Source organism: Myotis nattereri, assembly GCF_964212035.1.
Source record: "Myotis nattereri genome assembly, chromosome: 5".
Lineage (NCBI taxonomy): Eukaryota > Metazoa > Chordata > Mammalia > Chiroptera > Vespertilionidae > Myotis > Myotis nattereri.
Window position 1 is genome coordinate 81,638,978 of NC_138080.1, and position 58,856 is coordinate 81,697,833.

The following is a 58,856-nucleotide window of genomic DNA, read 5'->3' on the forward strand; positions in this document are numbered from 1 at the left end:
AAAACAATTTTTAAAAAAGATTTTATTGATTTTTTTACAGACAGGAAGGGAGAGGGATAGAGAGTTAGAAACATCAATGAGAGAGAAACATTGATCAGCTGCCTCCTGCACACCCCTACTGGGGATGTGCCCACAACCAAGGTACATGCCCTTGACTGGAATTGAACCTGGGACCCTTCAGTCCACAAGCCGATGCTCTATCCACTGAGCTAAACTGGTCAGGGCGGAAAAACAATTTTTTTAAAAAGATTCAACAGTTAGGTCCTATTTGGGATCTTCATAAGCTTGATGAAATTTAATGAGGAAAACTGCACCTAAATTTAAAATTGTAGTTAGAATACCAGCAACTATACAACTAGTAATTTTAAAGTTGTAAATGCTTGCCCTGGTCGGTTTCGCTCAGTGAATAGAGTGTTGGCCTGGGGACTGAAGGGCCAGAGTTCGATTCTGGTCCAGGGCACACGCCGGGTTTGCAGGGTTGATCCCCAGTAGGGGACGTGCATGAGGCAGCTGGTCAATGATTGTCTCTCATCATTGATGTCTCAATCTCTCCCTCTCCCTTCCTCTCTGAAATCAATAAAAATATTATTTTTAAAAAAGTTGTAAATGCTTGATAAATATGCAGTATTGAGAAACTATAGCTTGCTTTGGAAAGGTTAGCTCGTGCTGTTCCCATAAGAGATCAAGTTTACAGTAAAGATGCTTGCTCCTCATATAACTAAAAAAGGTGGTGGTGGGGAGCTTATTGAGGTGAAACCTTCTAATCTTTTCCCTCAGTACCTCCATGTATTTTAATAATTTCTCTGACTTTCTATTTTTTCCTCTTCTAGAACCTCCTGGACAAAACACTCTTTAGGATATCAAGTTGCAGAAGACTGCAGTTTCAAAGATATTTATATAGTAGTGCTGCCACCTAAAGATGAGGTGAATAAAGAAGCAATTCAAAGGAAATGACCCATCATTCTTAAACCTGTCTCAAACATTTTCTCACCTCTAACTAGGCATTGATAAACATTATGCTGTTAGTATGGGAGCTGAACTGTTTCACAATAACTTACTGCTGAGCTGCAATTTTCTATGGCAGAAAATTTCAAGCTCAAAATTCAAATCTTTTAGAGTCTTCTATGGTTTGGGGTCTCCAAGAATATCTCCCGAAATTATTTCTTTCAGACATTAGACACTGTCTACCATACATGGCGTTGGGGGTGGGGGGTGGGGAGCGGGGGGGGGGGGGTGGGGGGGGATGAAAAGATACCTGGAAGTAAACATTTGACGGATTTCCGATTTAGTGGATAAAGTGAGGGATAATATATCTATATTTCCCTCTATCACTGACAGACTTCTTGCAACGTGAACTAATACTTATTTTTTGTAACTCAATTTCCTCATCTATAAAATGGGGTTAATTTCACTTTGCTCTTACTTACCTCGCAGGTTAATTAGATAAGCTTATTGGAAAAGTAAGCTTATTGACTTCTCTGAAATTAAAATGATAAAGATAGTGAAAGCAGTTTTGTTTTGTAGCTAATAATTTTTAACAGATCCACGTTCTATGCACGCAGTGTTGCAGAATGAAGCTGTGGCAGCATACGAAGCCAGGAAAAAAGTTGCCGTGCACCAAAAATCTTGTTAAACTTGGTAAGATTTCCAGGCAACTCTTAAGAGGACATTTTATAGTTGTGCATTTCAATCTCTGCATAGCAATTTGTGAAAATTAACTCGCCCCTTTTGCTTTCTCCCTCTCGGCCCAAGGACGCATACATAATATTTATCAGAGTTTTGTCCTTAGTCACAGTCCCTCCAAGGGGCCCAGTTTCACCTACACTGCGTGGGAGGCCGGGCAGCAAACCCCACACTTCCTGTCAAGGATTCCCGGGGCTGCAGCCCGAACGCGGTCGACCCACCTTCCTCTACGCTAATCCTGCCCTTCCAGCCCCGCCCGAACGGCGTTTGAAGGCCAAGGTGAGACCCTCCCGGGAGATAAGAGGCCCTTTGCCTCCAGAGAAATGAGGGCGGGACGAGGGCCGGAGGGGGGCGGAGGGAGGGTGACGCGCTGGTAGCTGCACCAACTATGACTCTGAGGGCCCTAAACTGGAGCTGACGCAGGCCCTGCAGGGCCCCGTTCCCGCTTGAGCCCGGCTTCGGCCTTCAAATCCCAAGAAGGGGTAAGTCCTCCAGAGGCCGCTGCCGGCGGCGGACGGAGGAAGTGCGGGCGGAGAGTCCGCAGGCAGCCCCCTCCTCAGACGCGCTTCCAGGCCTGGGCCGCTGACTGTTGACGCGCCGACGGCGGGGGGCGCGCGCACGCGCAAGATGGGGGCGGAGGGAGCGCGCTCCGCGGCCGCCGCCGCCGCCGCAACTGAATCCGAGGGACGTGAGGGCGGAGGGCGAGAGCCACGGAGGGGGGAAAATGGTGGGTAGCGCGGGGCGCGCGCTGACGTCGCCCGGAGTCACGCACGGAGCGCCGGGTTACGCGCCGACGTCTGGCTGCCACGACTTGCCGTCTGCAGCGGCGGCCGCGGCGAGCGGATCCCGTCGGGGAAGGAGGAGGAGGGGGGAGAGCCAAGGGGGCTGTGAGTGAGCGGGAGAAGCCGCGTGTGAGCGGGGCTAGCCCGCGGGAGGGAGAACGAGCGAGAGCCGAGCCAGCCTTCCGAGTCGCCTCCTCCTCCTCCCCTCGGCGTCCCGCCCCCGCCTGCCAGCCCGCCCTCCTCCCTCCTCGGGCAGCGGAGCTCCAGCGAAGCGCAGCTCGGCTCGCGCCGCTGTCCAGGACAGGTGTGCGCGCGCGCCCTCCTCCCCCTTCCTCGCGCCTGCCGAGCGCGCGCCCTCCCTCACCTGCGGCAGGACAGCGCCCGCCCGCCCGCCCGGGTAAGCCCCTCGCGACCTTTCTGCGGCCACTGCCACAGCTCGAGCCCACCCCATCCCTCTAATCGCCTTCTTACCCCCCAGGAGTAATTACTGTACTAGTAATTATGTCTGTGTAGTAGACATCCCCGCACCCTCCCTCGGGAGACCCTGGCAGTGCAGCAACGCCCCCCCCCTCCTCCCCAGTCGCGCAAGAATGAACACCTCCAAAAAAGAACAAAATAACACGCCCCATAAAGAAAGAAAACAATCCTACCTCCGCAGGCACTGGAGACCACCAGTGGTGCCCGTTTGCTTAGCAATCCCTAAGCCCTATTTTCCCTGGCCACCTTCGCCCGGGGCCTGGGACAGTGCGCCAAACGTGGCCGGCACTCCCTGCACGGCAACCCTGGCAGAAGGGGAGGGGAAGGAGGGTTCTAGGCTCCACTACCAACCCCTCCTCTCCTGTGTTCCACCTCTCCCTTCCCTCCCCCCTCCCCCCGTAATACATACACCCGCCCAGGATTCGTTGTAAAAATGAAAAATAATAGCATTCATGCTGACATCGCAGATGAAGCCAGGCCCAAGGATGGGTGGCCCGCGCAAGGCATTTTTGCTGCCCCACAGAGCTAGGTCAGCTCAACAGCCTCCTCTGCCTTTGATGGGGGCCAAAGGAATGGTTGTGAAGCCGGAGGGGCTTCCCTTCGAGCAACAGTGGGCTCCAGAGGCGGGTGAGATGTGTGTAGGGGAAAGGACCCAGGGACCGCCCTCCCCCGCAGATCTATCTGCCTTGAACCTGAACTTGGATAGAGAAAGGCCCAAGAGTCCGACTGGGGCAACTTTCTTTGGTTCGTTGTCTACCGCTGAATAAACGCCACCTTAATCTCGCTGTCTCTGCAGACCCTCTTGAGGGTTCTAATTCGTTCTTATTTGGGCCCCTTACGTTTCTGTCCGACCAGGCGCTTTGGGGCAGCTTTTTGCAGCGGTATCTGTGTTTGTGTCTCGCGTCCTTGGAAGGGAGGTTCTAGTGCTTTACAATAGGCTAAATTGGGTTTGACAGCTTTGGGTAGACTGTCAGAGAAGAAAAGGGATTTTTTTTATTATTATTACTTCAAGACCCCCCACTGTTTCCCTCCCAAACGGACGTTTTCAAATTTCGGCTTTGAAAATTGGAGTGTTGATTAGTGTGTGGAGGGAGTTGCTGATTTCATTCCTTTGGGTACTAGTAAAACCATTTAAGTATCTTCCGGAAGAGAGAGAGCTATTGACCTTTGCATTGGTTCTGTTTGGACCTGTTGGGTACATAAAATGTCAGTTTTCTGAAAATTTTTGTCTAATTTAGAATGTGTGGTACGTTTATTTAACTCTTCTGAGCATGCTTAAAATGAAAACGTTTTGTGAAAGGCGAAGATTTTATTACATGGATTGTTCTCTTAAATTTTAAATTTTAAATTTATATCTTTAACCCTACGCATTAAAATAGCATTGTAGAGGCATACTATTAAAGTTCAGGCGAGCTATAGAAAGGGGATGCGCATTTTTAAAAATGATTGGTGAAATAATATTACTATTAGCCTTTGTTGTTGTCATTAAATGTTAAGATCTACTTGAGAGTCTCCCATAATTTTTCTGGTAGATAGCCATGAGAAGTGGTAATTTCTCCACTTTGAACACTTGCAGTACAACATTCCAGTTTTAATGATTTGGATATTGAAGATAATTGTCTAGTTTAAGACAAGCATTTAACCTAAGCAGCACTTGAAAACATGTTTTAGTGTTCTTGTTCTCTTTTATTTTAGAAATTGTGATTTTGTGAAATTTAATCGTATATTGTTTCAAAAGGGCTTATTACCCAGAAGAAGATCCCCAGTCTCCAAGTTTATTTTATAAATGCGTGTGCTAATTTTTACTTTTAAAAGGCAAAGCTGAATTAGGTTATTTCAGAATCACCCATAGTTCAGGCTGAGGGAAATTGAGGCTTTTTTCTTTTTGGTTTTGCCTAATGTCTGTTTCACTTGCAAACAATTTTTTGTTGGTAAGAGTTTGTTAAAGACAGATGATGGGATTAAAAATAAAGCAATCTATTCTCTTCAAAATGTGTGTTAGTGTTACTAAAGGCACAAGAAATCTAGAGACATTTATCATTTTTTAATGTAAGCATACTTTGAAAAAGGGAATCTTTTATGATTTTTTCATTAACACATTTTGTTGCATATTAATATAATATATTTCGTTTTTCTTTCTATTTCCTACATTGCATTGAAATTTTAAATTTAATCTTACAACTACTTATTTTAAAATTACATATTTAAACAGCTAGACACTAAAACTGGCTTTTCATTTACCAAGTTAGTATATTGTTTAGGTAGTTAACCAATGGTTAGAAGTCATTTTAAATCCACAAATTTTCTAATGGATTTTCAATGTTAGGATGCAAATCTGACTTTGAAATTCTACTTAAGGTTCAAACTTTTTGTTTTAAGACTTTCCCTGGGTCATTATTCATTCTTCTTAGATTATCTTTTTAAGGCTACTGTATTCTATAACCTAAGAAAAACTGCCTTTCACCACCCTCCCAATCTGACCAAAAGTCCAGATTTACAGGCTTATCCTACAATTAACTCTTGTTTGAGCAGTGAGAAAATGTACTAAATATCAAATTTTTCATTGAATTGTTTTGGAAAAGGCATTACTCTCATTTGCTTTTTTAGATACATTTAAAAAGTAGGTGGGAAGCTGGTTTATAATAGCAAAAATTTTATATATATACATGTAGAATAAATAGCATAAAATAAGTAAGTACATATTTATGCAGAGAGATCCAGGTTTCAGTTGTTTGATTATTTGAGCTTAATATTCCCATTTTAATCGTTCAAATGATATTTAACTTATGTTTTGTCTAGAAACGTCATCAGTTACTTCTGTACTGGGGAACTAAGAACTCGGTTCCTGGATACAGTTTTTCAGAAAATCAGAACATTCCCAAACTAAAATTGCTTCAGAACCCCTGAACATAATCATTTGGGACAGGGCAAGAAATTTAGACTCCAAAGGTGGTCCAAGACGGCTGACGGCTTAAAGCCCTAGTTTTCTGCCCTGGGGAAGTGACCATTAGCACGGAAGAAGGCTGGCGGGTTGGCGCGTGCCCCCTCATCGCAATCCTATTGGCTTTGTTGCTGCCTTGCGCTCTTCTGAGGGGGCAAGAGCTTGGTATAGCGCAGGATAAACACTTGAGGAAGAGCAGCGACTCTTCTAGCTCGGACTTCACCAGATCTTACCCTCAGCTTACAAGTGGTACCAAAATGCCCCTGCTCCGCTGGGTTCTGTAAGGAGACCCTGCCACTCAGCGTTTGCGTCCGTTTGGGGCTGGGGTCTATCCAGGGTCCTGATCGCTACTATGGGAGCCTCGAGAAGCCTCCGCTTCTTTATACGTTTTTCTGTGTGGCTCGAAGTGCGCTTATAGTTCCTACGTCCCTTTCCCGACAGGAGAGGGAGGGCAGGAAAATCAGCATTGAAAGGGAACTATGTGATACTGGAGGATGCCCCCCAAACTAAGGGGAAGTTCTTTATGGTGCCCAAAGCCTGGATTTCTACTTCTTAGTGGGCTTCCCCATTAGGAAGTCATTTCCAGGACCACTGGCCAGATGAGTGATTCTAGAGCTGGCTCACAAGATTACCTCAGTTTGCTCTTTGGTAGCCAGGGTGCTTTTTGCCCTGTTATCTCTTGAATAGGAGTAGCAAACGTCAGCCTAGAGCTGAAGTAACTAATGCTGGGTAGAATGGGGCCCTTGCTAAGAGAAAAAGAAAGCTGTGGATACCTAGCAGGCAGGTTTGCCCAGGATGTTAAGGGAAATATTAGGGCTTTGAAGGCTCAGGTATTGACAAGGCTTATACCTTGGACTGGTCTGGGTTTCTTGATCATTAGTACTATTTTCACCTCTCTTCCAGGAAGCTTGGGCAACCATGTACTCAGCTGTTTCCAGGGCTAAGAGTGAGGGAGACAAGTCTCCTTACTTGAGAGGGTGCAGTATGTTCAGTGGGAATGGAACCCATTGATGGGATAGACATACTCTTCTCAGGATGGAGGCAGCAATCCATGCTTGAGAAAGTCAGGATTAGGGCTGTTAGGTCTGTACCTTCTGAGCCCCTGTAGAAGGTGATGGGTAGGGGGTAGGGACATTGGCAGGGGGTCCTCTGGAGATAGGCCTTAGCTTTCCTACAGCTGTTAGGACTGCAGGCTGCAGTGAGGTAGTTATGAGCATTTGCTATATATTTTGGAGAAGGAAAATAGGCCTTAGATTATGCCTCAAATATAGGAAGAGAAAAATCAGTGATTTCTGAGACTAGAGACAACCCCTTTAGCTGTCACTGTCCAAAGACTCATTGGTTAACTAATGGTCGGTAACCTAGCTGTCTGCCCAAAAAATCATTGAATGTTTTACTTTTTGAGAGGTGGGGGCTCTCCTTGACACTCGGGAGTTTCTGGGAGGGGCAAAATGATGAGTGAACCTGTGTTAATGAATCCCGTAAGGAACTACGTTTCCCAGGAAATTCCTGGCATTTTTAGCTCGTGAATATCCTAAAGCCTGCTTGATTTTCTCCTCCATTCTGGGTCCTTCCGGAGAGGAAGAAGAGTGGGCTAGGGGGCTGAAGGCTCGGCAGGGCCTGGTTCATCTGCAGAGCTGGCCAGCAACCTAGACTGGGCTCAGCCCTAAGCAGAGTTGCCCCCCTTCCCCAAATCTCGGAAGGAGGAGGGGGAGGTAGGCAGGCAGTCTGGGTCCCAGAGGGGGCTGGTGGAAGGTTTTTGGGTGAGTGGGGGTTTCTTTTTGATTGTTGTTTGGGGGGAAGGGCATAGCCAACTGGAACAGGCATTGCGGGCACCCCGGCCCTGGTGCGGCCGCCGTCCTCTGCTCAGCTCCCCCCGCCGGTGAGTGCGCCCGCCCGACTGTGCGGGGCTGCGGTTGGGGGGAGGGGGGAGCGGGATCATCTGAGGCCAGAGCCGCTGCGCTGGGAGGGGGAGCGGCGGGAGCGAGGGGAGGGACCGGCTAGGTGTCTGCTGCTCCGCGCCACTGCTGCCGGCGCCCCGACCTCATCCCCAGCAGCCCCTTCTGCAGCTAAGGGTTACTGCTGCACCACCTCTCCTCTTCCTCACCCTCCTCTGCGGCCAGGGCTCTGCGGTAGGAGACAGCCCAGCCTGGCGGCATGTGGGCCGTTCTGGGTTTGGGTCTGGGTCTTGTTGGGGCCTGCAGGGGAGGGGTGGCCGTGACTTGGTGTCCCTCTCTGCAGAGGGCTCTGCTGCGCTGCGCAGGCCCCTACCCCCACATCCCTTTGGGGTCACTGGAAAGCAGAGCTCAGGCCCGCTCCCTATGCTTAGTATGGCAGCTCTCGTCTCACCCATAGTCCCCCAACTCTCCGGGCCAAGGCCGCCCAGGGTCTGGCCAACAGCGACAGCCACAGTGGTGGCGGCAGCAGCAGCTGCGACGCAGCGCGTCCTGCTCCCCCCCCCCCCCCCACCTCCCAGCCAGGGGTGTAGGGTGAGAGCCTGGGGTGGGCGCCGCCTGGCGGGCGGGCGGCGGGCGGGGGCTGGCAGTGGGGAGGGGGCGCAGGTCACGTGCCCGGCGGGCGGGTGGGTGCGTACAGTAGGGCGCCCTGCTACTGTACTGGGGAGTCAGTGCCCTGTTACCGGGTCTCGTCTGTCTCGTCTCTCCCGCAGATCTCGCGAGAGTGGCTGACTGGCTGTGGGGGTTGCGGCGGCAGCAGGCGGAGCCGGGGAGGGAAAGCAGCGGCGGCTGAGGCGACTGAGGCGGCGGCGGGCGGAGCGGCAGCCGGCGGCGGCGAGGCGGCGGAGCGCAGCATCATGGCGGACCGAGACAGCGGCAGCGAGCAGGGTGGTGCGGCGCTGGGCTCGGGCGGCTCCCTGGGGCACCCGGGCTCAGGCTCGGGCTCCGGCGGGGGCGGTGGTGGCGGCGGGGGCGGCGGCGGCAGTGGCGGCGGCGGGGCCCCGGGGGGGCTGCAGCATGAGACGCAGGAGCTGGCCTCCAAGCGGGTGGACATCCAAAACAAGCGCTTCTACCTGGACGTGAAGCAGAACGCCAAGGGCCGCTTCCTGAAGATCGCTGAGGTGGGCGCGGGCGGCAACAAGAGTCGCCTCACTCTCTCCATGTCAGTGGCCGTGGAGTTCCGTGACTACCTGGGCGACTTCATCGAGCACTACGCGCAGCTGGGCCCCAGCCAGCCGCCCGACCTGGCCCAGGCGCAGGACGAGCCGCGCCGGGCGCTCAAGAGTGAGTTCCTGGTGCGCGAGAACCGCAAGTACTACATGGATCTCAAGGAGAACCAGCGCGGCCGCTTCCTGCGCATCCGCCAGACGGTCAATCGGGGGCCCGGCCTGGGTTCCACGCAGGGCCAGACCATTGCGCTGCCCGCACAAGGGCTCATCGAGTTCCGCGACGCTCTGGCCAAGCTCATCGACGACTACGGAGTGGAGGAGGAGCCGGCAGAGCTGCCCGAGGGCACCTCCTTGACTGTGGACAACAAGCGCTTCTTCTTCGATGTGGGCTCCAACAAGTACGGTGTGTTTATGCGAGTGAGCGAGGTGAAACCCACCTACCGCAACTCCATCACCGTGCCCTACAAGGTGTGGGCCAAGTTCGGACACACCTTCTGCAAATACTCGGAGGAGATGAAGAAGATTCAAGAGAAGCAGAGGGAGAAGCGAGCTGCCTGTGAGCAACTCCACCAGCAGCAACAGCAGCAGCAGGAGGAAACCACCGCTGCCACCCTGCTACTGCAGGGTGAGGAAGAAGGGGAAGAAGATTGATCAAACTGAATGGAAAAAAACCCCACACACATGCATACACACACACACATACTCACACACAACTACACACACAGAAAATATACTGTAAAGAAAGAGAGAAAATAAAAAGTAAAAAAAAAACACAAAACTCCAAGGGAGCACCACCCACAGAACCTCCACCAACTGACAGTTTCTCTTCTTGACTTGCCACCCATCGCTGGATGTTGTCCACTTTATCCACCATATAAAACAGTAAGCAGCTGCTAAAACAAAAAAAAATACAAAAAGTAATAACATTATATGAACTGTGTTTCCTACTTGATTAAAAAATATAAAGAACTGAGTGTTTATTTCCCTAATTAACCAAGAACTTTTGTACACGTTTAAGCTATTATTATTAAAAGTGTTTGCAAAATGGTCAAGATTATAATATTGCTGAATTATATAAAAGTCCTTTTCATGTTGAGCTAACATTTGACTTTAGCACAAAAAAGAGATATTTTAGAACACGTAAAATAATATTTTTAGTTTTTCTCATTTTGTTACCAAATTTCAAACCTTACATGGAGGTTATTATAGTATATTTGACACCCTATATACCTGTGATTAGAGATGTGTATATATATATGAGGGCTAGGCATGCTGTGTGTCTGAGCTTTGTCTAAATGTTATGCAGAAGTTTGTAGAGTTAAAGGTACGTAGGTTTAATTCATGCAAGATAAACAATAAGTGCTCTCTTTTATACAATATGCATTGCATCTGGACCTTAAACATAAAAATGGTCAGTGAAACTTCTGTGAACATGAAGAAATTATTAAAAAAGGCATTTAAATGAAATTTGCTAAGTTGTGATTTTTATGGTTGGAACCAAAGTTATTCAAATAGCAAAAGGAAATAGAGAAAGAGAGAAAAAGGAAATCTCCCATAATATTTTTCTGCATCTGTTTGCTTTGAGTAGTCATTTTGTCACTGTCTATATGAGATGTACTTGTATTGTTCATAATATATTTTTTTCATTATGTGTAGAAAGATTTTAAAAACTAACGTGCAGCAATTTCCAGTGAACCTGTACTTGGACATCAGGTAGTGAGTCTATTTGTGGTCACTAGCACTGTCTCCTAAACTTGTAAGAGGTCTGAAGCTATCCTTTGGTTTTTGCCAGTGCTATTAACTTACGTAGACCTGTTAAAAAGCAGAGCAACACAATTATAGTTATCCTACTGAGCCATGGATTCTGAGTTTCCTTTTAAAAGAGAAAGCTAAGTTAAGTTGGTGTACCTAAAGGATTTCCATGTAGCTGTGGTGCTAGTTATTACTGGCTACATTTTATGCTAAGTGTATTTGTGTTCCCCAAGTGTACAAGCCTATCAAAAGTATGTTCTATCATTCATATATTCAAGGTGTAGCGTATGAAAATGAAAAGATTAGGAGAGCACTTTACCAAGCTGGTGTCCTCCAAACTGAAATTGTTAGTAACGATAGTCTTTTACAGGTTTTCATTTAAAAATGTTTGTGTGCTTTTAATTGACAACTAACTCCTTGCTGCTGTATAGTAAAATATTAATATATTTTTATCATTAAACTGCTGCATGACTATCATCTTTGAGTGAAGAGAAAATGTTATAAAAAAAGATGCCTTAAACAGTACATTTTGGTTTGGAATTCTGTAGAAAGCATTTTGTGTTTGTTTTTTTAAAAAGGACCTTGTCTGACAGAGAGGGTTGTGTGGATAGAATTGTTTCTTGGCAAATTCAGACATATAGATCTAACTGCTGTATGTAGGAGACATCACCTGTAGGAGCTGGAAGGTGTCAGTGCTTCTCATATTGTAAAGCATTGGCCTAGGAAGGTGAAACAGTTGTCTTTTTGAAGGATTTTTTTTTTTCTGCTGGTTCTTTGGTTTTGATTTGATATTTTTAAGCTCCCTGGTTGAGTGTGTTGTCTTTGTTTTTGAGATCTACTGTATGTGTTGAATAACAAGCTATTTCCATTGTACTGTGCATTTTCCCATTATAGTTCCCATAGTTTGCTTTTACTATTCATACAATGTTAAATATGAAGTGACCGTACAATAGTTAGGAATTTCTTTACTTACAAAATCACTGGAAATAGTTAAATTGCTTTTCCCCTTTCCCCAAGGTGCATTTTCTTATTTCCACATAGTAAAGTTGAGCTTTTACAGTGCATAATGTGACATTTGGAATGCTTATTCAACTGCATGTAAACATTAATAACCTGCACTTTTTTGTCTTAAGGTTTGTTGAGCTGTTTTGTTCACTGTACTTTAACTGTGATATGGAAAAGACTGCATTATCTGTGCTGTTACTAGTTAGGAAAGAGAATTGCTTTGATTTTGTCTCTTGTTTACTATAGCTTCTTAAAGTTAATCCTTGTACTACAGGTTGTTGGAGTACTCCTAGATCAGTGTTTTATAGTAGCCAGCAATAAGTAGTGCAGGTCAACAAAAACACAGCAAACTTAGGCTAAGTGTCCTTTCTTTGAGATGCGAGTTCTCTCATGAGGTTTTCTTTAGGGTCTAAGTTACCTAAAATGAAGCCTTTCTTACCTATAGACTTCCGATTCTGCTTGGAATCCTACTGGATCAAGAAGCACAGTTGTGCAGTTGTCTTTACACTATAACAGTTAAACACAATCTTACCAAGATTTTGAAACCATTGTCTGATTTATAGTCAGTGGGTTTTAAAAGAAATCCACATGCAGATCTTGTAAGACTTAAGAGATGATCATAGAAAAGACTAAGTGACTGTAAAGATGCTCTTATTTTGCATCTCACTTTACCTCCCCAAGCACCCTCCCAAACCTTCCCTTCTCAATCCTGTTTCATCCCTCTCCCTCATCCCTTTTCGCCTCCTGCTCCCCAGGTGCTCGGTACTTTACCAAGGTCTATATCTCAGTGTTTTATGTTGGAGTTTTTCCTTGTTTTTATTTTACTAGTTGGTAAACCCTGTTTGTGCTGAAATAAAAAAGGAAATGGTTGGTATATTTGACCATATGTGTTATTCATAGAAGACAGTATGATCAAATGTGCCAAAAATAAGCAAACAAAACTTAATTCCTGACAAGTATGCCTTATTTTTTATGATCTGCTTTGTCTTATAATTAAGGTCCAAGAGTTTGGTTAAACTATTATTTGCCTAAGTATACAAGAAAACTTGAAATGCATTGCAATATTGATGTTCTTTAAAATGAGAGACACTGTCAAGTAATTTAATCTAGAGATCAGCCACCAGATTTGAAATGCCCATATATATGTGTGTGTGTGTTTGGTGGTGTTGTTTGTTTGTTTTTTCTTTTAAATCACCAAATCTTTTTTAAAGCTACTTTTTATTTGTGCCTCCTATTTGTCATGCTGATGTTAGAAGCAGCAGTCATCCAGCCACAGAGGGAGCTAAAGTTAACTAACCAGAACTGTAGAAATCATTATACATGCCTTTGACAACAAAGGAAGTTTATAAGAAAAGCCATGTTGGCTTTTCCTCCACTAGATACAGATTGGAGATAGATGAATATTTGCCAAATGGAAAAAACAACAATGCAAGTTAGGAAAGACAGACTTTTCCAGCTTCTCAAAAGCCATGGAGAGTAGAAACCAAAACCAATAGGGAAAATAAAAAACCTTGAAAGTCTCACTTTCTAGTTGTCCCATGCAGGGGTTGAAATTTGACTCAAAGTGGAAAATATATATCAGTGTGTTTTTTAGGTCTTCACATCTGGAGATGGATAACTATTCCAAATTATTTTTCAGGTAATTGAGAAAGCTGCTAGTAATTTTAACCCCTGCCTAAAGAAGACAGATAATTTTATTTGGGAGCAAATACTTATTGCCTTGAAAATAGCACTGTAATAGCCTATGATAATTAGTTGTAGAATTACCTTTATCCCTTTGAAACTATGCAAATTATTAAACAAGTGTAAATTAGGACTCAATTAAAGATAGTTGATTATATTGCAATCAGATGGCATTCACAAACTTAACTGGAGAATATACAAATAAAATCTATTAGTCTAAGAGTTTTGTATGCTAACAGAAAAATATAATTTAGCTACCTATTCTAAAAATGGTGAATATTATTAATATTGTATAATAGGACTGGGAAGACTGCCTCCTTTTTTGAAGAGAGAGAGAGATATTAAGGATTTTTATAATTATTTTTCATCAAATTTTAATATTTTTGTCAAAATTTTAGGTATTTAATTTGTAAAACAGTTTGCTTTGTACTGGCATACAGAAAATAGGGTATTGATTTTAAACTTTTTGAAGCCAAGTGATCAAGTACATTTGTAATAAAAGTCAATGGATCTATATCAGTTGTACTCACTGTTTTCATTTCTTCTTAATATAGGAATGCTGTACTTCCCTGCAGGAAAACTGAACTAAATTTGGGTGGGAGGGAGGGGAAAAGATAAGGTCAATGATAATGAGAATCTGGGTGGGTAGTACTGGCCCAAGCATTTTACATAATCTTTTAAGTCAGTTAAAATTTGGTATATTAAAAAGATGCCTATGTCAATTTTTTGTTCCTGTTTGTTTTTTTTTTTTTTTTAATGAAAATTGATGTTTGTGGGGGTTATCTCATTTACTGTTTCTGTGCTTTAACATTTTGCAGTTAGCACTGTTGAAACTTTCTAAACATTCTTCTTTCATGACATTTTGAGATATCTACCGACCATTGGTGACTGGATCATGGGCATGATTATTTTTATCTCCTTCGAATGTTCACCCTCTCTTCTTCATATTCCCACTCATTTTTTAATATTACTTACACACATTCCAGATGATTTTAGAATGGGGATTTCTGAAATTGTTGCTCTGGTGGATTTCATAGTTCCACAATTCATTTTATTATACATGTGAACATATTTTTAAGATTGCCCCCCATAAAACACGAGATATCAAATCTAATGACTTTTTCCCCTTTTCAGAGTCTTTTCAATATCATAATGCGATCCTGCTTTCTAAGTAAAAGGATGCTAAATCCAGGGGATCTTTAGCAACTTAGGTTTGGAACAATTGGTGATAATCCTGAGTATAACATTTATAGTTGATTTTCCCTAAATTTGAATATCTTAATAATTTGGAGATATATATACTTCCCCATGAGAGTGGAATGAATAGGAAGGAGAATTTAACTAAAATTGTTTGTACAAAGTTGTCTGTTAAAGTTTATCCATTTTTAAATCAGACATTGTAATATTTCTGGGGGTACTTTCCGTTACAACTTAACTGAATATAGGCCATTCATAATGAAGTATACTATAAAACTAAAGTGACCACTGCTATTAAAATTACTGTTTTCATCCAGCAGCATTAGTTACTATAGGGAATTTACAATGTTTTTTTTAAAACAGCTGATTTTAATATTTGAAGTTATTAATCCTAAAACTTAACCTAAATTCAAGGCCTAGGCCATTTGACAGGCTCTTTTGGAACATTAATTATCATGGGCTAAGTGAAGATCGTCTAAACTAGCAGTGGCATGAGTCAGGTAGAATTTCTAAATGCAAGAACAACCAGATGAAAAGTGAAGGATGATTGGTTTCAAGCCAACAGTTTGTCATCTTTCAGCTGCTAAACTGATGACCAAGTTTTGATGTTGAATGGTCTGGGCAATGTATGCCTTTAGGAAAGTTTGAGTGTGGCAAAAGTTATGTGTTATTCTTAAAGAGAATTTCATAGCTACTCATTTATTTTGTCTCCATGTTACGTTTGGTATTCATTTTCTTTTTCCTGATGTGCTTTGCTTTTGTGGAAAATTGTCTTGTTTGAAAGGTGGAAACATGGTGGTGATACTCTATGTAAAATAAAATTACTCTTACAGACCAGAAATATTTTACTCAATTTTGGAATCGCAAGATTTTAGTGTTTTTATGAATGCATACTTTGTTAAAATGATTATTAGTAATTTTCTTATTAAATTTTTGTAGCATTTCATGGGAAAATTTTAAGCTAAAGAATTTAATTTTCTTGATTTAGGATGCACTTTAATAATTCAAAAGGCCTCCAAGTTCAAGGACCAAACCTTTATGTTCTAAAATCTTAAGAAACATGGAAATATTCTTGTTAGCATGTGTTTTGGTCTAACCTGGATTAATGTAGAAGGATCCTAAGAGGACTTAAGAAAAGATGTCCTTATTGTAAACTGGCAGTCAACGTAATGAGATAGGTGACTTATGTATTCACCTTGACTTAGTCAAACAATGATGGCAATCAGCTAATGATTATTAGACACGTGTTGGGAGTGGATCAAACTCGCATTCAGCTGGAGTGGATTTGACGGTTTCCAGTTCAGGTAGTTTGTTGGTGGCACTTCACCTACCTCCCTGCCTTACACATCTGGCATTTTCTTTCACCCATCTTCCTTTTTCCTTGTTTGTCTCTCCTTCTTTATTCTTTTTGCCATAGGCTTGCCAGTGGCATTCAAGCTTACCCCATTAAGAAGGAAGTAAATAAATTGCTGACTCCTGTCTTAGAACATAGCTAATTGACCCCAGGAAAATTTTTGTATTATGAGGTAATCGGGCAGTTTTTCTGACTGCTATTTTCCCCATAGTCTTAGTTGGTAGTTTGAAGGACATCAAAATTGTCAAGAATTTGTGAATTGAAGAGAGTAAGAAGTATGTGTATTTTAGGTAAGTTACTGGGGCTGAGACTTACTGCTTTGGAAATCTGAGAGCAGAAAGGAGAGAGTTGTTTGATGTGCTTTTGTGAGTGTGATAGGTATATCGGAATGGTTTGGAGGTAAAGTGGGAGGATTTTTATTAGAGGTAGGAAAAGATACTAAGGTGGAATCTTAAATGAGAGTTTTTTACTAAGGACAATGAAGTTGATCTTTGCTAAGGAAATTTCAATTGCCAGAGAAAATGGGTCCCTTGTTGGTTATGGGGAAGTTGTTGGTCTGTAGCTAGATATTATAATGATGATGCATTATACAGATATGTTTTTAGATGTAGGATTTTTGCTTTTCTGGACAAATTACGTAGAACAATTGTGGAATGGCAACTTTTCTGGTCAAGGCAAGTTGGTCCCGCAGACTTATTAGTTTAAGAACTTTTTCAGTTATCCTATGTAATAAAAGGCTAATATGCAAATTTTCCCTCAACCAGGAGTTTGACCAGGGGGCGGGGCCGGCCAACTGGCCGGCCAACCACCTGCAGCCCCTCCCCCTGCTGGCCCCACCCCCAATACCCCCACCTCCACCCCGATGGATCAGGAACGGGGCTGGCCAGCCAATCTCCCGCATCTCCTCCCCCGCCTGGCCCAAGCAGCCCTGATTGGGCGGGCCGGCCAGACCCCACCTGTACACGAATTCATGCACCAGGCCTCTAGTAATTTATAAACTATCAGGAATATATATCATATGTATTCTCTATTCTCCTGGGCTCATATTATAAGATAACTTACCTTTACTTTTCAAAATGGTCCTTAGATCAAAATCATTTGACTTTTTTGCAGTCTACAAAGATCTGTATTATACCTTGTTTTTATAGCCTTTAGTCCACATACATTTCTTAGAAGACAACCATAAGCCAGATAAAAACACTAAATTGCAATATTAGGCATCTTTTCTATTTCTTCTACATTTGCAATCCTAACAACCATTTTGACATTGTGAACCTTATGAGACCCTCAGAATACTATATTTATGAAATCAGACAACATACCACCCCCCCAAACTCAAGTTTGTTTGTTTTCCCACTTTTTCTGTTACTTTAAAATTGCAGAACTCCCAAGAGTTCAGTGGTGGAAGATGTTAATAATATAATTTAGTACATCTTGGAAGTTCTTATGCCCTTTTGTAGAGTGAATTGAACATGTTTAGATTTCTGTTCCCAATATCCCAGAAGTGTTTTAAATTATATAAGATAAAGAATTGCTATAATACTTACTTTTAAAGTTACCTAATTCAAGTATATTTGGATTAACTCTTGTTTTTTAGTTTAGTATGTACTTACTCTCAGTGATTTTGACAGATTATTTTCAAATCTGTATATGTGATAAAATCTGTTTAAAGATAGCTAAAAGAAAGGTGTTGATTTTGTATTTGGGAGGTAATTTTTTGTTAAATTCATTAACAATAGCAGAATTGTTTTTATTACTTATTTTGTAGAATTGACAGTTTGATTTTCACGTTTCATTGTGTGTCAGATTTGAACTTATAATACAGTTACAAGTCAGTCCAGAGCCTTCTTTAATAGCTCCTACCCTTAGGAATGTTGAAAAAGAAGTGAATCCCCAAACCTGTGTCAAGAACCAGTGATTTAAATGTCTTTGAAAGGCTTCCTTGAGTCTAGTCAATGGAGATAAATGATAGCCCATTTCCATGCTGCATTGTTGTTAGGGTTTATAAAGTTGTCAATATGTAAAAGTGCAAAAGCGGGTAAAACTATGTAAAATTGCCTATAAATTTTCTAGTTTTCATTATTTGCACTATTTACCTTTGCACTTGATTTTTTGGAAGTTAAGACTAGTCACTTTCACTTTTGTTTCTAGTCTTTTCTAATTTCTTACAGAGTTATGTTTTTAATATCCCACCCAAAGCACGCTTATATGCAATTAAATATGCTTTGTAAATCTGAAAAAAACATTTCTTAGTGTTAGCTATGTGAAAAAAAAAATTGTTTTGATGAAATTTTTAATATGGACCTTTATTTGCCAATAAAATCCTTTGTAAGTGTGAGCTTTATTAAACTATTTGAATAGACAAAGTGAAAGCTTAGGATAGAAATATATATATATATATATATATATATATATATATATATATATATATATAATGATGTCTTTGAGATCCAACTTCCAGCCTGAGATGGGTTGGTTTTGGAGTGATTTGTATTCACTGAAATCAATGAGATTTGAGTCTAGCTGGGTATTGGCTTAAAAATCTGGAAGTGAAGTGGGTGGCAAGTGGCAGCTCCCTCTTTCATGTAGTTTTCCATAATGCTCATAGAGTTTTCTCCTGGTCAATGTGATATAAGTGGTATTGAATAATTATATTAAATGAATATTCCTTTTTGGAATTCAAAGTTGACTCACTTTTTGAGGGGGGCGTGGCAAGGGATAAGAGACTTTATTTTAACTTGAGGCATTCTTATAACGTAAAGATGTGCTCTAGAAAGAATAGGAGAACAAAAAATATACCTGTGAACATATATTTTGTCTTAGTGAAATTGTGCAACACAGGTAGGTTCAAAATTGAAGGGGGAAAAAAAGGTTGATAGTTTTGTCAATAGTGTGAAAATGTGTTTTGGCTAAAATTATTTTTGTAAGTTGTTTAATTATTTCATTTTATATTCCCTTTCCCATAGCCTTTTAGGCAGCTCATACTTAAAACCAACAAGTAAGAGGCCTCTCTTCAGATCTGATTTATTTTTGGAATGCCAGAGTGTGTTTCTAGATTGGGGGGAGCTGGGAGTAATGTTTTAATTCTTGACATCCTCTTCTCGGCATGCCTTGCTAGTCATTCTGGATCTTACTGTTTGCAAATTGTGTTGAGAATTCAGTGATATGTTTGAAAAGAGAAAGTCCTCTATGACATAGTGTGAATGTTTGTGGCTGGAGCCTTGTAGCTTTGTTTTTAATTTGAGTAGAAAGTTAAATTTCCATTGTTCAGATTTTAGGCTTATGTAGTGGAGTTGTGCCTGGTAGTTGTCTAAATATGGACCAATTTGGGGACACTAAGGTTGGCAAATGTGTATCTGACTCCAAATAATCCTTTATTCAAAACTATAAGGCTTGCATCATTAGAATTCTCTTAAGTTTTATGTTGTCAAATCTTTAACTGTGGATGATGATCAGCATTATGTCTATGAATTTCCTTTGGGAAAAGAGAAAAATTCAGTCTCCAAACTTTTTCTTAGAGACTAAATTTACCCTATATGGAAAATGAAAAATATTTTAGAAAGTGGCTTTGATTATTTTTATGGAGTTTAATCAGCTTAATTAATTATTTTTCCTAGTTTGAAGCACTATTTTGCAAATGTGAATAAAAGGAAAAGATCAGCAATTTGCCCCCCCCCCCCCCCGCCCCTTTAGGCTCTTTTTAGTTTCCTGCCCCCATTTCCCAATCCTGATGTAAGATGAATTACGGGTATCCCTCTAAGTACCTATAACCCCTTTTGGGGGTTACAGATTCCTTTGATAATCTGATGAAAGTGATGGACCCTCTCCCCAGAAAAAAATGCACATAGGTAATTTTGCAAATAACCTCAGGTGCATCACATATCTTCTGAAACCCAAGTTAAAAGATCTCGGCTCTAGATAACTCTATAAAGAATATTTTAATTCAGTTGATAAAATTAATAACTAGCTATTGGCTTAAAACATTTCTGGAATTACTGTTAGATGGTGGCCCCGATTAGCGAAATATGACATTGTAACCAGCTTTGTTAGATATTACAACATCCAGACAGAAGGAAGAAAGCAAAGTTCTGAGAGCTATTTATAAGGAGTCAGGGCATCTCTAGACATGGGAGCCATTTCTGGTTCAAGGCAGGGGTCAGAGTGCCTGATAGCTTCTAGCAGGGTAGAGTTTGATAAACCACAATGCTCAGGATGCCAAGGGGTTAGCCATTATCTTAACCCCTTCCTCACCAAAAGATTTTAGTTTTGTCTATTGGGAAACAAGATGTCACTAGGAAAAAAAGATTTGCCTTACAACTTTGCTGGAACACATCAGTTTGGTGATATGTGGGACACCAGTATTATTTTTGAGAAGGTGCATAAAACCAAAGTAAATTATTCTCTGTGTAGAACATTATTTATTAGTAACATTTCTTTGGATGTATTCACTTTGACAATTTTTACCAGTAAATATTGGTTTTATTTAAAACTTGGAATCCAGTTTATAAATAGGATAGTTGATATATCTGTCCTTTCCCCCATGTAAAGAATAGTTTAAAGATTTATGCATACTTTTTACATTTCTCTCTTGATGCCATGAAATGGGGTGGGTGGCGGGGTGGAGATCTTTGAGTCAACAACCGACAAGATGTCTTCTCCAAATTTAAAAATTGAGAAGCAGCACTTTAAGTCTAATTCTACACCATTTTAGTGCATGTATTAGTTTTAATAATGATTTTTGGTGCATGCCTTTGGGCTTATTCAAAAGTGTACAATAGGAAAGTATATTTCCTTTCTTAGAAAGGAGATGTTTTTCTACTTTGCAACATGTGATTACAAAAATCTTCCTCTGTGGGAAGATTAACCATGTATTGAACTACTGAGAAGTATATATTTTTAGATATACAGAAGGAATCTACATGGAGCAGCATTCAGACCTATATAGAAGTCATAGCATTCTGTATAGGACCAAAAAGGAAATAACATTAAACACTTAAACAGATTTTGTTGGGTAGAAATACCTTTAGATCTTGCATTGACTTACAAAAAGAAAATGCCACAGAAGTTTGCTGAAAACTTTTGTTGTTTGAATTTTCTCTGTCAGTGTATTTAACCCAAATACAACAGTTTTGGGTTTACACATACATTAAGAATCAATAAATCAAAGCTAACTAAATAGATCAGTCTGGTTTGCCAATCCAGCTTGACTGAAATAAGTAAACTAATCACTTGCAACATGAAAAACTGTCCAACTCCTAAGGTTTTGACAAAATAACCTTGGCTGATGTGGGGAGATTCCCACTTTGATTTCTGACCTGACAGTGAAGATTCATACTTCACCTGATTTCAAACCTGACTATGTCTGTTTAAGGAGCTATGGTACAGTTTGCTAATTCAATCTCAGATACCTGTTGATTACCTGTAAGATCTAGAGTCCAAAGTAGCCAGCAGCTGTATCCCTGAGTGCTCTGTGCCCATCAGATGTCTTAAAGTAAGCAGGGTTGGGACAAGTCACAGCTCAGATGAGTGCTCTCAGGTGCTGTGGACAGCCCCAGCTTCAAGAATGGTAACTGCTTTCTTGGGAGTCATCACTGAAATAATGTCCCACATGGTGTTACTTACTGTAGTTGCTCTCTCTTCGAGGAGGCCCAGAGCACACATTCTAATAGCTTGTGGTACTCAGAGAGGGGGTGCTAACTCTGATGCCCTGGCAAAATTCCAGTTTAGGGATGTGGGTCTTCTTGCCATTCTAATTGGAAATATGCATTGCTTTCCATTTTCCCTGTTGGTCTCAATGCAAACCAACCTAGTCTGTTTCTTTGCCCCAATCCCAAGTCGCTTAAGATGCTGGTGTGTAATATATGGGCCAAGTTCTTGTCTTATCCCAATTGTACAAGAGTTAAGGATTGATTGAGCGCAGTGTCAGAGTGCCCTGTAACTGGAGGGTAAACTCTTGTAATACTTCGGCGATAAAATTGGCCCTCTTTTAATATAAGTTGGGGAGTGTGCACTGTTCAGAGGCTTCTATCCATGAGGTGTGACCTAAAACCTATTTTCCCTCTTTTCTTATAGCATTTTGAGAAAATCTGTTGGGTTTTCAGTAGTCAGGGAAGGCCGGAGTTCTGCAGCTTTAATCTAGGTAACTGAGGCTGGTTTGAGCAAGACTTTGGTTAATTAACTGGATTCTCAGATGCCACAGACTCCGTGAAAAGTCACCATTATTTTCAATGGTTGTGATAGAATTTCCCCCAGTAGCCATTATTTTAAGATTATATTACAGAGTTGCTTTATTTGAGCTTTTTGTGTATACACAATCCCAAACTGGAAGAAATTTAAAAAAAAAAAAAAAAAAGGAATCCTGCTGTGAAAGGTATATATTACTCTAGATTTTTCTTACTGTAAATATTGTAAGATTGTAATACTGTCGATATTTTATTAACCAACAAATGTTAATCTATGTGAATTCAGACTTATTTTAAATGTGCTTCTTATTTTACTGTGTGTGGTTCTTGTTGCTGACAGTATTAAGTTATATTCTGATGTAAGATTAACTTTATTAAAGAATGTAAACATTAATGTTTCCTTATGGGAAAACAAATAAAGTATAAAGAAGACAATTCTTTTCAGTAAAATATACTATGTATTTACACTTGCTAGACCCAGCACCACTTATAAATTTAGTACATTGTTCAGAATTTTAGTTAACACAGCTGACATGGTTGTGCTCTGTTTGAAAGTCTAAAAGTAGGTATTGTTGGAATATAAACAGTTTGTTTTTGTCTGCTGTGAATCATCTTGAAATTTCTAATCAAGTTTGTAAAATTTTTATAGTAAAGCATTTTAATGACAATTTAAAAATTTATCTTCTCTAAAGAATGGTCAAAGTGATATCCTTTCAGAAATAGAATTGTTCTTTAATATCTTTCCAAAATGACTTTGGTTAAATGGACCAGATGTGTATCAGTTAAATTTTAGGACAAAGTTGTGATATTCTTTGAGTTTACAAGTTAATCCTTATTGGAGATGTGCCAATTACATAGTAGAATATCATTAATTTGTACTGTTTGGGGACCCCATTGAGAATGCTGAAATTTGCCAACTAAGAAGTAAGCAAATGCAATTTAAAAAGTAAATTTGAGCATTCTGTATTAAATATGTGTAGTTATTATCATATGAAGAAGCACTGTGTGTCAGGCTGTAATATAAACCATACTTGCTGTCATGTTCTCCCATCTCAGTGCTGGGAACTCACCATGTGGAAACCAAGCAAATGTGTTGTGCATCAGCCGGCTTGAGTTTGTTCAATATCAAAGCTGAAACTAGCGAGGTCTGCTGTACTGCTTATTGAAGTATTGTGATTCTTTTAGGCATTGATTCTTACAAAATATATACTGTAACAGTATACTTTGTACAGATTTAAATTTTATTTGAAAAAAATGAAATAAAGTAGGCAAAAAATAAAGATGTTTATTTTTCATGTGACTATATAAACAGATCAGTCTTTTGTTTCAGTGCCTTTGGGGAGGGTCTGGTTGCTCCTGGGTATTCTCTTTTTTTTTAATATTTGATAGATGGAAACCATTTTTAGCACCCAGTGACAGGTATACTTGCCTGGTCATTAATTGGCTGCAGCATTAAATGTACTCTCACACTGGAAAACGATTTTTTAAAACAAATTGGGTTTGTGGTTTTTTTGGTTGTTTTTTTATTGATGACAGCACGAATGGCATCCCTATCTTGCTTCTTGAGTCCATTTTGAAAATTTTCTGAAGAGAAAGAAAAACTTTCCCCTATATCATGCCTCTCCCATGGAAGGTTTTTGTTTTCTGTTGTTTTACATTTGGAGTTGGTTTGGGGTCATAGAAGGGTTACAAAGAGTATATGACAAAAGTTGAAGAGAATATTCTGAAATAATAGAAATGCTTAAAAATCAGATCTTTTAAAACTGCTTTTCTAGTAAGTGGAGTGGTGGACAGTGAATAAACTTACCAATAAAAATGTGGCACAGGAGTTATCCTTCAGAATAATTTTAATGGGACCTTCTCATTGAAGATTAGATTATCTGACCAAGAAGAACCATCCCAATTTTTGCCCCTAACTCAAAAATCTGTGGAAGCCCAGGGAGATGACATTTCCTTGACCTTTAGAAACGGAGTTAGAAGTTTTATTTGTGGCATTCTCCTCATTTTATCTTTCCTGGTGTTTTCAGTTACCTTCAGGCTGGGTGTAGGAAGGTTTGAAACAAGTGATTGCAGGAACAGGGTTCTTGTAGAAATTACACTATGGAAAAATACAATCTTATTTAAATGTGTATGACAGTGATTATATTCTAAAAATGCATAGCCATTGAAGTATTTCAAGTTCATAGTATCGCAGTTCCAGGCTTCCCTGGGCAAATCCTAAGAAACCATTGTCGTTATTGTTTTGTTTTTTTCTGCTAAAATGTCCCTTCTTTGCAAAGAACAGCAGACTAGCTATTGAACTAGCTTCTACTTCTGATAACCACTAAATCCAATAGAAAATAATGCAGAGACTTTACCATATAAAAACTTAACATGTAATACTGTTTTGGGGAGGTAGGTGAGGTTTTCGAATGGCCATTATGGCTCAGTGGTTGAGTGTTGACCTATGAACCAGGAGGTCACAGTGAGTTGTGGGCTTGACCCTTAGTAGAGGGTGTGCAGCCTATCAATGATTCTCATCATTGTGTTTATTTAAAAAAAAAATGTGTTTTTATTGATTTCAGAGAGGAAGGGAGAGGGAGAGAGAGAGAGAAACATCATGCCTCTGATTTGGGGGGGCACACAGAAGACAGTGGGTACTTCTTAAGGAGACTAGATTCCTCTTTCTCCTCAAGGGAGGTCAGACCAACTCCTGGGTCTCTGTCCGAGAGGAGGGCTTCTCAGGAACAAGAGCTTATGGTAGAAACTCTGGCCATGATTTGCAGTAAGTATGGGAAGTAAAAAGCCAGAGGCCAGGCCCCTTCCTAACTGTCCTGTGGCCTTAATCTTTAAAGACACCAAATACAGGGCTGCAGGGCAATGTCCCAGATTTGAAATAGGTTTTAACTACAGAGCCAGGCTTGTAGGGCCACAGGAACCCCAAATAAGGAGCCCACCATGTTCAACAGAAGTGTTTCTTTTCTAGTGATGTAACTGACAATCTCTGCCCACCCCCACCTCCCATTGTTGTTAACTTTTATTTAAGCTTGTGGTCTGTCATTTACTTTGGCTCTTTTGCATGGTTTTGGAAATCTCTTTGTTTCTACTTCCAGTAACAACTTTTTCTAAGAAGACAGGACTTTTTGATTTGGAGAACTGCGTTTTGGGCCCAGTTCTGTTCATTCAAGATCAGAGTAAAGAGACCTCTTTTTCAGCTTTGCTTCCTAACCCCAAGGCCAGCATACGTCACCACTGCTTTCACCTCAGCATTATCCCCCATACTTCTAGAACTTGAGTGGGAGGAGCCAGCTTTTTCCCTTGAAAACAGGGATTTTACCTTAATATTGCAAATCTCCACAGCATTTCCAATAACGTCATCCCTACCAACATTGATTTTCATTCATCTTGATTTTTTTAAATCAGGCCATTTGGCACTTAGGTTGGCAGTGGGAAAAGTCACAAAACACTCACTGAATGTTGTAATGTTTAAAGAGCAGGATATCCCCACAGTACACCCTGCAGAGTTGTCCCGTTAACCCCTAAGAATTCTGACTAACCCTACATGCCCAACTCATACCTCAGACCTTCCGCAGGGAGCAGGAGTTTGTCAGCCTCCTGGGGAGATTGGCAGTAGCTCCAACGTAGCTCTGCTTTCTTTATCTCTGGCTGTGACACCAGAGTGAGTCTGTACTGTTACTATCCTAAATTTTTCCAAACCCACCACGTTTTTTAAAACTAGTGTGGAGTGCTTAAAATATGCAAGGCACCAAGCTAAGTGTTTTGTCTGGGTTATTTCTTTTAATTCTTAGTACAACCCTGTGAGATAGGCACTATTAATATCCCCATCATACAGAAGAGGAAACTACGGTACAGAGAAATTAACATGCCCAGGGTCATGTAGTTAAAATTCAAGTGACCAGTTCCAGCAGGCTGATGCCAAAGCATATCCCATGCAATGGTCGGCAAACTGTGGCTCGGCAAACCGCGGCTCGCGAGCCACATGCGGCTCTTTGGCCCCTTGAGTGTGGCTCTTCCACAAAATACCGACTTCTGCGCATGGGCCACGAAGTTTCAATCTCACTGTATGTGCACGCCCGCACGTGGTATTTTGTGGAAGAGCCACACTCAAAGGGCCAAAGAGCCACATGTGGCTCGCGAGCCGCAGTTTGCCGACCACAGCTCTAGTGCATTGCCTTCCCTGTGAGGTTCTGTCTCCTCCTTTCCTAACTTGTAGGGTCTCCCTGACTTTGATGTTGCCTCATGTCAGGCTGTAGTTAGCTGGATGGCAAAGCCAGTGTTCTCTGTAGCAAACGAGGATTTCTCTGTGTAGCTCAAAAGCCACAATTCCTGTTTTGAAAGTTGATTCATGAATGAATCTACATTTTCATTTTTCCCCTACCCTTTCATGAGGGAATGACTTAGAGCAGGTCTGAAGAAAGCTGGCAAATGGCCCTTCCAGGCCTCTCTCCACTGCTTTTGCTTAAAGTAAGCACCGCCCTGAGTACTATTCCTGCCTCTTCCCCCCCTCACCACAATGACCTGATCAAAGGGCTGTGTGAATGAAGCTCTTGAATTCTGTCTAGTGGAGTTGTTGATTTCTTTATTGTTCTCAGATTATACCACCTCCCCCTCAGAACCTCAGCAGACACCCTATCTTTCTTACAACAGACCTCCTATCTTAACCCATTTATGTAGTTAGAGGCTCAAAAGGATCAGGAGGCAGTTTCTAGGACAGTGATGGCGAACCTCTGACACGCGTGTCAGAGGTGACACGCAAACTCATTTTTTTGGTTGATTTTTCTTTGTTAAATGGCATTTAAATATATAAAATAAATATCAAAAATATAAGTCTTTGTTTTACTATGGTTGCAAATATCAAAAAATTTCTATATGTGACATGGCACCAGAGTTAAGTTAGGGTTTTTCAAAATGCTGATAAGCCGAGCTCAAAAGGATCGCCATCACTGGGCTGGGAGATCTGTGTCTGCCCGGATCTGCCAGGACCAACTCTGTAGTTTCCAGCTCAGAGTTTTGCTTAGGCTTTTACGTTTCTGAAGGCATTTTCCTGTGTCCTCTAAAATGCTATTTCCCAGATGCTTCCTGACCTCCAAGGGGAGGTCCAGAGTCTGTCATTCTCCAGGGGCTTCTTCCAAAAATAAAATATGAAATTCCTTGGGACTTAGGGGTGGTTTATAGGGCTGTGGCATTTGTTAGAACTCTTGCCCGAAAAAGGAATATCATAATTTAAACTGGAACACCTCATGTTTTTTGTATCCTCTAACAGTGATTTTCAAAGTGTGACCCCAGGACTAAGAGCATTAGCATCCCTTTGGAAATTATTAGAAATTCTTGGGCCTCCCTCCAAACTGAACAGAATCAGAACCTGCCTAGAGCCCAGCAATGCTCAGTGTAACGGGCCCTCCAGGTGATTCTGATGCACATTGATGTATGAGAGAACCACTGCTTTCTAAAGCAAAGGTTGACTCTTTTGAAGTCTTAGGTTTGAAAATGATGAAAGCTTGGGGGCCCCATCACCTGCTCACAGACACCCCCTCCCCCCAGGTCCAAATTAAGATTTCCTGCTCTGGAACTCAAAACTGTTCATGTCTCGGTGGCTTGCACCCCCTCAACACAACCTCACAAAGAGGTGGCAACATACTCCCTCCTTGCTTTTTCAACTGTATACTATTGGTAGTCACTGAGAGTGGGCAGCCCCTGCACCAGATAGCACAGAGAAAAAGGCTAGCCACTCCCTGCATGTGCTGTAACTAGCCCATGCATTGAGACACAAACCAAATGCTCAGGCATGGGGCACCTGGCCAGGGGCCTGGACCAAATAGAAAAGTGATTCCTTCTTTTCATTTTTCCCCTCCCAGCCTGGAGCTGCTAAAAACTGCCGAACTTCCTATGATAGTCCTGGCTGGGAATGTGGACAGGAGCTAGAGCTCAGTCAATGGCAAGTCCTGGTTTTGCCTGTTGTCTCTGATTAATTGTTTGTAGCATCCCGGTTCACTTGCACAAGTATCCTGGTTTGGATGACAAATTACATGGTCACCCATTTTCTCACCTAACAACCTCCTTACTGCCATGCTTGCGCCCGGCAATCCATTCTCCACACAGCAACTACCTTGTAAATGTAGTTACAAGGCTCTTACAATCTGGCCCCTGCCTAATTCTACAGTGTTCTGTCCTTTCATCTCCGTATTCATTTCTCTTAAACCATATTGGGCGTCTTTCTATATGTTGTATGAACAGAGCCCTTTGCCACCTAAGGGCCTTTGGCTTTTCCTAGAACATACTTCCCTCGAGATACCTGTGTGGCTGGAGATAGAGTTTGACAGTTTCCAACCAACTCTCCATAAAATGAGTCCCTGATGAGAACCAGGCTGTTGCATGGTGGGCAGAAGGCGAACTGGGAAATCAGACCACCACTCTGGAGGATTTCCGAGGCCTTTGAGTCCTGTTTTGTTTTGTTTTGTTTGTTTGTTTTTTGTTTGTTGGGATTTTTTTGGAAGAAGCATGGAGGTGGAGATAAAGTAAAAGTATTAGGTTTGGCCGAAACCGGTTTGGCTCAGTGGATAGAGCGTCGGCCTGCGGACTGAAGGGTCCCAGGTTCGATTCCGGTCAAGGGCATGTACCTGGGTTGCGGGCACATCCCCAGTGGGAGATGTGCAGGAGGCAGCTGATCGATGTTTCTCTCTCATCGATGTTTCTAACTCTCTATCTCTCTCCCTTCCTCTCTGTAAAAAATCAATAAAATATATTTAAAAAAAAAAAAAAGAGTATTAGGTTTGACATCAGACCTAGATGCAAATCCAGGCTCTGTCACTAGCTCTGTGGCCTTAAGCGTCTCCTAGACTGAGTTTCCTCAGCTGAAAGTGGGATAGAAGTGCCTGCCTCACTTGATGGCTGAGAATGTCAAATGAAATAATTTTTGTTAAGAGCTTATTACATGGTTCTTAGCACAGAACAATGTTCAATAACTGCTATCGTCATCATCATCCTTCTTGTTGGAAAAGGGGGAGACAAATGTGGGACCTGAGCGGTCGGTAGGAGCACTGCCTCCAGCAGCCTCCGCATTCCCAGTGGAGGGACCATGAAAACAGCACATGCCTCTGTAGAACGATTAATTAGTCTGCATTTAGCTAAAGGGACCCTTTCCATTCAGCTTTTGGCCTACCCTCATACCTTTTTCCGGCCAGTCCAAGGAGAATTCAGTCTGTGGCTCTCTCTTCACAGGCCTAGTTGTATACTAGACCAGGTTTATTTTTGGTCTGTCAGTGTCTTTGTTCCAGGTCTGGTGTGTCTGAGGTTTTCTGGTGATGGAAGAGAGTGCTCTTTTGGAAAACAATATGTGGTCTCCATCTAGGAACTCTGTTTCCTTCTGGCAACAGGCAACAACATAGACTGTGCCATCTGCCAAGGGTGTGGGATGACTAGAGGTCAATGCTGAATATTAATTCACCTGTTGGACATCTAAGATAGCAGTTAATCAGCCACAGGAAACAGCTCTTGCGTAAGAAAAGGAGTGATTCGTCTATAGCAGAAATTCTTAAGCCTGGGCTTTTTGGGGTCTATAAAGGCCTTAAAGTTTTACATAACATCACCTGTATGTGCAAGGTGCATTTTTCCGAGACGAGGATCCATAGTTTTCTTCAAAACTCTCAAGGGAAGTCACAGCCCAAATAGGTTCAGAATTACTGTTCCTCATCTGAGAGTAGAAATAGAACCCTCTTCTAGGTGGTCTCTAAGGAGCTGCATCCTTCAGCCTGGCTGGTCAGCAGGACTATTAGTTGTTTAGGCTTCGAGGAAAGAGAGCTACTCTCCTTGTTGGACCTATATTAGAGGGTTGGAGTCTGCCACACCCATTTGGGAAATTGGGGCTCTTGAGCTAGCTAAATATCTTTTATTTTCCCTGAAATTTGGTTGCAATATTATAAGGTACTCTAAACCAGCAGTCGCCAACCTTTCGGACCTCACCACTGGTTGGCGACCACTGCTCCAAAGGTTTCTTTAAACCAATGGTTGCCAACCTTTCAGACCTCACGGACCACCAATGGTCCACAGATCACTGGTTGGCGACCACTGCTCTCAACTGCCACATTTTGGTCCAAATGAAGAACTGGTTTGGTGTCATCTCAAAGGTAGGAAGCAGCATTGGGTGACTTCACTAGGTGTGTGTTGGTGGTAGTAATGGTGGAGGGTGCAGGGGTCTCTTTATGTTGCCCTCATTTGAATGCTTGGTATATAGTTGGTATTTAGCCACAGTTTATGCATTGATATGGAGTTGTTTCCTTTTCTTTTGGAGACATGAATCTAAGCGCCATAGTCCATTTTTTAATTTCCCAGAGGCCAGTGGCTTCTCCTTACCCCAAGGGCATCCTTTCATGAGGGGTCAGGGGCCTTAGTCTTATCCCCAACTGTGCTTATTTACTCCTTACCCTTAACCCTACAAACCCTGAAAAATATCTCTGAAAGCCAACTTGGGTGGGGCCTGTGAGATTGATACTTCTTGGAATATGATTTTATTGTTGAAGCTATACCCCAATTCTGGGCAGTATGGCACTGTCTCCTGCTTTTCTTAATACCCATCACTCCTTTTTATAACTTCATATCCAAACTAGAAAATGGCATTGACCTGCCTGCTGAGAATTTTCCCCTCCTCTCAAACCCCAAGTGCATGTGCTCAACCCACCTTACAGGAGTGCCGCATTAGATGCTGCCAAGTTTTCCTAAGATGTGGCTGTCCTGCCTGAACCAGGCTAATGTGCTCTGGCTCAGAGTCAGCTTACAAGTGGGAAGTATGGGCTGGGAATAGCTGAGCACAGTGGTTCCCTGGGCTCCCCCAAGAGCAGAGCCTGATCCCCATAGGATGAATTGGTTGAAGGCTCCATGAGACAAGAGTTTCACTTTGCTTGGGGGGGCCTAAAGTCGGGATGTTGCAGACGTGAAACAGTCAAATCTCCAAGACATAAGCCTCTGACTTCGAGCCATCAGACCATGCAGGGCCACCCAGCCCACCAAAAACATAGGCACATCCACTGACACTGCCATTGTGTGGGTCTGCCATCATCCCAGGACTTCCCTGATCCACACAGAGCTCAGGGGTCTTGGAGGTGATTAAGGCCCACACAAGGTGACATTTTCCCTGCCTGCTCCTCCTAAAAGCTCTTCATACAGGGGAAATGCGGTCTTAGGAGGACCTGCCTGAGCTACATCCACTCTGTGAAAGAGACCATGGTGTCTGAGAGGCAGCTCTTCCTCCCACTCCTCAGGGCCAGCAAAACTAATTTTACTCCTTCCATCTTGTTTCAGGTCTCCTCTCATGAACCCTGTTCCACTTAATCCAACCGTTTTGAGCTGTATCTTAATAACTATGACTTGAGTTATCTCTTGATTGTAGGACTCTGGGGATGATGAACAATGGGGAGTCATCACCCTCTGGTGCTTGTTTTGCTTCCTCCTGAACCTGGGCTTCTGAGAAGAAACTGTGAAGGAAAAGACAGGCCTTCAAGGCCATATGGTATCCCAGTCTGCTCTCAGGTAAAACAAGCCCCGCCCCCCTTCCCAGTCCAGGCCAACTGGTCCTTGTAACCTTATCAGTGGTTCCTTGGGCTATACAGAGGCTTTTTATTGTTTATCAAATGTATAGGCCCTCTCCTTTATGGCTTTGCATTTTATAGTTTTTATGTATGTATGTATGTATGTATTTAATTGGTTTCAGAGAGGAAGGGAGAGAGAGAAACATCAATGATGAGAGAGAATCATTGATTGGCTGCCTCCTGCACGATACTCAACCACTGAGCCATGCTGGCCCAGCGCATTTTATGGTTTTCAAAGATTCCCCTATCCCCAGAATAAATATATTCTCCCATGTTTTCTTGTACTTTTTGTGTGTGTATGTTTTTCTTTTAAATATATTTTTATTGATTTCAGAGAGGGAGAGAGAGAGAGAACATCAATGATGAGAGGAAATCATTGATTAGCTGCCTCCTGCAAGTCCCCTACTGGGGATTGAGCAAGTCCCCTACCAGGGCATGTGCCCTGGTGGTGAATTAAACCTGTGTCCTTCTGGTTTATAGGTTGATGCTCAACCACTGAGCCACACTGGCCGGGCTAACTTTTTTTTTTTTTTTTTTTTTTTTTTTTGCAGAGGGTTACATGCTGCCCAGAATTATTTATTCTATAGGCCATTCTCTCCCCAGTGACTTGAAATACTATTCTGCTCATAGTCATACTTCCATAAGTCCATAAATACTTGTTTCTGGATTCTCTATTATGTTGCATTGAAATTATATATATTCCTTGTACCAGTATCATGCCATTTTAATTGTAGCTTTTGAGTATGTATTGATGCAGTGTGTTTTTTCCTTTGCTTTGTTTCCCCAAAATTATTGTGTTATTTTTACATATATTTCTCTTTAGATTTACTTTCTAATCAGCTAGTCAAGTTTTATTTAACAAGTTCTATTAGGACTTTGGTTGGGATCTTATTAATCATATAAATTAAGTTGGAAGAGAGTTTATATCTTTGCAACATTGAATCTTATCCAGAAACAGAATGTCTCAACTATGTTCTTAAAGGCCTTGGGAAAGACTTCTCTTCTGAACCCTTGCAGTCCTTCAGCATCTTTTGTCTGGTGCCCTGAGCCACCAAATCCTTATATTTCTGTGTCCTGTGATCCTAGCTTACTCATTCCCTTTTCCTTCTCAGAGATAGATAAAATATTTGCATTTTCTCAAGAATTGTGAACTTTATATTTCCAAGACCCAGAAGAACTCCAGAGTGATTGTCCCATCTATTTTCTCCTGCCTTTACATCCCATTCCTAGGATCTCCCTTCTCATCTTGCTCCCTCGGGAATTTCAATATTTCTAATCTAGATTAGGGTAGCTTAATGTTTTCTTTAGTCTGGACTCCCTGAGAATCTGATTGGCTTAAAACACAGCCCCTCATTCGGACCTTCTCTTTTTTTCACTTTGTTCTATGTAATTTCTAAGCTTGCCCAGATAAGATGATATCTTGGAAGGAGTGGAGAGCTTACAGAGCATTTGAGGGAATCGCAGTGTTAGTAATTCTGTGCCAGTTGTCCATCCTAAAGGCATGAGCTTATTACCCCAGATTTGCCAACAGGTACCATCCTATGACTCTGCTCACTAGCCTGATCTCTACAGAGAATCTAGGAATTCCTAGCCACTTTTGATCCCTGATTTCTGCCATGTACATCAGCCTCAAGAGGCAGGCTGCTAGGTCATGCTGACTGACAAAGACCTAGAGGTGAAGCAAGAAGTCCCTAGCCCTTCTGTTCAAGTCTCAGAAACAGCAGTATCCACCTGTTTTGTTGCCATGTGAAAGTCAAAAGAGCCAGTACTAAAGTTGTGTGAGCTTTCAGACCAGTGGGTAGCCAGAAAGCAGAAAAATAGGAGCATGTCCCAGGGTCCAGGTCCCCCCCCTCACCCAAAGAACAGCTGAATGTGCTTTAAGGCCAAGTACAATAACAATGCAAAGACATAGGCAGTTTGCCCAGAGCATTTAAATACACACCTAGGTACCCAGAAAGGCCACAGAATCCCACCACCCAAGCATGCTTTGCCCGACTATGTTCCTCTTCTGTTTCTGTATCCACTTGGCTCTCTCTACATTACTTCCTGCTTCCAGGCTCCTCTGGGGCCAGGTAACCTGAGTTAGCACTGAAACATCCCCTGTAGTCTTGACAAAACTTCACCTGGTGTTTCGATCTTAAGATTTTAGGGTGAGGACTGTGGAATTTGTTACAGTGATTGGAAAGTTACTCTAGCATAAGACTATTACAGAAAATGATTCCTAGACTTTTGTTTCAAAGGACAGAATGAGCCTATAGTGAACCAATTTGAGGGACAAGAAATCTGCCACAGTGGCTGCAAAGTTCTGGTAACACAAACAGAGCTAGAGTCTGATTCCTGGAGATCTCGCTTCCAAATACAATATGCTGCAAAGAATTTTCCCCAGCCACCCCCACCCCCAGCTGCTCAAGGCTCAGCCAGCCACCCAGTGTTGCATGTCTAAATCTGAAATCAAAGTCCCAGACAGGGAGAGCGATTGTCACAAGTAATTGCAACATCCTGCAAGAATTTGGGAGATAAAAGGAGCCAAACCTGGGCCTTCTCCAAAGCTTGCAAGTCTAAGCTTTCTGAGAACCACATTTGATCTGTTCCAATGTGTTGAATGTAAAGCTTGACTTGTGCCTGTGTGGCAGCTCTAGGGGACTCCAGGGTTCCTGTAGCCCACCATGGTGACATGTGTGACTTCCCCTAGGAAAGGAGAGTGGAGAACTACCTGCTATAAGCCATAGGCCCCCAGAGTTGGCCTTAGCCATGCTCAGAACACTAGTCCAGGAGAGAAGAAGGGCTGAGGGCTCTGAGGGGCGAAGGCTCCCTGATAGCTGCAGAGTGGGACTTGGATGGGAGAGGAAGCGGCACAGGCATCCTACCACACTGTTACATCCTTTCTCAGCAACTCACTCCGCCCTTGTCCTCACCCTTATCTTGTCTTACTTTATTCTCATATCTTAATGACATCTGAGATGATATTCTTTTTTTCCATATAGAGAATAGCTACCTTCAAAGTGACAGCTTGGAGCTCAAACACAGTAGCTAGCTACTCAAACTATGTCTCATGACCACTGTATTAGGGAATACAGTTGGCTGTTAATGAACTACTTATTGTCATCATACCATCATAGAATAGTTGCACTTAACTGAGCCCTTGCTTTGTGCACAGCCTCCTTCTGAGGCTGACATTGCTAGTTCCCTATTTGACAGAGTAGGGGCCAGGCCTAGTGAGGTCAAGTGGCCTGCCCCAGGCCTCCCAGTTGGTCAGAAGGGGAGCCAGGCCCCCAGGGGGCTTGGGACATTGCCATGTCTCATTTTCTTCAGGAAGGAGTAGAAGGAAGCAGAACCCAGTGAGGTGCCTGCTAGCCCAACAGTCCAAACCTTTTAGGCACCATTGGAAGGGGTTTTCACACCATGTCTTTCCTGGGCCCCTGGTCTCCCACCGCTGACCCAGGACCACTGGCACATGAGTCCTCAATGATGGGGATGGAGTGGGAAGGGAGGGAGAGTTCTCTCTGGTTCCTTAAAGAGTTCTCATGCCCTGTGAACATGCAGGACCCAGTTGGCATGTGAACCTTGCTCCCCTCCTCATAATTCCCCAGGACTTCAGGGGTGAGGCTTTATCTGAGGGGTGGGTTATTCCTCATCCCCACCACTCTGGCCCTAGCTTCAAAGAACACAAACAGAATTAAGAGCAGGTCAGGTAGATTTCTACTTGAAGGTCAGTGGTCCTCCTGTCCCTCAGCCCAATTTCTTTTCAGCACAGCCTACTGTCTCTCTGTCCCCTCTGCTGATTTACATGGCAGGTTTATTTAATTAGCCAGAGGTGAGTCAAAGTGCAGCTTGTCCTCAGAGTTAATTAATATTTACTGAGCCACTACACAGTGAGTGACGCCAAGAGTGGACTGTGTCCTCTATATCAGCTTAGGGAACAGACTTCAACCCCTTGTGCCTGGCTGGGAATGGAAACTGGAATCAGTCAAAAAGTAGGGATGATGGGTCTCTGAGCTACTATGTGGAGCAAATGAGGTCATGCACCTAACATGCTTATCACAGTTCCAGGCACATATTATGGACTTAAAAATTCATAAATGCGCCCTGGCCAGTGTGGGTCAGTGGTTGGAGCGTCAGCCCATGCACTGAGGGGCCATGGGTTCGATTCTGGTCAAAGGCATGTGTCTGGGTTGCAGGTTTGGTCCCTGGCCCTAGTCAGGGCATGTGCAGGGGGCAGCTGGTTGATGTGTCTCTCTCGCATTGGTGTTTCTCTTTCTATCTCCCTCCCAGCCCCCCCCCCCCCCCCCGCTTTCACTCCCTCTAAGACTCAATGGGAAAAGTATCCTCTGGTGAGGATTAAAACAAAAAATTGATAGCTGTGTTTGTAAATTGTAAAAAGGAGTGGCAGAGACCTGGCCAGTGTATTGGGTAGAGCATCGACCCTCACACTGAAGGGTCATGGGTTGGATTCTCATTCAAGGGCATGTACCTGGGTTGCAGGTTCAATCCCCAACCTGATGGTAGCGTGTGTGGGAGGCAACGACTTGCCTGCCTTCCTTCCACTCTCTCTAAAAATCAGTGGAAAAAAATATCCTCGCGTGAGTATTGACAAAAAAATAAAAAAGAGTGGCAGGAAAAGGTGGCTGGGAGGCACTGTTCCCCTCTGGGGCATGTTCCAAGGGAGAGAAGGGTAATGGTTAGCAGATGCTGCGGGGGACACAGACCCTCGGGCACGCTCACAGGAGAAATGAGGCATGCTTCTCCCTGTCTTCACCAGGTCCCTCATAGACGAGGGAGAGAGTGGGGTTAGCTGACTGGAGGAATTCAAGCAGACCATGAGCAAATGGAGGCTCTCCTTCAGCTGTGATTTTCTTGCAAAGGGAAGGAAACCTGGCCTGGGCAAAGGAGCACTGGCCTTTTTGGTCTCTGCTAGGCCAGGACCCCTCCCCGCTCCTCTCACCCCTTGTCCTCATACACACCACAGCCCCACCCCACCCCAGAAAACTTTTGACTTGGGTCCTTCTTCCAGATGGTGCTGCCTTGGGTCCTTTCCTGTGGCGTGCCCTGACGAAGCCATTACTGTGATTTGGTGGCAGGGCTTTCCTTCTCCCTCTGCCTTCTCGGGGGCTGCCCTGCCTGACTAGCATCTCACAGCCTGTCCTGTCTGACTGCTGGGCTGCAGGAGAGTCCCACTGCCCAAAGACCTCCTGGCGGTTGTAGCTCTGGACAGCCAGTCCCTGGCACTCTGGGCTCATCTAGGCAGCCTCAGTACTCCCCGTGGAAGTGCCAGCATAGCCAATGCCCGGGTGTCTGCAGTCTCTACCAGGCTTGACATCATGGCCCCATCAGAGGCTGTCCAGAGTCAGGTTGGGAGTTACCGTGAAGCAGCCCAGCCCCAGACATGAACAGGCCATTCTGGCAGTCAAGGCCAAGTCGCAAGATATGGTCTGTCTTATCTTCAGCTGCCAGAAAGATGGCTTTTTGAAAAGACAGAGGCAAGCCTTAAGATGTGGATGGATTTGGGCAGAAGGGTACACTGAAGCCCAGAACTTTCATTCTGGGTTTGCCACATCTGTACAAAGCTGGGTAGAAAGGGGTCTCCCAATGACCTGAGATGACATGGGTGAGGAAAAGGGAATGGGAAATGGGGCAGAAACTGACACAGCCAAACTTAACTATAGCTAGCTCTGTTGATCCTGAGGATCTAAGGCCCCTGTACCCCCTGCTGGCCTCTCAGACAAGTTCCCACCCTTTGGCTACCTCCTACTCTAGAGGCAGCCTGTCCGTCCTTCTGTCCCAGAAGCTACTTCACCTCTCCACCACCACACATCCACTCTTCAATCAGTTGCCCGCAGCTGCTCCCTCTCCCTCCCAGGACCTGGGCTCCCTCCTTCCTGACAAAAACCTCTTGAATATAAACCAAGCTTTTTCTATTTTTATTTTTGGTAGTGTATGACCCCACCTCTTAAAGAAACACGGGTTTCCCACCTGCACTTAAGCCCTTCAGAATTGTGCACGTGGCAGCCTGTCTCAGCCAGCACCTCAGGGCAGACTCTGTTGCTGCTTCTCAGAGGGGTTTCCAGCCTCCAGCTTTTCCTTCTGTCTCTCCCATTGCAGAGCCAACTTTTACTGGCCTCTGAGGTTGACACCCTCCCCCCTCCCCAGCCCTCCACGAATATTTGTTCTCTCCCTCCTTCACACCCCTCACCCCCACTTTCTAATCCTGTCCACTTGGCAAGTTCTAATGGCTCCAGTGTTCACACTCCAGCCCCTCCCCACCATCCCCTCCCCCAGGCTCCTGCTGTCAGAACCATTTATCTTCTGAGATTGGAAGCACCCGGAGGTCAAGGACTTTTACCTCCCACGAATGATAGGCTTCCCGTGGGCACTCCTGACTTACTGAATGGGACACCCTCCTAATGACTTCCCAGCACTGCCTCAGAGCTCTCTGCCTGGGGAGGGGCAGATCCGGGTGTGGCCGGGCCAGCCAAGAGCACCATTGTTGGGGCACTGCAGGAGGGAAGATATGGGACATTTCCCAGAATGGGTGAAAATGAGAAGGAGTCTTTTATTTCCAGGGAGATTGGGGGATGGGAGAGGACCAGTCGGGAATAAGGTCCCTGGGTGTCAGTGGGTGTCAGTCATCACACGGGTGGAGACGCCCACGCGGAATATGGACGTGGATCCAGGGGAACTCCCAAATCTCACCGTTGCCTCGTTCCATCGTCATTCCATTCTTTCCCGGGGCGGCCTGTCTCCGGGTGGGTTCGCAGCTCGGGGATAAATTCTTGGGTGACCTCGAGCGGCGCCCAGTGCTGCTGTGGACAGCTCATTCCGCTGCGGCGGCGGCGGCAGTGCCTGGCGTATGCCTGGCGCCGCCAGGGGGCGAATGGGGTGCCCACAGGCTCTTGGAACACCCGGCGCGCTCCGGAGAGGCGCAGCCAAGGAAGGCGCCCCACTCACGCCAGAACCTAATTCCAGCCCCGTCCTCGGGCCCCTCAGAAGACGGGGCTGGTGGCCCTGGGTGTCCCAGGCTGGGGCGAGAGACAGCCTCCGGACTCACCCGCCCAGGTGGCTAGGCCACCAGTGCCCCGGCTCGGCGCGTACAGGGCACTGCCCGCGGGCTCGCTACCGCTCCGCAGCCCTCTTGGCAGCCCCAGCTCTGCTCTCACGGCCGCCCCGATTTTAGAACCAGCGATTGAGTAGGCCGCACCCTGGGGCGCCGCAAATGGAGGACCCCGGAATTTAGGGAGAGGGCGAAAGAGGACGCAACTCAGCTCCCCGCCTGCTCCCCACCTCGCGAAGCGGCGGGCAGCGGGCCGTGCGCAGGCCGGTCTCGGGATCTGGGGCTCCGTCGGCGCGGTGCTGGTGCCGCGGAGAGACCTGTAGGAGGCCCCGCGGGACGCACCCATCCGAGCGCCCCTTCCTGCTCCGACCGAGCGGCCTCCCGATCCACACCGCCGGGGTTGCAGTCCCCCACTGAAGGGACCACGTTTGGCGTCAGGAAAACAAAACGAATAAAAGTGGATTTACAATTGTGCCCCTCAGCCCCTGTTTTGGTCAGCTCGCGGTGAGGACCCTATGTCCGAGAGTCTTCGGGGCTGCAGCCCAAGACCCAGATGGCTCCCTACGTAGACCTCTTCCCCTTCGGACCCCACTCCCCGCCCCTGGGCACTGCAGCGGATCTTTAGACTTGAGATGCTGTTTCCGTAGAAAAATAGTACGTCCTTTGGAACCCAAGTCCGCCTTTTTCTTTTTTTAAATATATTTTTGTGTCTTTCAGAGAGGAAGGGAGAGGAAGAGAGAGTTAGAAACATCAATGCTGAGAGAGAATTATGATTGGCTGCCTCCTGCACGCCCCCTACTGGGGATCAACCCGCAACCCGGGTCTTTGCCCTTGACCGGAATTGAAACAGGACCCGTGAGTCCGCAGGCCGATGCTCTATCCACTGAGCCAAACCGGCTAGAGCTCAAGTCAGTCTTTTTCAAAACGTGGGGCTCTCAGGGTTGGTGACAAACCTATTTGTGGAGGTTTTTTTAAAAAAACCCTCTGTGCACACGCATTCTAGGTAAATCTCTTCTCTTCTCTTCTCTCTCTTGGTTAATCCTCACCCAAGGATATTTTTCTACTGATTTTTAGAGAGTAGAAAGGAGGGAGGGAGGGGGAGAGAGAGAAACATGGAAACATCAATGTGAGAGAGACAGCGATTGGTTGCCTCCTATACTCTCGATGAGCCTGCAACCCAGGTATGTGCCCTTGACCTGGAATCAGGAATGAAACCCAGGACCAATCCTAGTGTGGGCCAGCGCTCTAACCACTTTGCACCACCGGCCAAGGCAAAACTTGACATATTCAACTTGACTTCTTCTTATTCAACTTCTTTTTTCTTTTCAAATATATTTTTATTGATTTCAGAGAGGAAGGGAGAGAGAGATAGAAACATCAAGGAGGAGAGGGAATCATTGATCAGCTGCCTCTTGCATGCCCCACACTGGGGATGGAGCCTGCAATCCAGGCATGTGCCCTGACCGAGAATTGAGCCGTGACCTCCTGGTTCTTAGGTCCACGCTCAACTACTGAGCCATGCCAGCTGGGCTCAACTTAACTTCTTGTTCAACTTGATTTCTTATTCAGTGGCATCAATATTTACCCTGGCCGGTGTGGCTCCTTGGTTAGAGCCCCGGCCCATGCTAAGAAGGGTCCAGGATTTGATTCCCAGTTCCAGCTCAAGGGCATGTACTGGGCTTGCAGGTTCGATCCTGTGTGCAGGAAGCAACCAATCGACGTCTCTCTCACACTGATGCTTCTACTCTCTAAAAATCAATGGAAAAATTTCCTCAGGTGGATTAACAACAAAAAAAGTCAAGTTAAAATTTCATTTCAAGGGGAGTCTTTGAAATAGTATGTCTCTACTTGCCTGCTAGTCAGTCACCTACATTTTGTTATGGTTTGGTTGAGTTGTTAGGTTTGGGGGGGTTTTGCAGCCCTCAAAGCAAGAGCTAAGGGTTAAGTTATGTCTCAAGCTCTGGTTTCAAACCCTAACATTTAGCCCAGGTTTTCAGAACAGGAGTACTAGGGGCTGATACCTGTGTCAGTCTTTATTCTGATTCGTGCTGGTGGGATAGGTGCTCAAACAAGCCTCTGGGGAAGGAGGTCATTAATGAGTGCGCTCCTCTGACCCCCAGGAGTCGTCAACAAGACAAAACCCATTTGTCAGCTGAGAGGGGCCATCCCTATATGGCCTAAGTCTCTCTCAAGCTTTGAGAGATGGGGTTGGGCTGCAAACTCCAGACTTCAAACTTCCAGACCTGAGTTCCAGGAGATTCTATCTCCTTCTCAGTTCCTCTGGACACCGACGATGGGCCCAGAAATTGGTCCTATGATCAGAGAGCCTGAGTGACTGCTGCCCGGAGGGAGCTTTACCTCCCAGGGCGCAGTGCTGGCTACAGCTCTGCCTGCTGACAGGGCAGGGGATCCATCCCGAGGCCAGCACAAGATCCCACACCGGTGCCCTCTGCCCTTCAGTTCCCTGTGCCTCTGAGACTTCCTGGCTCTGTAAAGGCAAGGAGTGGGCTGAAGTCCGGAGCCCCACGTGACCACAAGCCCCTCGTGTCTAAAGAATGGCACTTGTGGGAGCTCTGCTGCCAACCCTGCATCTTTGAGCTTTCCCAGAGGTGAGTCCTTACCAGGCATGGCTCCCACGGAGCTCCCCAGTTCACCTGACTACAGCAACTGGCCTGGTAGAGCTCCCCCAGTTCAGCCTGCCAGAGGCCTCACCTCCTACTCTCCCAGAGGCAGCACTACCCTTCCCCCTGTTCTCAGCCCTGCTGAGGACCCTTTTGTCCCTAGGAGAGCCACCTGGAGGAGAAGGCCATGTCCTCGCTGTGTCAGGAGTGGGAAGGAGTAGAGATATGGGTCTCATGAACACTGTTAAACCCAGTGAGTCTTCCATCCCACACAATTTCGTGGGTACCTATTTTGTGTCAGGCACCAAGCCAGGGGTTGGGGATACAAAAATAAACAAGAAGTAGTCCCTGCCCTTGGAGAGCTCATGGTGTCTGATGAAGGAACTTATTCTTTAACTCATTTAGTCACCAGATATGTCTTAAGCACCTACTATGTGCTAGGCCCTGTGCCAAGTGCTAGGGAGACAGGGACAAAGACAAGCATAGCCCCAGCCCTCCTACTAGTACCACCCTGCAGACTCACAGTCCATAGGGAAGATATGTTATCTGGCAAATAAAGAATTATAAGCCATAATAAAGATAATCACAGGATTCTTTGAGCACATGTAAGGGAGGGTGGGGCCAGTAAGAGCCAGTCTGAGTGGGAGGGGCAGAAGGAGGGGCCGAACTGGGTCACATACCTGGCAGAACCTGGTACAGTGCTTATCTTCCTCCTGAAACCTGACCACGGAGCTTGAGAAGGCCCCTCCCTATGTCCTCCCTCGCCCCCCACCCAAGAAATCTGCTGGCCCCTCCCATGCCCTCTCTGAGTATGCCAGGCACCTTGCCTTGCTGCCTGTTGATTGGTGGCAGGAGGTAGAAGTGCCCCATGTGGTCACTGCCGGAAGTTTCCAGGCCAGCCAAAGGATGAGATTTGAGGCTGGGGGCCCATTTTGGCCCAACCTCAGAGTTCGGTGGGAGGATCCGAGATTGGGACATTTCATAAAAGAGCCCCTAGGAGAGATGTAAAGAGGTTTGGCACATTGACATTCACAGCCCTTACCTCTACCCCCGACACTCCACTCATTCTCTGGCTTCTCATTATCCAGGCCTGGCTAGGATGAGTCCCCGATCCCCTCCCTCAGGAGAGGGCAGCAAAGCCCCCCGCCTGGGGCTCATTCAACAAAACAGCCATCTCAGATGTCTGTTTGCTTCACTTTTGCTTCTCCCCCACACCGCATTCTGGCCTTGGTCTGGGTGGGACGGCCACCCTGCTCCAGGTAAGAGCTGTGCTGGATAGATGGCCCGGGGCCTCACCTGGGAACACCAGTACCAAGGCAGGAGGCAGCCCCTCCATGGCCCACCCTGCACCCCCCATGGCTCAGGGAGGAACCTCCCCCTGAATGGGGGTGCAGGGCCCCGCAGCAGGGCCAGTTCCTTACAGGGGAGCATGCTATACACTGCGGAGAGGTTGAGTCAGGCCTCAGCTTTAAGTAGCAACAGTGTGGCCAGGGCCACCAACTGGCCTCTGTCCTTGTTCTTGGTCTCATCTGGAAAGAATCCAGGGTGGCCTGCCTGGGAATACCAGGGTCCCTCAGCTGACACACAAGTGCCCGTATCGCTGCCACAGGTTAACCAGCAGCAGCCTGTAGTAGATGAAGGAGCCTGACCCTCTGGCAGCAGTGGTCTCTATTTTGTTTCCTTTTGTCTTTACAGATGTGGCTGAGATGATATATGTGTTGAGGGCAGGGGGTTGGGGCGGGGGTAGAGGGGGGCGCAGTCAACTCCTTGCATGACTCCACATAGTAGGACCAGCGCCTGGAACCCAATGGCCCAGGCCTTTGGGGATGTGGGTCTCTCAGCCTCTTCCCTTCTCCCTCCTGCCAGTCCATGTTCATTGTGGCTACAAAGCTTTGTAGCTGGATTTGGTTGCCCCTGAGACACGCCCCCCACACACACACACACCACACACACACACACACACACACACACTGCATAGAGAAAAGGACCACTTCTGCTGCTGGTATTATTGCCCATGAGTCATGTCATCTCTATGGAGAGAAAAGTCTGAGAATCCTCATTTGGAAAGCCAGAAGGATGGCACTGAGCAAAGGTGTGGTCCGTTGTCATCGCTTTTTTGGCCAGGCATGCACTCACCCTCCTCTCGAGCAGATGGAGAGGCCCACAGCTTCCAGGCCAGGGCACTTGGTCCTCAGGTGGCAGGGCTGCCGGCATGGGGAAGATGGAGCAAGACCTCCCTGAACTTTTGGACATAAAGAGGTAAGGACAGCAGCAGAACCACGTGGGGCCCTGGTGTGGGGTGGGGGCAGAAAAGGATAGCAACCCTTTCCTTAGAACCTGGTGGGCCCCTCTCTCCTCTCATTTCAGTTACCTACTCCTCTTTAAAATATTATAAATGTTCAGCAGATTCAGACTCTGTTAGGTTGGACAGCATTAAAGTATCCTGGGTAGATGCTGGGAACACAGTAAGGGACTGAAAATAATTATAGCAATACTACCAGTTATTATTCACTTAATATGTATACTCTGAGCTCAGTGCATTATATGCATTTTATTATTTAACTAGAGGCCCAATGCACGAAATCAGTGCAAGAGTAGGCCTTCCTTCCCCTGGCTACCGGCACCAGCTTCCCTCTGGCGGCGGCTGGCAGGCACCTGGGACCTGGGCTTTCCTCCCAGCCCCGGCTTCCTCCGGAAGGACATCGGTCTACTTAGCATATTCCGCTTTTATTATTATAGGCCTTTGTAGCTTTCTAAGGGATACCTACTGGGAGACCTATCCTCATTTTGTAGCTTAGGAAACTGAGGTTTGGAGAAATGAAGTTACTTGCCCAAGGTCACACACAGCTGGTTAGGATTAAAAGAGATGTGTGTGCCTCCAGGGTTCATGCCTTCCATCCTTCCTATACACCAGCGGTTCTCAACCTGTGGGTCGCGACCCCTTTGGCGGTCAAACGACCCTTTCACAGGGGTCGCCTAAGACCATCCTGCATATCAGATATTTACATTACAATTCATAACAGTAGCAACATTACAGTTATGAAGTAGCAAAGAAAATAATTTTATGGTTGGGTCACAACATGAGGAACTGTATTTAAAGGGCCAGAAGGTTGAGAACCACTGCTATACACCATCCCCAGGTGTCTGAGCTGGGGGCACTGCAGAGAAGGGGTGAGTGCCATGCTGACCTTGGCCATTGGTCAGGCTCATCCTCTCTTCACATAAATTGTCTTTCTGGTTTTGGGATACTAACCTGAGGGTGGGGAGTGAGGCCTTCAGATGTCAGGGCAGGGACGCAGCAGCTAGCCTGCTCAAAGATTCCGTATTTCTGATGGGTAAGCGCCCCAGGTGCCTGGCATGCCCCTAAAGTGCCCCCTGAACCCGGAGCCAAACAAACCTGGGGGCAGAGAACCTGCCACTGAAGCCACTCATTTGTCCTGTGTGCCCAGGAGTCTCCCCTGGACACCACTCACCCTAGAGCAGGGCTCCTCAAACTTTTTAAACAGGGGGCCAGTTCACTGTCCCTCAGACCGTTGGAGGGCCGGACTATAGTTTAAAAAAAAACTATGAACAAATTCCTATGCACACTGCACATACCTTATTTTGAAGTAAAAAAAACAAAACGGAAACAAATACAATATTTGTATTTGCATGTGGCCCGCAGGTCGTAGTTTGAGGACCCCTGCCCTAGAGCTATCCCCCTGGCTTCTGCACTGTAGGAAGGTATGGCCCTAGGGAGGGAATGGGTGGGGAGGAGGGTTGCAGAACTGCAAATAGGGTTCCAAGCCAGAACCAGAGCTGCCTTCCCCTCTCCGGAGATCGCAGACCCTCAGGAAAGAGAGTCACCCTTTGTCCAGGGGACGGAAAAAAAGGAGCGCTTTACGGGAATTGTTACACCTACTCCTCAAAACCACCGTAAGAAGGTGCTGTAATTATTCATTTTACAGAAGAGGAAACGGATCAAGGTCCTTCAGCTGGCAGGTGGCCCCATGTTAGCTCCCCTGCTGCACCACCTCCACAGCCCTTATCAGGCTGTGACAATGGGGTGGGGGTGGCGTGGAAGCGAAAGGGGGCCTAACATGGGGGGAGAAGAGGGAGAGGCAGCCTCAGGTATGGGGAGGCATTTGAGGGCAGGAGTCACCCCCTCCCACTTGCACATTTACTATAAACTATGGCCTCTTAAAGTCACGAGGTTAAGCACCACTCACTGATCTACTGAGCACCTTCCACATGCAGGCCCTGTGTGTGTGCCAGGGCCCAGCAGTGGCACTGTCCCTGTCCTCAGGCAGGTTGCAATGATGAGAGGGGACAGAAGCTTTGTTCTCTAGAGATGGAGACATGACGGAAGAGCAAGCCTAGCCTGAGACAGGAAGGGGTCAGCTTGGCTTCCTAGAAGGGAGTCCTAAAGAAAGAATAGAAATTAATCGGAGAGACGAGAGGGATGACGGGTGGTAGGGGCAGAGCAGGCCCTATGAGCAGGGCTCGGGGAAGGGGGGAGCGGACGAGGAAGGTGAGATCGGCAGAGGCAAGAGTAGAGGGCTTTGTGGGCCGGAAATCCTAGGCCCTGAAAGCAGGCCTGTGGGTTTCTAAGCCTGAGGGACCTGGGTCACCCTCACACCATCTCCCTGCTGACCTCACTCAGAACCAGACCAGGAACATTCCAGCCTAATCAAAGCTCAGATCCGGAGAGAGCGCCACGGCTTCACACACGGGCTGGCCTCCCCCAGAGAGCTCGCCTGCTCTCTGCCGGGGGCGGGAGGGGGGGCTGCCGGGTCCTCGGGGATTTCTCAGGCCCTCAGAAAACTGGAGGCCCAGGGCTTCCCCTGCAGATTTTGGGGGAACTGAGTATAGAGGAGGGGAGGAGGATGGAAATGGAGCCAGAGGCCCCTCTGTGGGAGGAGCCAGAAGATCCTGCCTGAAGAACCTGACTTGGGAGTAATCCCGGCTCTTAGGACCCTTGCTCAGACTGATTATTTCTGGAAAGGGCTGAAGTGCAGGATTTCAGCTTCAACCTGAGCCCAAGCCGATACTGCTACCCTCCACCAGACACACCCCCAGCCTGCTCTCAGCAGAGGAAGGGCACACACCAGGTATGGAAGCAGCAGCCCCAACCCTGGAAATGGGTTGGCCAACTGGACTGCAGACTCTGATGTTCTTTAAAATATATATATATATATTTTATGAGAGAGAATCATTGATCAGCTGCCTCCTGCACCCCCACATGGGTTAGCCCGCAACCTGGGCATGTGCCCTGACTGGGAATCGAACTGTGACCTCTTGATTCATAGGTCGATGCTCAACCACTGAGCCATGCTGGCAGGGCCTGATGTTCTTTAATAATTTTTATTTCTTTGTCAAAGCCTGCAGTGCCTCGACACTCAGCACCTGCTGCCCAGTGTCGGTGAGCCAGGGAGCTCATTTCCCAAGGGGGTGGCAAGGGGCGGGTACAGATATCTTAAACACACCACCTAATTCACCAATTTCAGCCTGAGATGAAAAGATCGAGATGACCACTTTCCTCTTTAAACACTGAAGAACCTCCTCTGCCTCCTCACCTCGTCCCTAGCTCCCTCCTCCTCCTCTCTCTCCCTGTCTCGAGGAAGCAAGTCTCTGGCTTTGGCAAAGTTAAAGACAGAGAAGCAGTGAGAGGAAAGGAAGAGAAATAGGCTGCCTCAGGCGAAGGGGTCCCCATCCCATCTCACAGGGACACCCGCATCCTGGTAAGTGGGGGTGGGGTGCTAGGGGGGGGGGGGGGGAGGGTGACTCTCCCTTCCAGAACCTCTGAGCTTCCTGTATCAGGCCTGGGGACCTGGTGTCATTATCAGTGGGACCAGGCAGGGAGGAAGCCTTCCCCAGGTCACCAGGCTGACCTCCCTCTGGAAGTGGCCAAACGCTGTGCAATTCTGTGCGTGGCCTCATCTTTGTAGCAGCGCCACAGCAGCCACAGCAGCCACAGCAGCGGAGGAGATCATGTGTTGAGGGCTTGCTGGGCGTCTCTACTGTGCTTGTGCATTTTTCATTCATTATCTCTTTAAAACCCCACAAATCTCATGAGAGTTTGACCCCATTTTACAGATGGGCCAACTAAGGCTCAGAGAAGTGACCTCCCAAAGTCGCAGTTATAAGAGTGTCAGGACCCAACCTTGGTCTGTCTGACTCCAGGGTCTACAGAGGGTGGAGGAAGCTAGGCTGACATTGCCCTCCCCCGCCAGGCCAGCTCACCCCCAAACCCAAGCCCTACAGGGCAGCATCTTTTACACTCTGCAGTTTTCTTGGCCAGCTCCTCATCCCCAATCTTCAGCTCTCAGCCCACAAGTCACTTCCTGAGGGAATGGCTCAGGCCTAGCCTGTCCCTTTATCACAGTGACATGTTGCTTTAATCACCATCTCCCCTCCCCTCCAGGATGGGGTGTTTCTTGAGGGCAGAGACAAGATGACTTTGCGCACCGCTGTCCCCAGGACCTGGCACCACTCCCCATCCCCCACCCCCACCCCCACTGACATGTGCATTTACCAAGGGCTTGCGTGGGCCGTGGTGTCCCAGGGAGGCTGAGGCAGCAGAAGAATGGCCCCGAGGCGACTGCAGCAGAGGCAGGTCTGACCCTGACCAGAGAGTAACACCTGCCACCCAGAGGAAGGGATGCGTCCCCACCAGCCTCAACTTCCTGAACCAGCCGTCAGAAGAAACCGAGCCTTGTCATGGCTCAGGAGAAGTGACAAGGGACGGGTCCCAGCGGGACTGCCCTCTCAGCCCCGGACCCTCACCTCACTGGCACATGCCTTGGACACTCAAGCTTTGACCTCTGTGAATATTTCTTCCCCAACAAGAGCAACGGCAATAATAATGCTGGCTAATATTCACCGAGTGCTTACTGTACTCCAAGCTCTGTGCCAAGCACCTTCCACCCGTTACTTCTCAGAACCCTCAAAACGGCCCCAGGAGGTAGGTGTCCCCATTTTACAGACGAGGTCACTGAAACAGGAAGAGCAAGCCATGTGCGCCAAGTGGCCCAGCAGGTGTGGGGTGAAGGGAAGATTGTGCAGCCAGGTGGCCAGAGCCCAGAACCAGAAGTCTTAACCCGAGAGCCCTCTGCCTCCAGGGCGTGCCTCTCCGATTTGATAGTCTGGGCAGGTGCAGCCTGTTCAGAGGGCCCGGACTCTACCTGTGTTCGCACACGCTGAACTGTCGGAAACGGAAGCCCAGTTCCTATTCAGTATAGCACTGGTCCATGTGTTATGCTGACAAATACTTATCGAACACCTACTGTGTGTCAGATCCCGTACTAAGGACAAATTGGTGAGCAAAACCTGACCAGTCCCTGCTCTCGCGGAGCATATTTTCTAGTGGAAAAGAATCAAATATGTGTCCAATTACAAATGGCCATACACGCCAGGAAGGAAAACTACAGCTGGCTCTGAGCGAGAACAAGGGGGACATAATTTAGACGGGGTGGGTGGGGGTGGGGTGGGGGCTTTCAGAGCTGACATTTATACACTAACGTAACCAATCAATCAGCCAGCTCATTAATCCAGATCAGAGAGACGGCCAGGGTCCACCTGATGCGACTTGCAGCGTAAAGAGCTTCCCCTGGCTTTTCCTCTCCATCAAGGAAAAGTGCTGTAGTCCACGGCCATTTTGCCGTTTGCTGAGGGAAGTGCCCTTGAGATTCCAGATCTCGGTGAGTTCGGAGTAAAGGGTGAGGAAACGTGTGATCTGACCTGGCTTCTTGGATAAAGCAGAAAGGGCAGGGCCCCCTCACGCCCCTGTCAGCGGCGAGGCCCTGGCCGCCCACGCCGACCTCAGAAGTGCGGTGCTCGGTTGCCACCTGGTGGACATGCCAGGCCATGCACCGGGCGGCCCGGCCTTCCCCGTCCTGGGTGGGACCCCGAAGGAGGCCGTCGGTTTTAGCGACGCCCTGGTGGGGAGCGGGCTGGGGAGAAGGAGCGCGGGTGGATGGGAGCTGCTGCTTGTAAGGCAACTGACTGAGGCCGACAATGGCCCCATTGTGTCCGGGGCCTTGACCTTGATTTCCTGCCACTCTCATCTCCCAGGTCCCATTGGCCGGAGTCGGCTCCGCGACAGTGGGCGGGCCTGGGGCTGGACACCCAGCCACGGGCTCCGGGAGGGAGGGACTGGCCCAGTCCCCGCGGGAACCCAGGGAAGGCAGCCGGGGCCCGGGGCCCACGCCTCTCAGAAGTCGGTCCCTTTCTTCGAAAGGCAGCGCAGCGCAGAGGTTACAGACTGGAATCTGCAGTCTGAGATCCGGCTCCAAACTAGTTATGGGATCAATCCTTGGGCACAGTCTTTACCACCACCCACTTTTTTTAAAAGTACACACACATGATTACACATTCCCAATGTCAAATATATATATATATAATTACACTGCAATAAAAAGCGGAAGCTCCCCACCTTTATCACGCCCCTTCCCCAGGTAAATACTGCTGTTACTTTCAAGTGTGTCCTTCCCGACCTCAATTAGTGTATTGATATGTTAGTGTATTGATATTTTCACATATGAAACTGTGATTTGGTGCATGTACTCTCTGGGCCCCAGTTTCCTAACCTACAATGAGAAAGAAAATAGAAGTCGTGAAGTCTGAGACGTTACTGGGAACGTTACCTGAGATGACTCGGGTGGAGCGCTTAGCTCAGCACCTGCTGCCCAGTGTCTGAGACTATTGCCATCTCTTTGTCTTTATCAATGGGCCCCGGACCCAATTCTGAGGTCTTGGATAGACGCCCTTTCTTCGTTCCCCAGCCTGCTCTTCACCCTCCCCTTTCCCTCCTAACAGACTGTGACAAAAATCTGTTCCCTAATGTCTGTGGAGTTTTTTTAAGCTAGAAAGAGCATCTGGTGTTTCCTGCGTGTTCTCACCTCCCCTTCCTCCCCTCCCCTTCCTTTCTATATTTGACCTGAATAGGACCACTCACCCTACTACAGAGAGAACATCCATTCTGTGCCAGAGGAAGAGACTTCCATGCCCACCTGGTGCTGCTGGACCCACAGTAACTCTACATAAAGGCTGCACCCAGGTAGGGCTAGGGCTAGTGGCGGAAAGGGTTGGGGTGGCTCTGTGAAAGCCATATGGAAGAGCCGGTAAGTGCAAGGTCAGCTGTGAGAGCACACCAAGATATGGCCAAAGGCAGGCCACTTCGCCTCTCGGAGCCTCAGCTATCTCACCTGTACAATGGAACAACGAACCAGAGCACCATATTCAAGTGCTGTAAGGCTAACAGGGTGCCTGTAAAGGGACCTGGCACTGAGAAAGCCGAATAGTCGTTATTCTTAAGCCAGAAAACAAAGTATCGAATCTATTTAGCATTTTTATGTTTGGAAAGGACATTTCTAACTTCTCTCTTCAAACTGAACTAGTCTTTGCAGCATGGTGGCGGACGTGTGGTCTTGACTTACAAGTCTCGGGAGAAAGGTAAATGCCTTTACCTGGGCCTCTGTCGGAGTAGCCGCGTGCCACTTCCTGGAGCTATTGCTGGTCCCTAAGATGGCCCACCGGGCTCCCTCCAGCCTAAAGCACCAGGATAAAGGACACGAACGGATCTCACTGTTCCAGATGATGCAGCAGAAAAACACATCAAAGCCATGGGAGTAAGACAAGGCCAAATCACTCATTCTGCAAAGAGCCATCGAGCAGAGCAGCTGCTTTGCCCAGCCTGCGTGGCCTGGTACTGCACAGCCCACAGCCCCTGGAACACAGGGGTTTTATTGGGGGGAAACTTGCTGCACATCCTAGCTAATATTTATTCAGTGCTTAGTAGATGCCACGTGTGTTATAAGCGCAATGAGCAAGTCCAAGACAGATAGCATCTTTGTCCTCCTGTAGCTTATTTTATCAATGGTTCTTCTGCACATACTTTCCTCTGCTTTTTTTAAAGGTATAATTTGCATTAAAATTCATCTTTTTAAATGTACAGTTCTACAACAAACACAAGTATGTAACCACTATTATAATCAAAATATAGAATATGTTCACCACATCCCCAACATTTTCCTCTTGTTCTGTAGTGACCAATACCCCTCCACCCCAGCCACAGGCGATTGCCACTGATCTGATTCTGTCCTGACGGCTTTGCCTTTTCCAAAATGGAATCTTACAGGGTGTGTCCTTTTGAGTCTGGCTCCTTTCACTTACCATCATGCTTTTGAGAGTCATCATATCGTTGTACACACAACGGTTCCTTTTCTTCTTTCTTTCGACTTTTTATTACAAAAATTTTCAAATGTAAAGTTAAAAGAATAAGACAGCGAACACCTATAAATCTACCACCCAGATTCAACAATTGCTCGCATTTTTCATATTTTAAAATGATATATGTCCCGAGGCACAAATTGGTTGAAAATCTGAAACTATGTTGTAGACGCTGGTACTTTACCTCTAAAACTTCAGCATATACACTAAAAATGAGGACATGTGATAAGCATATGTTATCACACCTAAGAAAGTTGACAATAACTCCCAAATGTCATCTTTTATACATCCCTTTGCAAATGTCCCCAATTTTTAAAAAAGTCTTTTATAGCTTTTTACCTACCTGCTAAGGTTTGTAGTTCTAAACTTTTAGCTTTGAAATCATTATAGACTCACAAGAAATTGCAAAAATAATAGGGTGTCATGTACCCTTCAACTAATTTTCCATAATGGTGACATTTTTATATAGAACTTATATAGAGAGAGCTTTAGATAAAGCTTATGTAGAGCTATAGTGAAATATCAAAACAGGACATTGATACTGGTACGTTACTGTTAACTAGACTACATACCTTATTTAGTATTCACCATTTTTTAAACCTGCATCCATTTGTGTATGAGGGTGTGTGTATAGTTCTACGCACTTCAATCCTGTGCATAGATTCGTATATCTACCACCACAACTGAGGTAGAAAACTGTCACATTGCCACCAAAGAACTCCAGTGCTACCTCTTTGTAGTCACACCCACTCTCACTTCACATCTCCCTGTCCCCTGGCAACCACTAATCTGCTCTCCATCTCTATAGTTTTGTCATTTTGAGAATGTTATATAAATTAAATCATACAGCCCTAGCTGGCTTGGCTCAGTGGATAGAGCGTCAGCCCGTGGACTGAAGGGTCCTGGGTTTGATTCTGGTCAAGGGCACATGCCATGTTTGAGGGTTCGATCCCCAGTGGAGGGCATGCAGGAGGCAGCTATCGATGAGTCTCTCTCATCATTGATGTTTCCATCTCTCTCTCCCTCTCCCTTCCTCTCTGAAATCAATGAAAATGTATTTAAAAAATTAAATCATGCAGTATGTAACCTTTTGAGATTGGATTTTTTTTATTAAGCACAGTACCCTTGTGGTCCCGCCACGTTGTCGTGTGTATTATCTATGGTTCATTCCTTTTTACTGCCCGGCAGTATTCTTATATGGATGTACTACAGTTTAGCTATGTACCAGGTAAAGGATATTTTTAAAATATATTTGTGTTGATTTCAGAGAGGAAGGGAGAGCGAGAGATAGAAACATCAATGATGAGAGAGAATCACTGATCCACTGCCTCCTACATGCCCTCTACTGGGGATTGAGCCCACAACCCGGGCATGTGCCCTGACCAGGAATCTAATTATGACCTCCTGGTTCATAGGTCGATACTCAACCACTAAGCCACACTGGCCGGGCTGGTTAAAGGATATTTGGATTGCTTCCATTTTCGGATTATTGTAAAAAAAAAAAAAGTTACTTTAAACATTTGTGTACAAGTTTGTGTGTGAACATAAACTTCATTTCACTTGGGTAAATACCTGGGAGCAGGATTGCTGGGTTGCATGTTGTCAGTTTACCTTTATGTGAAATGGCCAAACTCTTTCGCAAGCTGGCTGTGCCATTTTGCATCCCACAAGCTGTGTATGAAAGTTACAGTTGCTCTGTATCCCTGCCAGCACTAGGTATTATAACTTTAAGACAATTTTTTTAACCATCCTAATACATATATGCTATGGTACCCCACCTAACTTTTTAGATGAGAAGTTATAACTCTTCTGAAAACTCTCCAGTGACTTCCCATCACACTCAGAATGAAATTTAAATTCATTTTTGAAGTTTGCCAGACCGCTCTCCTGACCGCTTTCGACTCTGCCCCTCACTCCACTCCAGCCACAGTGGCCTTGTTTTTCTGACATCCTGTTCCTCCCTCCAGGCTCTTCACCTGTGGTTCCTTCCACCTGGATGTTATTGTCCTGGGGATGCACATGGCTCAGTTTCTCACTCCATTCGTTCTAGGTCTAATGTCAGCTTCTCAGAGACCTTCCTGTTGGTCAAAATGAGCCCCATCCTTCCACCATCATTACAATTCTCTTACCCTGTTTTATTTTTCTTCATAGCACTTATCGCTGCTTAATAAAATGTGTATCAATTACTGAATTATTTACAGTCCGTCTCCCCCGTCAGGACAGGGACCGGCTTGGGGGCAGGGGACAGATTGGCTTTATTATGATTATCCCCAGGACTTGGCATACAGGAGAACTCAGTAAATATTTGCTGGCTGAATGTGTGTCGGAAACTTCTTGTGACTCTCTTTTCCTCCCTCTGGCCCACCTTTCACTCAGCCATCACCATGTCAACCAGCTTGGAGCAGGTAGAAGCCCCTTGGGTTACCTGCTACCCATAGCTCTTGCCTGGGCCCAGAGTTTCTGTCTGGAGTCAAGCACTGTGGCCTGGAAGTGTGGGCAAGTTAGCCCGGCTAGGGCAAGCCCTGACCAATGGGCTGGGGATGGTAGATGTACGCCCCTCCCTGGTACCCAGTGGACAGTTCTGAGGTTCACTCAACACTGCTCCTCAGCAGGTCCAGCTGGACGAGCCCTAGTTACCCACAGTGGCGACCTCCATGGCACACCATTGTCCTGGTGTCCCTTACTTCCTATTTCACTCTCCCCAGCCCCTACTTCTGTTCCCTGGGATCATGTCTGGAATTAAGTTGCAAGCAAGCCCCTTCTCTGCTTTCTGTACCTGCAAGGAGGTAGCCAGGATGGAAAAGAGCCCAGTTTAAATTAAAACAAATAGCCCTAACCGGTTTGGCTCAGTGGATAGAGTGTCTGCCTGCGGACTGAAGGGCCCCAGGTTCAATTCTGGTCAAGGGCATGTAACTTGGTTGCGGGCACATCCCCAGTAGGGGGTGTGCAGGAGGCAGCTGATTGATGTTTTTCTCTCATTGATGTTTCTCTCTATCCCTCTCTCTTCCTCTCTGTAAAAAATCAATAAAATATATATGTTAATAAATAAATTAATTAATTAAAACAAATATATGGAGCTTGTAGTCTAGTAGGAGAGACAAATAATTAAGAAAAGGAGCCAAAATATAAATAACTGAAGGACAGAGTTTTCAACAAATGGTGCTGAAATAACAATATATCCACATGGAAAACAATAAATTTCAGCCCCTTCTTCACAATATACTTGACATGGATCAAAGAACTACATTTTAAAAAAAGAAAACTATAAAACTTCTCAAAGAAAGCATAGATAAAAGTCTATGTGACCTTGGGATAGGCAGAGAATTTTTGGATCACATAAAGGAGTCATTATAAAAGGGGGGATGACAGCGTTAAGAAGGTGAAAAGGTCAGTCGGATAGAAGAATTTTTAACAAATAAGTTGTGTCTACAACATGTATAGAAATATTTTAACTGAGTAATAAGAAGACAAACAACCAAATTAGAATATGGGCAAAGGATTTTAACAAATACATTAGAAAGAAGATATACAGCTGGCTGGCGTGGCTCAGTGGTTGAGCGTCGACCTATGAACCAGGAGGTCATGGTTTGATTCCCAGTCAGGGCACATGCCTGGGTTGTGGGATTGATCCCCAATGAGGGACATGCAGGAGGCAGCCGATTAGTGATTCTTTCTCATCGCTGATGTTTCTCTTTCTCCTTTTCCCTTCCTCTCTGAAACCAATAAAAATATATTTTTTAAAAAGAAGATATACAAATATCTATGCACACATGAAATGTAGTTCAACATCATTAGCCATCAGGGAAATGTAAATTAAAACCACAATTAGATAATACCGTACGCCCATTAGAATGACCAAAGCTGAAAAAACTGGTAATCAGTGTTGGCACGGACGTGGGACAACTGGAACTCTCATACATTGCTGGCAGGAGTGTGAAATGGAAAAGCACTTTGGAAAAAGGTTTTGCAGTACCTTATAAAGTTAAATATACCATGTGCCCAGCAAGCTCCATTATAGGTACTTATTTGAAAGAAAGGAAAATGTATGTCCACACAAAGACTTGTACATGAATTGCCAATGGAGCTTTAAAATAATAGTCAAAAACTGGAAATGGCCCAGGTGTCCATCCGCAGGGGAATAGATAAATTGTGGCGTATTCGTACAGTAGCTTACTACTCAGTAATAAAAAGAAATAGATACTGATAAATGCTACAACAGGAATGAATCTTCAAAGCATACTGAATGAAAGAAGCCAGACCAAAGAGCATATACTGTATACCCACATTTAAATGAAGTCCTAGAACAAGCAGAGTTCTAGAACAGAAAGTAGAGCAGTGATTGACTGGGGCTGGCCATGGAGTGGGGGGATATTGACTGGAAAGAGGAATCAGGAAAATTGTACAAGTTATGAAAATATTCTGCATCTGGAGTAGAGTGGTGGATACATGGGTATTTGTCAAAACTCATCGTACTATATACCTGGATGCCTTTTATTGTAGGCAATAATGTCTCAATAAGGGTGATCATAAAAGTGAATTAACTATAGCTTGCAATAAGTGCTACAAAGGGAAGAAAATGTGGTATTAAAGAAAGAATAACTGGGAATAAAGACTACTTGGACATTGGAGCAGAGATGTGAATACCCAGTGGAAAGATCTAGGGGAGGGGGGGCATTCCAGGAAAGAGTAACTGCAGGAACAAAGACCTAAAGTCAGGAAGGGGCCTCATGATCTTGGGAACAGTCCAAAGGGCAGTGTGACTGGGCGAAGTGGGTGGGGCTGAGAGTGGTAGGAGATAGGGTGGAGAGGTCGGCAGTAACCAGATCATGCAAGACCTTATCAACCCTGATAACTGTTTGGAATTTGAAATGAATACAATGCAAATCCCTCCTGGACTAGTGGGGCAGAAACACATAAGGAAATAAAGCCAATACTGGGCCATGGGTGACATAGTTGGGAAGTGTACAAGAATACAGGACAGAGTAGGCAGCACTCCCTGGAAGCATCTGGGAAGGCTTCCCAGAGGAGGTGACATTTCAGCTGAGATTTGAAGGGAGAGTAGCAGAAGAGAAAGGATATTTCAATGGAAGGATCTGTGTCTAGGGAAGCACAGAGGCATGTAGCCCCATGGACATTCAAAGACCTGAGCATAACACAGGGTATGGCAAAAGCAGGTTTACAGTTGGGAATATGTGATACACAGAGTTTATTCTTGTATTATTACTTACTAGAAGCCCAGCACATGAAATTTGTGTGCAGGTACGGTCCCTAGGCCTAGTTTGTGATCAGGGCCATCTTCCCCAGCTGTCCACAGCTGGCCTTTACCCCTGCCGCCACCCCCCCTCCCCTAGTTCCCTATTCGCCATTGGGTGATCGATGCCTGATGGCCAGGGGAAGGGACCAAGAGGTCAGCTGTTCCCGCCCTCTTGTTGGCCCCGCCCCTGCCGTGGGTGGCCATCAGGCAATCTGAGCCTGCCGGCTGGGGAAAAGGACCAAAAGGTGGTCAGTGTGCCTCACAGTGACTGGTCCAGTGGTCATTCTGGTTGTTCTGCTGGTAGGGTCAATTTGCATATTACCCTTTTATTATATAGGATTGTGTTATTTTCCATACAAACAACTATAAACCTACTTTTGCCCCACCCTGTATAAGTCTTGTTGGAGTTTTCCCTGTAGGAGGGGAAGTAACAGAATATCAGAGACTAGAGAGAGAGGCTTTTGAATGCCTCCTCAGACTTGATCCTGCAGGGAATGGGACACCCCTAAAGAATTTTAAGTAAGGAGGTATTAGGGCCAGCTTTACATTTCAGATCAAGACCTGGCAAGTGGAGAGCAAGACCACTGGTTCTGATGTGAGATCATGGGGAAGGTCTGACAGGGGTAGGTGAGCAAGGAGAAGGGCCAGGTTGCTAAGAGGTGATTGGGACTATCCTGAATCCAGGGACTTCAGGTGTCTTCTGGCTTGAAGGCCTGGCTCCCCTGAGAGCTGATGGTCCAATTAAACAGGACACATGAGAGAAAACGATTGAGGAAAAGGTCTGCAGAGTTTGTGGCACCAGATGGCTATAAATGATCATTTTTATTGAGGTTTAATTGGCATATAACATTATATTCGTTTCAGATGTACAACATACTGATTTAATCTTTGTATGTATTATGAAATGATCACCACAATAGAAAGTCTAGTTAACATTTGTCATTATACAATTACAAAAAAGTTTTTTTCTGGTAATCAGGACTTTTAAGATCTACTCTCTTAGCAACTTTCAAATATGCAATATAGTATTATTAGCTATAAACAACATGCTGTGTATTACATCCCACAAATCACCGATAACTGGAATTTTGTATCTTTTGACTCCCCTTCACCCATTTCACTACCAACCCCCCCTCCCACCTTGGTAACCACTAATATGTTTTTTGTATCTATGAGTTTGGATTTGCTTGTTTTTTTATAAATTCCACATATATGTGAGATTATATGGTATTTGTATTTCTCTGACTTATTTCACTTAGCATAATATCTTCAAGTTCCATGTTGTTGCAAATGAACAAAACTTCATTATTTTTTATGGCTGAGTAATATTCATATATATATGTATATATATATAATTTCTTCTTTATACAATTGTCTATCTGTGAACACTAAAATTGTTTTCATATCTTGGCTATTGTAAATAATGTTGCAATGAACATGGGGGTGCAGATATCTTTTCAAATTAGAGTTTTTGTTTTGTTTGGATAAATACTCAGAAGTGGAATTGCTGGATCATATGGTAGTTCTATTTTTAAATTTTTGAGGAGCCTCCATACTGTTTTTTATGGTCACTGTACCAATTTACATTCCCACCAACAGTGCACTAGGGTTCCCTTTTCTTCACATCCTTGCCAACACTTGTCTTTTTCTTTTTTTTTTTCTTTTTTTTAAAAATATATTTTATTGATTTTTTACAGAGAGGAAGGGAGAGAGATAGAGAGTTAGAAACATCGATGAGAGAGAAACATCGATCAGCTGCCTCCTGCACATCTCCCACTGGGGATATGCCCGCAACCCAGGCACATGCCCTTGACCGGAATCGAACCCGGGACCTTCCAGTCCACAGGCCGATGCTCTATCCACTGAGCCAAACCGGTTTCAGCAACACTTGTCTTTTTCATAATACCATTCTGATAGGTGTGAGGTAATATCTCATCATGGTTTTGATTTGCATTTCCCTGAT

At 45.3% G+C, this 58,856-nt stretch overlaps 2 protein-coding genes and 1 long non-coding RNA gene across 5 annotated transcripts in view; all 3 read left to right on the plus strand.

Moving 5' to 3' along the window:
- The first annotated feature begins 2,150 nt into the window (after window positions 1–2,150).
- Window positions 2,151–11,000, plus strand: PURA (purine rich element binding protein A). Of its 3 annotated transcripts, none has more exons than XM_081090814.1 (2): window positions 2,151–2,165; window positions 8,552–11,000. In XM_081090814.1, the coding sequence occupies exon 2, from the start codon at window positions 8,696–8,698 to the stop codon at window positions 9,656–9,658; it is 963 nt and encodes a 320-aa protein (XP_080946940.1). In that variant the 5' UTR covers window positions 2,151–2,165; window positions 8,552–8,695; the 3' UTR covers window positions 9,659–11,000. The 3 variants fall into 3 exon arrangements, with proteins under 3 accessions (XP_080946940.1, XP_080946939.1, XP_080946938.1); XM_081090813.1 differs by lacking the exon at window positions 2,151–2,165 and adding an exon at window positions 2,614–2,862; XM_081090812.1 differs by lacking the exon at window positions 2,151–2,165 and adding an exon at window positions 7,582–7,765.
- Window positions 11,001–18,631: 7,631 nt separating this feature from the next.
- IGIP (IgA inducing protein) lies at window positions 18,632–23,480 on the plus strand. Its single transcript, XM_081092909.1, is given in 2 exon segments — window positions 18,632–23,203; window positions 23,205–23,480. Coding segments are annotated over 2 exon segments (162 nt in total). The 5' UTR covers window positions 18,632–23,152; the 3' UTR covers window positions 23,316–23,480.
- A 26,513-nt stretch (window positions 23,481–49,993) lies between these two features.
- The window catches only part of LOC308518974, a 12,367-nt gene continuing 3,504 nt past the window's right edge, over window positions 49,994–58,856 (plus strand). Inside the window, exon 1 of the long non-coding RNA XR_013995971.1 lies at window positions 49,994–50,467. This is a non-coding gene — a long non-coding RNA (uncharacterized lncRNA). The remainder of the gene's footprint in view (window positions 50,468–58,856) is intronic.

Bases quoted from the DNA above. Each gene is read 5' to 3' on its own strand.
- PURA (XM_081090814.1), top strand. From the start codon at position 8,696: ATGGCGGACCGAGACAGCGGCAGCGAGCAGGGTGGTGCGGCGCTGGGC.